The sequence below is a fragment of the Antennarius striatus genome, chromosome 19 (genome assembly GCF_040054535.1).
Source record: "Antennarius striatus isolate MH-2024 chromosome 19, ASM4005453v1, whole genome shotgun sequence".
Lineage (NCBI taxonomy): Eukaryota > Metazoa > Chordata > Actinopteri > Lophiiformes > Antennariidae > Antennarius > Antennarius striatus.
This window is the reverse complement of record NC_090794.1, coordinates 6,160,001-6,214,648: the sequence shown is the minus strand read 5'-3', so window position 1 is coordinate 6,214,648 and position 54,648 is coordinate 6,160,001. Positions and strand designations below refer to the sequence as shown.

The 54,648-nt window shown below is 39.8% G+C and overlaps 2 protein-coding genes across 2 annotated transcripts in view; one reads left to right on the top strand and one right to left on the bottom strand.

Annotated features, from left to right (window-relative positions):
* The window catches only part of opn5 (opsin 5), a 16,272-nt gene extending 13,752 nt beyond the window's left edge, over positions 1-2,520 (top strand). Inside the window, exons 6-7 of the mRNA XM_068342474.1 lie at positions 1-8; positions 1,425-2,520. The exon at positions 1-8 is cut by the window's left edge and continues 237 nt beyond it. Coding sequence (XP_068198575.1) covers positions 1-8; positions 1,425-1,488 — 72 coding nt within the window. The 3' untranslated portion in view covers positions 1,489-2,520. The remainder of the gene's footprint in view (positions 9-1,424) is intronic.
* Positions 2,521-23,064: 20,544 nt separating this feature from the next.
* Positions 23,065-50,726, bottom strand: ptchd4 (patched domain containing 4). Its single transcript, XM_068343263.1, has 3 exons — positions 50,127-50,726; positions 42,441-42,936; positions 23,065-24,746 (listed from the first exon to the last, which is right to left on the bottom strand). Exons 1-3 carry the CDS (start codon positions 50,724-50,726, stop codon positions 23,065-23,067), a joined length of 2,778 nt encoding a protein of 925 aa, XP_068199364.1.
* Positions 50,727-54,648: the final 3,922 nt, after the last annotated feature.

Below are 54,648 nucleotides of genomic sequence, written 5' to 3'. Positions count from 1 at the left end.
AAGTCAAGGTAAAAAAATTTTTTTTCATTTGTCACATTAATCCTGTGAAAATTTCCATGAAGGACAGATTTGCTTTAGGTCAGAGTAATGCATCCACGTACGGTCACATTAATATTTAGCAACAGCTATTTTATTCATTCTTCATTATCATAAGTTCATGCACCAGTTAACAGCTGATCACATACGTCCAACTCACTCAATCAAGCATACTGCTCTTTGTATTCTGCTAATGTGCTCGCATAAGCTCCCCCACCGACCTGCAGCCTCACGTGTTACATGATGTGTCCTTTTCTCTTTCTGTAGTATCCTATGTGCTTTGTTGCTTTGTGGATTCTTGATCATGTCTGGCTAATAGAAGAGACATCTCACTAAACCAATTACAAATCAAATGAACAAATCAGACACATGACAACTAATTAGAAATCACATCCACAAAGCAGAAAATTAAACGACAGAAATAAAACATCAACAGGAAAAGGTAGCAGTCAATAACTATCAATAATAATGTATCTGTTCAATCTGTGCAAATACACACAGGGAATAGAAGAAGTGTCATCGGCATAATTTCTTCACATCACATTTCTATTGACCGAGGAGAATGGACACAGCTGTGTTTTGACAAAATGCAAATGTAATTCTGACGCCCAAAAAAATGTAAAACACTGTCCTCAAGCAATATTTAGAGAAAGAACATTTCGCTGTAAAATTGCCTGCCGAAGGGCAAACATTTTGCATAAAACTATGAAAGACTCAGTCATCTGTATGACCCTGCTTGATCAATGGCGTACCCGGTTTTAAGTCATCCTTGGTCTGAATTTGCCAACATATGGACCATAAAACATGGAGGACTTGAAAAATGTTCCACAATGAAAAGCCCCATTTCAGCCACAACTGATGTATTTTCGGCAGGAGAGCCAATTAGAAATTCGTTGTGACACCAGCGGTGGTGAGAGGAAGAATAGAAAGGCTGATGGTGATCAGGAATGGATGGTAGCAGGAGCCAAATGGGCTCACCATGATTTAACGCTCGCATGATGTAAACGAGCAGAGCAAAAAATTAAGATTTCACAGGAATAAAATCATTGATGGACAGAGATTGTGGTGAAATCGATTGAAGCACATGTATACAATTAGAGAAGAGATTGTGATTTATTAATTACTTAGTTCAAGATATTTTCGGTTATCATGTTTGTAAGCCACAGTTTGGTTTTTTTCCTCACCAAGAAAAAGGTCAGATAGGGAAAAGTGAAGAAGAAATGATTGCAACCTTTTTTCCTTTATCTTCATCATCATTATAATTTCATCATAGAAAAATTGCAAGGAATGTATCATACTATACCAAACTGATACATGTTGGTTGGTGCATTTGTATTTTTTCAGACTAACGTTCTGGTTCCCTCATGTTATCATGTCTGGTTCTGCAGGTTCTACACCATCTCTGGGTCACTGAGGGACCGTCCGCCTGCCGAAGCTCAAATTGAGATGTGAAACTAAATACTTAAGACCGTGCGTCTACTTGGGGCAGTGCCCCAGGCTCCCTGCCCTATCTGCCCTCCACTGACCCAATCACATGCTGCCTGTCATCCTCTCTGACATCATCAAGTTCCCATTTCTGTTGCCATTGGTTTCAAAGTCTTGCTGCTTGTCTTGGAACCCACGCTGGATTGCTTTGTGCTCCCAGCAGCTCTTCCATTTATGAACGCATCTTTCCCTGTGAGGTTCCCCTTTATCTGTGGAGTCTTTACGGTGGTATTACCATGCATAGTGACGTGTGACTATTTCTTCAGTGTTACACACAACACCAGCTGTTACAGAGACAGACAAAACACTTAAACTGAAAAACCATGGGAGCTGTTTCCAGTATAACTCATTTCAGGTTTGACAACCAAAGTTTTCAACCAACCAAAGTGAGGTGACATCTAGAGTTATATTGTTTTATAAATTTGAATTAATACAAGTATGAAATTGCTGCTCATTGTTCAAAAAAATTATTTTTTACGATGTTTCTAAACCTGAACATATTTAAACACAAATCAATCAATCCAACACGAGTCAGATGAGTTTTTAAGTGTATTTTTACAAATGATAGAAGCTGTTGTCTTTTTGTACGCCCACATTTATCACTGACCTGCTATAGATATTTAACAGAAGACACTGAATCACTTCAGCTTGTGTTCTTGTAAGATGTTGAAATGCACTAGAGGAGCTATAATGTGACGCAACGTGGTATTGACAGGTCACGTCCCAGAAAAACATTAACAGGAGAGCTAGAGAGGTTTAATGAGATAAATGAGAAAACAGACAAGCATGACGACTGCACTTTATTTGTGTTACATCGAATGTGTACCGACATCAGTATGTTGTTGGATGTATATATAGATGTGGAAAGCTGCACAATATTAGGTAGGCACATCAAAATCAGTGTTTCCCCACAAACTGACAGTATAACTGTGTGCATTTGTGTGTGTGTGTGTGTGTTTTGTCTTAAACAGGATATGATATATGGTGAACACTACTTTAACGACCACTGTTCCAATATACACTAATTCCATATTTGATCATTTAATTTGCATTCAATTTACCATGGGGGGGGGGGTTGATATGCATTCAAATAATAAAATGATTAGCAATAAGCTTTTCATAGCATAAAGCCTGGAAACAGGAGGACACTGCTCGCATTGCATTGAAAATAAAGAAGAATCATACAGGGACTCAGCAGATCACCTGGTTATAACCCCCTAAGATCCAATGCAAATCTTTGACAATATTTCAGTAATGAAGTAGTGAAAGAGATTTTTTTTTTTTATTGGAAATGGGTCTGAAGCACATGTCATATGCATTTGAAAATAAGTGTAATTCATTCCAAAAGATGTAATGGAGGACATCTCTATCTGAGTCATTCTAGCTGGAGAATCAGCTTCAGTAAAGTGCAGAATGACTAGAATGCTGGGATTGTCTCCGCGCCATGTCATATCACAGATTTCCTTCTGGGATTCCTTTTGTGTTTTTTTTGTTTGTCCACAAGGGCGTGTAAAGATGTCCTAACTGATGTTGCAGTTTATTAAGGGTCAGATAGGAAATGTTAAGCGTGTGGAAACTGAGGTTTCCTTCCAGATGTATCCGAGTGCAGTTAGATTTGGTGAATGATAGGATATCTGGTGACGTCATGCTGCATTTTTCTGAACTTGTTTGTTTATTATGTCTGAACATCTGTGAAGATCATCTACAAAGATAATTCTTCACGTTTTTTAAAGCAATGACTTCAGGGTGAAGCAGCTCAGACACTGAAGATGTTGTTGCACAGAATATTGATTCATACTGTAGGTATGCTGAATTTCAAGGAGTTTGGATAGTTACCGTTAGGCTATCGTTGGGCTTCCTGTAGTTTGGATTATGAATTCTTCCTTACTGGCGTGAAGAATGAATGAATATTTTGAGGTAAATTGACCTTAGTTAAGGACTGTTTGCATCTTTTGACCATCCTTAATATCATTAAAGATGGTCAAAAGACATCATGTTTTCAACAGTTTGACAGATTTCCTCTAAACCCATTAAATGTTGGTTTCTGTTGAAGTTTGGCTTTTTTTTTTTTCTTCAAGGATTAAAACTCTTTGTGAGCTAAATTTCCCCACACAATCAATTCTTCCATTTATTCCTAGCACCCGCAAGGGTTCTTCTTTGAATTGTTCGTGTGTGTTAAGGTTTGATTCATTTGGTGTCCTGTCTTTCATAATCATTTGATCCATTTGATGTTTCATTTATTCACAAAATGAGTTGGTGACTGGGCATGAATACATAGTTGATATAAAAGATGAAGGTGCTTTTGGTGCTACCGCATTTCTTTTGAAGAGGGCGACAAATTCTTCCTTCATAACACCTCGAAGCCCGGGGGTTCTATATTTCCCCTTCATCTCCTTTTTTTTTAACCTGTGTGGCATAATGTTCTAGTTCGCCTCAGGGCGTTCTGTTAAAGAAGCAGAATCCCTTTGAATTAGGGTCCAGGATTTACTTTCACTTTGACAAATGCTTGTCTAATCACATTAATTGAGTCTTGAATGTTGGGTTTTTGTCTTACAAGTTTTAGATTTTTGGTATTAATTTGGAAGAAGTTTTTGGGGGAGTGGGAAGTAACAGAACCCATCATTCTAAAAATATGACGCCCACATGATGGTATAATTGGTATTTTAAATATATAATTTAAAATTGTTCGAATCTGTCTTACGAACCTTCAACTAATGAACCCAAAGTGAATGCTAACGTGAAGTGTTTTCTAAATGTCATCAAGTGGGGAGGAATTAGAGGAATTGATTCTCTGCTGGCAGGCAAAGGGGCTCATGAGTGTTCAGAAGGTTCAACATGAGGGTCAACTGGAATGAAGTGGGTGGAGGGGGATAAATCCTGTCTGAAGTCAATAAGATAGAAGCAGTGGAAATGTGCTGGGCACGTTGGCGGAGGCATCTCTCTTAATAAATGAGTTCAGTTTTGTGCCTTATTAAAGTCCTGAGAACAACGTCGATCAGGTTAATGTGTGTGTTCGTTTTGAGAATCAGGTCAACCTTCATTTGAACATAGTGAAAGGGTTCATGACATCTAACAATCCTTTACATTTCTCATTGAAGGGATGCTTTCTTTGTTGCAGAAACTAAATGTCATTGTCTTGGTGAGTCTTTTGTGTTCACATCACCTTGAGCCTTTTATTTTCCTCCATGTGTCAGAAACTGAAGCTCAAGAGTGTGAACACCTCCTATTGTCATTAACACCTGACAACAACTGCAGTCATAGAGAGTTAGACGTTTAGTGGATTCTTCAGTGAACATTTGAAGACATTCGTCAGTCTTGCAGAAAGACCTCAGAGTAGTGTGCATACATGTACTTTGTCACATTGATGTGAATTTTTCAAAATGACCCAGTTCTATGTGGCTCTTGGAAAGATTATGAATAACTTCTGCCTGTATTTGAAAAGAAAATATCCTGCAGCATCCGTGAAATTTTATTGTGCTCTACGTTACAAATAGGGCTGATATTATGTTGGCTTTTTCTCCATATTTGCGACCATTGTTGTAAGCCTGACCTCTGAAAATTCCAAAAGGAATCTGCAGGTTTTCAAGTTAAACCAGTTTAAGGGTTCAGTATTTTGTAGTCCCATCATTCCTAGTTTGGGTTTCATTGACACACTGCAGGCCATAATTCACATTTGCTGGTGAGAGCACTTATTGGAAGGTCCATGGTTTGAGCCCCAGTTTCCACTGGTCTACATGCCACTGTATTCATGAGTTTCTTAATCCCAATTTGCTGTCCAATGTTCTTCAGGGATGAGCCAAATACAGGTAACAAATTTCATGACATTGTAAGATGTATATTTTTATGTTGACAATCAAAAGTTTCCTCTTCCTGAGGCAAGTGACGGCATGATTGCCATTAGATGTTTGAATTTTCTCGCTTCATGGAGATCAATGGTTTTGTCCTTCTTACCTAGTCATCATGTTCTCTCAGATTAATGAACCATCAGCTTTGATTGGTCTGGGTTGTTCATACGACTTTCGAGGAATGCTTCAATAATAAATGCATAACTGATGCCCTTTGAAGTCAGCTTTGTGACTTTGGCATTAAAAATCGTACAAACGACACAGCTTTTCCACTTTGACTAAACAAGGTGACTACTTGGGCCTTTTTCTGCATTTACAAAAGACCAACTTAGTACATATTAAAAAAAAACCTCTTTCCATCTGGGGGTGGAATTTTCCACACCTTTGAAAGGTTTCATCCAGATGAACATGCTGTCCAAAGACTAGGATCATCAGCGGTGGATTATGTGTCTGTCAGCATCAACCCTGTACAAAAAAATATTTGCCAGTTAATTCCACTGGTCAGTTTACCACTCCTGCTCATCAGAGGTGAATGCAGGGAAGAATGTTAACAAGGCATCAGTAAAAAAAAAAACATAAATTTATTTAAAATAGTAAATATGCATAGTAATTTCAGGATTCAGACATTTTTTTTAAAATCAAATATTGCTAGAAAGATTATAAGCTGAAGGATTAATGGCTCAAAAGCCACAGTTTGCATAATGAATTCAGTGACTTATTGTAGCATTTTGCTTGACTGTACTGTGCTTGACCCAAGTATACAGTTATATGTAATATACTGTGTGTGTGTGTGTGTGTGTGTGTGTGTGTGTGTGTGTGTGTGTGTGTGTGTGTGTGTGTGTGTGTGTGTGTGTGTCTGTCTGTGTGTGCTGCTTCAGACGGCAGCAGTAACAAGCAACACATTACAAACCAGCAAGCCGATCACGAACCGCTGTCTGTTTATCCTCATTGTGAGTTTATTGGGGTTGAGCTCTTCATCCCAGATGGTATGATGAAGGCTACATCCACATCAACAAGCTGAAGTGACTTGATTCTGATATTTTCTAGGGATTTTTTTTTTAATGTTTTTTTTTTTTCACTTAAGGCATGTGATGCATATCTGATTTGTGGTTTTTGAGTTTGTGTGTACTCTTTCATTCACACATGGCAGCAGAACTAATTGTACCCTTGTGTCGTTTTCTTTGGTCTGTAATCAGACAGCTTTCCAACACTAAATAACTTTTTATGTTTTTCATTGCTTCATTTTAAAAACTTTGGTTAAATTATTTTGTTTTTAAAATTTATTTTTGTTGAATGTCTTCATTGAGGTTCTGTTCCTAAAAAACAAGCATTTTAACATCACAGTTCAGTGGTAATAATTTTTTCTCATCATGCAATTTCTCTCATGCCTCAGTGGTTGTCGGCTTAAAAAAAAGTGATTATTCTTTTAAATGAAATGTGTCTTTTAAAATATTTTCTGAAATGACAATTGAACCATGATATGTAAGACATATGAGTTTGACATATCTGTAAAGAAAAGGCTTGATATTATTATTCACTGAGTCTCTTTAATGCCCGTGATGTTTGTGGGTAATTTGCACACTTCCCTCCACTTTTTTCCTTTGACACCCAAAGCACTGATGTGTGTGTTGTGTTGTTCACATTCTTGGGTGAAAATGCAAATAAAACTGCAGAAATGCACCTGTATGTAAATCAAATGTGTTTTCTTTCTCTTACACTTTATTAACTATATATCATGAAAGTAATCCAAATTATTTATTGAGTTTTAAGAATGGGTGTTCTTACACCCTCCAAAGTAAACCTATAGTACATTCTTTAAGACCTGAGTCTTTATAAACATCAGTTATTGTTATAATTCGTGTGGGTCTTTGATAAAAATGTCCATTCTGACTACTAATGTCAAATTATATAAAATTAATATAGGTGTAAAGTTTTATTAATCAAATAAATGCAAGCATTTTCCCTTTAACATTGTCATTTTCAGTCCATAGTTTGCATTAATATCTGATTTTTCCTCTTGAAGAACTTCAGAGAAATTATTGAACCACATAAAGAACCTTTTCCCATCTACAGCGTCGCTGTAGATGGGAAAAGGAGATGAGAAAATTTTCATTGCGGAAAAATGGTCAGTCAATGCAAAAGAAGGTAGAATTCAATATTTGAGTTAACCATGTGGAAAATAACACGTGACATTTATTGTTATAAAAAAGAAAGAAAGAAGGAAATTAAAGGCATATGCAAATTAACAATGAATTGATTACGTTTGATGACCTCCACTGCAACTGCAGCATTCACTGAACTGTGGGATAATGAGTAATCAAAGTTGAAGGGAATTAAATCTCTGTTAGGGTTATTGATTTGTAATTACTTGAGGCTTGTGAAGACCTCATGCATAGTATCAGCTCCATCGTGAATGTCGGTGCCTTTATTTAGTGTTGGCCACCCCAGACGGGACTGGAACCCACAACCCCTGGCTTAGGAGGTCAGAGTATTGTCCATTGGTTCGCTGTGGTTCTGCTGTCTCTCTTCCTAATTGCTTTTCAGAATGAAAAAAAATCATCACACCTTTGTCTTGATAATTTTAATATAGGATCATGTTCGAACATTGGATTATTTAACTACCAGACTTTTAACTCACAGACTTCGCCTGCTGTTGGTGTGACCGAGTCTAAAGGAGATGCTGATTGGAAAATCAAATTACTGTTTTATGCTTTTTGTTATGATGGCTATAAATCTCTCTGTGTAAAGACTGAAAGCCTCCCAGTTCAATAATCCAACTTTCTGAAGCTGGTCTCACTGCGCGGGTAATGGATCGGGTATTAATACCTGATCAATGGATCTCCAGGCTGTTTCATACATGAACTCAAGACATCAATGAAACTGCTGAATTACAACTGATGTCAAAGTAATTTTCCTGACCCTTTCCGCTCCATGGCACCAATTAGCAGTGCGATGCACTGATTGGGAGTATTTCCAACTTTTAATATATGAACTGTAGAATGTGGAACGAAATCACAATGAGAGCGGAACATACTATCATTCTGAGAGTCCTCGGGTTTCTTTGTCGTGGTTTGAAGCATTCCTCTAAGGTCAGGAAGTAAAGCAGCACTCACTGCTCCAAGTGGAGATTTTTCTAGGCTTCTTGGTAAATGACCTTTATTCAGGGCTACTTGTTGTAAATATTTCTTCAATCAATGCCTTCTTTAGAAGTGTAGTCGCTGGAATCTAATCTGCAAGGAGTCGGCACCTCCAGCTTCAACATGAGGAGAGACAGGAATGTCAGAGCTGGATTTCTGCAGGGTAGTTTTAGTTTGTTAAGAACTAATCCATTATAAATTCATCAGAAGAAAAACATGTTTGAACAGAATTTTAATTCAAGGTTATCGTTGGTGGCTTTTACCAAGCTTTCGCCTGATTTAAACACTTTCTTCAGCAAAAGTCGTCATGGCTTCGCCGCGGACGAGCTTGTGGTCTTAATTCAGTTCATGTTCAAACCCTCGTCTGTGTCTGGATGGATGTGAACTTTCAAAGATTAATACAGCACAGCAGAGAGGAAGAAGAAAAAGAACAATGTTCTTTGTTAATCAAGGTCAGTTTCCCAGAATCCTTTTCAAATTGGGAAAATTTGTGATTAGTGCAACACCCAACCGGCTTGTTGAATCTGTTGAATTTTGGGGGATTGTTGTAACCTAATATGTAACAGAGGAAAACGCTGGAATATTTTCAGGCACTGGGTCAGGGAGACAGGGAGGTGTGTGTGAGACATGGATGAGGGGTGATGGATGTGACTCCCATCCACATTATTATACTTGAAAATAATGCAGCAGTTTGGATTCAGACATTTCAAAAAGGATGCACCTGTTTCTGTTCCAGGGGGCTCTACTGTCCCAATGCAGCACTATCCTTCACAGAGCCATGCTTATAGAGGCTGAATGAATCAACATGGGAAGAACACACAGGACAACATGTCTGGAGATGCCTTCATCAGTCGTTCTTCAACATATCTTACGCGTGTCAGCAGCACCTTGTCTTAACAAATTCACTGTCATGTCTTTCCTTGACCTCATGATGTTTTCCATGGAGGTCAAATGGAAGGGTCAGGAAAGTCAATAGGATGGAATTTTCTGATCACAGAACTAAGTCGACTTTCAGGGTAGATATTTCACCGTTTTTACATGACAAATAAATAGATAGATAAAAACAAACAAACAAATAAATAAAATCAGGACATGAACAAATCAGTGTGAGCAGCCAGAAATGACTGGCAGCCTCTTTATTCAAAGTCTCCTTTGGGCTTCTGTTTTTGCCCATCCGTTCATTGGGGTGTGAGGTGTTAATGACCTTTACTGCCAGCCAGCAGTGGTGCATCTAGATTGGTTTTATTTGGAGAGCTGCAAGCTGTTCAGCTACTGCTACAGGAACTGAAAATGTCAGAGTGGGGTACAGACGCCTAACCAGGAAGGACCTGCAGCAAGTGTCATGAAAAGAAAAGTCAAAAGATTACAACAGAAAAAAACAAACAAACAGCATACACAATTCATGAAATACAGCAACGGGTGAAAGTCTGCATCTCAGCTGCAGATAAAGAGAAAAAAAATAAGATAAATATTCTGGGATTGGTTTTGAAAGTTACAAAATCAAATGTACGTACAGAAAAACACATTCAATATAATACCAATAATTATGCATCCATCCATCCATCCATCCATCCATCCATCCATCCATCCATCCATCCATCCATCTTTACAACCGCTTTATCCACAGTGGTGGATCACAGGGGGACTGGAGCCTATTCCAGCCAGCTTGGGCGTGAGGCGGGGGGAACTCCAGGAGCGACGCCAGCGCCACACAAACATGCACACACACACTCACACCTAAGGACACTTTGAGGCCAGCCGATTAACCTGAAACACATGCTTTTTGGAGGTGGGAGGAAGCCGGAGAACCCGGAGAGAACCCACGCAGACACGGGGAGAACATGCTTTCAGGTGGATGGGATCATCATTGAGGCCCTGAGCCTCTACTGACAGAACATCACAAACACGACTGGTGCACAATGACATTCCACTTCAGAGATTTCATGAGTGATGACTGACACTGTTGGTTTAGGGCAAAGAAAGCACTGACCTCTAGTGGCCAAAGAGCAGAACAACATGAACCCAGGTTACATACTGCACTGGTTAAATGAGTCAGGAGCTAATCACATTTTACATTGTGGTTTGTTTTTTAGCATATTTCAATTATATTAAATCATGTTAAAAAATTTCTCTAAAACACTGGTTAGAACTCTTCTTCTTCTTCGGATTAAATATTCAAAGGGATGAAATATTATCCTCGGGTAAATTCTGTCTGGCTGAAAAACAAGCTATACTTAAAAAACATGTTAATGAACTGAGTCTTTAAAACTTGGTACTTCAGAGAAATAAATCATGTCTTACCCAAACATTTAGAAAGTACCTTGTTGATTTACTTTATTCTCTATCCTGGACAATGACGTAATTTATATGGATTCTCCTGCTTACACTTAAAATTCTCTCAACACAGATTAAAGGTATTACTGCAGATGACTGTCAAAGACATTGTTTAGTGTATTAGAGGAAGAAGACATACGAGAGAAGAGAGCAGTGACGTACTTCAGTAATTCACCGAGCTCTTCTCAGCAGGTTGTCGTGTCTCTGCAGCTGTTGGTCAAGTTTGCCATAGATTACAGAATTATTATTTTTTTGATCATGCTGTTTTCAGTTTGAATCAAGATACAGGGCACCAGAGGCTTTTTATTTCATTTAATTTACTTGCATGCATGAGATGTCCAGTAACAGATCCAAATAACTCCTAAAAAGTAACAAGAATAATTTTCCCTTCATAGAGGTTCAACGATTGTGCATTAAATATCCGCTAGGGGGAGATATTTCTCTTCCTTTAAAGTTCCAGTGGTTCTCCCTCACAGAATGCAGCTCCAGCATCATCAGCACCAACACCAGCAAATCGCTGAATTAATTTTTCATGCTTTGAAAATGGAGTCAGTGTTTCTTTATTTCCTTTCATTGATTTAGATTATTTTTCACATTTACCCTCTGTAGGGGGCAAAAAAAAGTTCCTTAGTGTTCTCAGGAGATGTCCGACCAATAGTAGATATCACATTTAATAGTGCTCTCTCAGTGCACTATGCTGCACTGTATCTACCCACCCCCATCCATCAATTCCTTCCTCTTTACAGTTATTACTTTCTTATCTCCCTGCTTCCTGCCTCACATTTCTCTGATATCTGCACCCTTTCTCCCCCATTTCCGACTTAACCATTTTGCTCTTCTCCTTGTCTCCTTGTGTGGGTGGAATGGAGGAAAAGAGGGTGAGGGAGCTGGCGGTGGAGATGGTCGTCGTATAAGCGCAGCAGGAGCTCTCACAATGAATGCTGTTACAGTTAGATGTCGGCTGTTACTGCGGAGATGCAGGCCACAGCGGTCGGCCTCGCTGTTGAAAAAATGATCAGAACAGTAACAGCAGAGCAGGAGGCTCGCAGAATGATGAGATAAAATCTAGGGGTCTACATGACTATTTCATTCCTGGGGAGATGTAGGCAGGTAGGAGAGGGCGAGAAAGGGTTTGGGAAAGAAAAGTGGCAGATGGAGGGGAATCTGGAGATTTGGCTGCTATCTCTACTTGTCTGTTAATGTCTATCACCTTCCTCTTGCTGCACCAGATGGGCTGGACTGGCTTTTGTAATTAATGAGCTTCCCTGTAATGTAATAAATTAAGAAGTAAATTGAATGTTATTCCATTCTCTGCCTCATTACCAGTTAAGAACTCCATGAAGATGGGATCCAGGACAACTTCAATCCTTTAGGTTCTCAATTGACAACATGGAACCGTAAAGGGTGTTTTTGAGGATATTGGAATATTCAGTGCTGGCTAACAGATCTGGCTACCATGGAGGCCACAGTACAAGATTCACACCACTCTCCTACTTGTAAAACCATGCTAATCCATAAAGCCTGTTTAAACTCTAAACTAATTTATTCATTTGATCATTTATTTATTTTTCCTTTAATTTGCATATGTTGTACATTGTAAAACTGTGCAGTGTTACACACTGTCCAGCCTGCCTGGACCGGCCCTCTACAAAGTTTTGAGGAAATTATCTGTGTATTTAAGAAAGAGAAAATGTCAGAAAATTGCATCTTCTAATGTCAGCAAAAGTTGTAGGAAACTCCTGAACCTGCCTTGAACCACATCCAGGACAGATTATAATGGCTTCTCTCCTGGCTGGTTTCCCTTTGGTGGGGATTCATCTTGTGGCTTTAGCTTAATGCTGATGACACCCCCCACCTCCACCACCACCACCACCACCACCACCACCATGACATAAGAGTAACAAACCCTGAATCATACATATTTTAAGATGAGTAGTACACTATTATCTATTACTTTGATTGAAACAGTAGTGCTGAGGCCACTTTTTTTCACCTCGTACTCTGACGGGAGGGCGCTGCTCCAGTAAAACCTCGGTTTTGTTGTGCTTTGTGAAAGATCAGCACCTCCGGAGCACTTAGTTAATTTGCTGAAGGACATTTTGAGCGATGTGATTTGTTGAACAGAACAGCTCTCAATGATTTTGCTTCACTTTAGCTCTCTTGAGACCTGACTTCTTTGTAGATGATGGAGCTAGTTGGAACGCCCCCCCTTTTGTTGATTACAGAGAATCATTGGTCAGTCACTGCGTGAGATGCTATCAGTCTAGACTCTTGTCAAATTTGAAAGCTTGAATCGTCTTGAAGGCAGTAGAGGAGTAACGCTGCAAAACACGGGAGATCAGGTGATTGCAACAAATGAAGTAAGAACTTGCACAGCTGCACACGGAGTCTCGAGGGACATCAGACGGGAGCCTTCAAACATGGCCGTTGACCTTGAGCATGCCATCTTGAGAACAGAAAGACCTGCAGAAAGAAGATCTATATTTAACCTCAGGCTGAGGTCGACCCTCCAGAGCTCAGATCGATATCATCGCTGCACGAAAGAAGACTGTCATTCATTTCAATGTCACTTCTGTGTTACAGCAGAAAGGTTCTGAACCACAAGGGTTTATCCTAGCTCAAACGCCGAAAGTGACGCAATCCGACAAGATGTCACCTCTATCTGTACCCCAAAGGGATGGAGCTTGAAGTAGAGAAGTGGTTAATTACCTTTTCTGATGAGGTGATCCATTATTGAATTGATTATTGGGGTGTCTGCAGGATTACACTAAACATATGGAACAGATAACATGATGAAAGCATGAGGCCTGACATGCTGATGTGGAATTATGTATTTCTGCTTTCTTGAACTTGAATCCTTAACTTATTTCCTTTAAATTCTGTTAAATTATCAGTTTAAATTCAGAATGAATGAAATAAACTTTCAGATATCTCCCTGTTAAGGTTTTGCCTTCACTCATCTTTTGGATATTAAGACATTTTATTTAATGGATACAGTACCAGTGTCTGCATTGGATGCTCATCTAATCTCACTCAACCTCAGTAATTACATTACACTAATATTTCCATCAATCTGTGCCGTGACTGAAAGGGATGACATCATTTGTTGGATAGCTCTGCTGACTGAGGAGGAGGAGGAGGAGAAATGGTATTTCCCTTTTTCTAATCCGCTCGATGCTGTCAAGTTCCCAGTAGGGTTGTTGTTGATATAAATACATATAAACTGTAGGTTTACTATACACACTATAAACCTGTTGATACCAATTTACCTTTACTCTGTTACCTCTGGCAACAGGCAACCATCAGTGACTCACATTGACTTTTATTGTTGTACTAATTATGGTCAAACAAGTAATCCAGTTTTCTTTTTCTCTGACTTTCTCTTCCTCAGTGAGGGAGTTTTTCCCCGCCACCATCGCTTTTGATTGCTCTGGAGGGTTGTGTTGGTATTCTGTCTGTTAAAGCGCTTTGAAATGTCTGACGATGTGATTAAGCGCTATATAAATAAAAGTTGAATGATTGATTCATTCCATCCATCCATTTTCTTGACTTTATCAGGGTTTAGGTGTAGAGAGTATTCCACACAACCCTCTCATTGCTAACATGTCCCAGTTTGTCCTGAGGATTTCCCACATCATTTGAAATAAATAATCCCTCCAGTGATTTCTGGGTCTGCCGCGGGGTCTCCTCCCAGTTGGACGTGCCTGGAAACCCTCCAAAGGGAGGCGCGCTGGAAGCATCTTAATCAGATGCTGAACTGCCTCGACTGCGAGCTCCTCATCCTTTTGCGACAGTCAAGTCCAGCCACCCTGTAAAGGAGACTGAAATTCGTAGCATGTATCTGGGATGTTTTTCTTTCAGTCACTACTCAGAGGTCGTAACCAAAGGTGAGAGTTCAAATGCAGACCGACTGGTAAATCGAAGTGTTGCCTTACAGCTCAGCTTTCTCCTAACTATGACGGACGAGCACAGGCACCAGGATCCTGCTGACGCCGGACTAAACCGCTTTATCATTAAGCCCATGTTATCCTGTAGGTTAAAGGTGATTATCAGAAGTCTATAATAAGTCAATTAGTTAATCTGGTTGATATAAAATGATCCGTTTAAAAATGAACGTAACTTGACATCCAAACTGTGGTTTCTCTGCACATTAACTCTGATGTGAGATTAGAATTCCATTCACCGACGAAATAACCACTGAACATTATTTTCACTTCAAATTCCAACATGACCAACGACTTTCTATCATACAAAGAAATTAATCAGCTCACCTTGCTAAAGTCTCATATTTTAGGAGAGACAAGAACAAAACTGTTTGATGTATTGATTTCAGCAGGCCTCAACAGGTGACACATCAATGCAGGATACATTTAAGTTAAGATGTGGTGTTATTAAAATGTTTGATTTAATAATAGTTTTATTCTTAGGGCATCAAGATAATGCACAATTTATGAAAATATAATAAAGGAATTAGAGAGCTAATCAGTCTGGGAACCCTGCTGGCACAATAATGACACAGGGGAAGACTAAAGGTGTTGATCGAAGGATCTCCAGAGAAAAGGAGGAGGAAGTGTCACAGGAGGAAGGAAAGAACCCGAGAACAAGAGAAAGAGTGAGAGAGAGAGAGAGAGAGAGAGAGAGAGAGAGAAAGAGAGAGAGAGAGAGAGAGAGAGAGAGAGAGAGAGAGAGAGAGAGAGAGAGAGAGAGAGAGAGAGAGAGAGAGGGAGAGAGAGAGAGAAAGGAGGAATATAGGAGAAGCAGATGGAGCAGGAGAGGAGAGACGAAGCATAAATAATCCATTGGGGAACCTCGGAAGGATTAAGACAAGGTGGGATCCAAAAATATCCACGGCCGCTGCAGTTTGGTGCAATTACCCTGCAACCGAGAGCAATTCAACAGTAACAACTCCTGGTGGTCTGTCCAATGTTATGGGGATTATAGAAAGATGGTGTGATGTGAAACTTCCAGAGACATTTGGAACAAACACCAGACACACCACTCTCTCGTCTTTGTGTACTGCACATAAATCAAAACATTTCTACAAACTTTGAGGTTGAGAAAAAAAAAATCAAAAACTCTCTTTCCAACAGAAATGTGTGTATTTTCTTGATGGAACCTTGGATATTCGACAAGAAGTACCAATGTAGACAGTGAGATAAAAATGAGGCTCTAATGAAGGATGTTATTAGATTTCAACATGGGAAATAACTTATGCATCCTAATTGGAAATTCACCCACACTGGCTACGGGCACTGCTGAAGCACAATTAAAAAGCACATTAGAAAAACCCTGAACTTGATCTCATAGAGCGTACTTAGACTTACTGACATCAGCGGAGGTCTGAACATGAATAGATCTCATTCCCCCGTTCAGACCACATTTCCTGTCACCAGAAAATTCCAATCATCCCTGCAAAACATGTCAGTACAGATGAGGGCATAGCTACTCCCTGTTTTGCCAGCATCTTTTTTCCATATCTTTTCTTTTAAAATATCCTTTCCTTTATTCCTAATATTCGCTTCCTAATATTCGCTCCCTTTATTAAATTTGTTTAGCTCGATAAAAAAATGTAAATTAACAAAACTATTCTTAAGTTTTGCCAACACCTCCGAAAGTGACCAGAAAAACAACGGAGCCAAAGACCCAGCTGGTAATAAATATGTACCTCAGAATATGAACACATTAATGAAGGATACCAACCAGGCAAAGCTATTTCTTGACTCCAAGATATACTGTACCTGTCTTTTACCTTCAGTGTGCACAGTTGTTAACATCTGTTAACGTACAACGTTAGTGTAAAAGGTGTAGCTGTGCACCCGTTACACTTCAACAGTTGTTTGCATTTTGCTAAAATGTTAGTGATTGTACTGTAGAATTTAATCAGGGAGCAGATGAGAGGATTGTGTAGCTGTTACTGCTTTACTGCAAAATGAGTACTTAAGTTGTTGATGCTAATGTTCCACAAGGCTAAAGAAAACTGTGTTTCTATCTGAAGTGTGTTGGTGTTAAGAGCTGTCTCTGAAAACTGTATGATAAAGCAAACATTCTTAAACATTTTTTTAAAAGAACATTTCAAGCAATTATTTTCTCTGTATTCTGCAGTTTAAGGGAGAGCAGACCATAATTAAAAGACTTACTATACATTCATGAGAAAACACAGTGCTCGGATTGTAAAACCTCACTTCTGATGACACTTTGCTTTTCACACAGCATCCTTATAAGAAAGTTTTGTAAAAATGTTAACCTTTTATGCCATTGGATGAGAAGTTTATTGTAAATTGTCTTCTCAGAACTTCGTATTGGCTTGTACTGAGGAAACATTGTGCTTTTGTTGACTGGATGAACTGCCCATCAGTTATATGGCTATTTTACATTATATTTAAACCATTACAGTCTCATGTATGAGTAGGGCCAGGAAAAATATGTCAAATTCCTGAAGTCAATGTTTATTTATCTCAAACTGTTTGACTGCTGAGATCAAATCATCAGTCATTATGTGTTTTGGTCAAATATTCTTCTTTCTTTACAACATGCCCATTTTTCAGAGTGAATCATCAGATTAATTCGACAGTAGAGTCCAATATAATTGGGAAACTCTTGAAGGATCATCATTGGCTGTTAAATATCTGTGAAATTAAGTTGACGTATAAATGTGACCCAATCTCATCTGCCAATACTACATAAATATAATATACTATTAAAAACCAGACAGCACGTCAAACTGTGATGTATTTGTAGTCTGTCAACAATTCTCATGAAAAGACCAAAACCAATATTTCCTCCTGCAGATGGATGAGTGAGTGTTGATAGATGGACTAACACATTGTTGGTTTTGGTCTTTGGTCAAGGGATTTATTGACAACAGGAAAAATGTTAAATAATGGTTCATACTTAAGCAGAAAAGAAATCCGGATACACTATAAAGATGTGTAATATTAAATATCACATGCTGTTTCAATAACCCATTGGTGAGACTCAGTGCATTGCCAAAGAAGAATAATTTCTATTAATCTCTACTGACGCCATTTAAATACACAGTGGCCTAATTGGACAATATTGGGAAGTATGCTAATTGTACGAAACCTGACATGTTGTGATTGTGGCTGACAGCGGTCACCATCTGGGCAGACATGACAGGTCGCCTTGAGCTCGGCATGCACTGTGCGATACAACTAGTTTCAATGCAAATTTTGTGCTGCATGACTTGTGTCATTTGTCGCCCAGTGGACAGAAAAGAGTGATGAGTAATTATAGCCCGATAAACTCCTCCTGACTGGCTGCACAACGAAGCAAACAGAATGTCTACAATCTTCAGTTCTCTCTGCAAAATAGACAATCCATGCTTCCCAATTCCTGCACCCGTTATTATCATCAGCAGCACCTGAAAGGCCCACTTAGCACGCTCGCTATGAGCAGTCTTGATTGTGATTCGACAACCGAGTTGTACACTGTGAGCACATGAATGTTGAATTGTGGCTACAGAATGCAGACAGTATACTTGTATAGTGTACAGTGATCCCTCATTAGTTGCAGTTGATGCATTCCAGGACCATCCGTCTAAAACAAAATTCCACGATGTATCGATTAACTATTTATTTTATTATTTACGGTAATTTAAATGTTTATGAACCCTCACCATACTGATATTAAACCACCTTCTACCATTATTACCTTTTCCCACTCTCTTATAGACTGTTTGAAACTCTTTTGTATTAAAGAAAAGTGTTTTGTTAATAAATGGTAGTACGCTGCGTTCCGTGAGTTTCGGAACAAAACGCACTTCCGTATACTGTCAGCCAATAGCATGCGTGTACGGTATCACGTGACTACCTACTAAAAATCCGCAATGTAGGGAAGCTGTGCTTCTTGAAACACAAATAAGTGAGGGGTTACTGTACAGTGGAACTAAATGTTTCTAAAATCACAGTGTATGCCCAGCTGAAGAGGACACCAATATGCATGACTGATCCAGAAGAGACACTATTGCTAAATATTTAAATCTTTGCCATTTAGCTTGGCCTAGCAATTAGCAGACTGCAATAGATAAATTTCAGATATAAATTGGAAATCACATCTACGTTGTGGACATTTCTAACCTACCTGTTACTTAGAGTGATTGTTACAAAACCTGATAGCCTGTTGTGTTGTTCAAAGGGCTGTTGAGGATTCCAAGAAGACAATATAAAGAAGTCAAGACAGGCAAAAAAACAATAAAATGGTGGCAACAGTTTCGCATATAAACCTTTGAATCGTTAACAAACATTGACATTGCAGTGTGCAAGGAATACGATCTAGTATACTGGTAACATTCCACTGTTTATTACTGGCCTACCGTGTGCAACTTTTTTCCCTTTTCATTCTTCTTTTTGTAGAAAATTCTGTCATTAAAAATCTTTCTATAGTATATTTTTTGTTAGAAAATATAGAAAAAATTAATTTACAGTTATTTTACACATGAAATATCCTCTGGCTTTTGTTTTGAAACAGATATGACTCATTTTGTTCTTTTGCAGCACATGGTGTTACAGAATATGCATCGAAACAACAAACATAAGTCATTACAGTGTAGCAAAAAAATAAGAAAACTACACAGACTTCATACAGAGAAATTAAATACATGCATACATACAATACAGTGCCATGCAAACACAGTCCATTTTGGGAAGTAAATTATTTAAGATTTGCATTTCTTTCCCGTGTTTCAAACATTTCATGCCTTCTTGCTATACATACATGACAAGGCTTTTACATAGTGAGGTTCACTGCAGCTGCTGCAGGAAGGTCGCTTCATTTCTAAGTAGGGTAAAGTTTGGTTGAGAACAGAAGACTGACAATTCAGTACTTGGGTTTAATTTATAACTGTCTGAGTGGTAAATGTTGATTATTTCCACCTTTGTCTTTCTTTCTGCTTGCCGTGTATTAATTCACACAGCAAGTGGGTTCAACCATGCAGGGAAACAGTCTTCCTTAACATTCCTTATTCAAACATCAACACATGATTCGCACTGACAGTTGATCCAACATGAACAATCTAATCTCACCCCCCAGCTGCCTGGTTGGCTGTCTTGTTTGAGAGAAGAGGGAAAGCAGACAGCAGCGTCCCCACAATGACAACCCCTTGAGAACCAGCCAATCCCATATGAAGTATTGACTAGCCGGCAATCGGCCACATCTGCTCACATATGAGGCCTCACATGCTACCAGCTAAGACCTGCCTGCCAAGGGTCAGGGATAGATCTGTATCTGTTGGGGCTATTGACCTTGACTGTGTTTGTTTTGGGACTGCAACAGAGATTCTTATCAGACCCTGGCACACGGAGATAATACTGTTTACCCTCTGGGGAGACAACAGCCATTTAAGACTCCTAAGACTGAACAATGAGGACGGGCTTTTGCAGAAGATGGAATGTGATGTGATGTACTGAAGGAGAATATACCAGCTTTAGGCCTACTGGTGGCAGTAGTGGCAGTAGAGAACTGCAACTTAAATTTTTGAATGTTCCCAATATTGAGCTGAAGTCCTAACATCACCTGCAGGCTTGGTGTTGAATTAGTACTTGATCACAACCCCTTCTACATCCATCCATCCATCCACCCATCCATCCATCCATCCAACCATCCATCCATCCATCCATCCATCCATCCATTTTCTTGTACATGAAACGACCGTGATAATCTGCAGTCGCTTTTCCTCTTTGCGGGCCATGGGTTTTGCTGGAGCCTATCCCAGCTGACTATGGGCAAGAGGAAGGGCCCGCTCTGGACTCCTTGCCATTGCATCGTGGAGCAACAAAAAAGACAATCAACCACTCACACTCACACTCACGCGTACAGTCAATTTGGAACAATCGGTTCATCCAAATTGCATGTTTTCAGAGGTGGGAAGAAGCCAGAGAACCCAGAGAAAACCGATGCAGACACGGGGAGAGCTACCTATTCCACAGCAATTTTGGATTGACTGTCTCTAAACATTTTGCCCCATAAAATGACAGAAACAAACATTTTCTCCCATAAAATGCAAATTTTGCCAGTTTTGAGCCATAGACCCCCATTAACTTTGGGAGACCTCGTGAAGGCAGACTGTCTCTATATTGGTGGAATATCTCCTAATTTAATTCCTTCAACAAAGCTTTAAGATCCACTCCTTGACTTGTGGACATATCCTAATGTCAGCTTGACATTATACATCAGTGTTATAACCAGTTATATCAGTCACACCTAGCTGTTGATACTATGAGTATCAAATAGATACGGTATGGTATTATAGCAGCACCAACTGATCTTCAAAATTACTCCTAATAAATGCAGGGGAAAATGTGCTAACAAGCGATTCACCCACACAGCAGAACCAGAACAGCATTAGCATTCATGTGACGATATATTTCTGATTAGCTGACTGGTGGATGTCTACCCTTCCTTTTTTGAAGTACTGTTTTGGTCTCCACCATCTCCTAAGGAACATATCGGACTCTGTGGTCCCTGTTCTTTGCCACTAGATGAGCACACAGCGGAACTTCAAAAGCAATTTCAGTGAGGGTTTCCTAGTTTTGGACAAAGACCCAAAGGTTTTGTTTTGACTTCAGCTCTCATTTTGTCACAATATTCACTTCAAAATAAGGTCTGTTTTCACAAACCCAAACATTATTACCAATCACTTCATTTGCCTGAAAAAAAAACCAATGATACATTTGGGATGATCTGTTTAAATCTGTCAAACAAAAAGATCTGTACAGTATTTGGCATCTCTTCTGAGTCACGTTCAGACCAGGAAAATGCCTATAAGCTTTTATGAGTGGCTCACAGAGACATTCATACTCAGACTCAGAGACTTTCAATTGTCAGCAACTTCCTAGAAAGTTCAGCATTTCAAGCCTTGAAAACACTTCAATTTTGGTTACACTGATCTGGTGCAAAGACAGTCAAATCCAGCCTTAGAACTTTCCAAATACTGAAGTAAATAGATCCTTTTACTATTACTTAATGTCACGCTCAGACTACAGGAGTTGTAAAGACTTAATCAGTTTTGATATTGGGTTGCATAACACTAAAAAGTAAATGTTTCTCAGATTTCAAATAAGCTCTAAATTTGCAAATATGTGTCACCAACTACAGTATAATATTATTAGCAGCAATGCATCACCTCACAACTTCTATCTCATATGCATGCATAAGACTGCCATGAGACTACATGTTGTGTAATAGATGGATAGATATAAACTGTATTAATCCCAGAGGAAATTGTAATAGCATAATGTTTGATATTTAAGGCTGAATCTGCATTTTGGTGAAAAGGTGTGCCTCGAAAATCAAGGTCGCAGCACCCCAGTTACCGGAGTCCGAAAAAAACCCTGCTCAGGTATGTCCCTCTCACACTTTCTCTCTAATAATCCAGATTAATTTTTTTAAATATTAAGATATTTTTATCAATCTGAGTGGTGGAGACTCCTGCAGTCTGAGCCCTGCATGAAACCCAATAAAGACCTCTGGAATAAAAATATTGGCTGATTGCTACTATAAACCTAGACAGTTCTATTCACTCAATGTAATGTGCAAGATAATTCTTCATAATGGACACAGTGTATTCCATCTGCCCTGTTCAGCTTTTCAGCTATTTTCTAATGTTACAGAAAAGCATTCAGTGTGCTTTATTTCCACAGTTTGTCTCTTTCCACAGAATTTGGTTTCATTTCTTTTTGCTGTTATCACGGAGTGAGTAAGGTGTGTGCACAGTCAACTCTTACACTGTTAAATTTGTACGCTGTTGTATGATGACATTAAAAATTCTTAGTCCTTGGCTTCACAGTCTACTATGCACCTCATTGCTTTAGAGAAAAGGCCTGCTGAAGAAAAACACAACTGGAATTTTCCAATATTTAAATGGATATATTCTCTGTTTAAAATTTACGTACGGACTGAGCAAGATACCTTGTTTAACTCTAATGACTTGTTGTTCTATACCAAACATTTGGGAAAGAGTTTTAGAACCATGAGCATGTTACAGTTTGTGCAAATGAGATACACTGTCCAGACTGAAGGACTGAATGACAGACCAGATGGGCTGCGCTCTACGCTGCCCAGCTTAGCTGCTATTGGTTAGGAGTGAACCACGCCAACTCCTCAGGGGATATCCCACACTACCCTGCACCTTGAGAGGTGTGTTCCCAATGACGGACACCTCTAATCCACCAGGAACTGACGGATACCCACTAAGTGAAATCACAAACTGCTCAGACATTTGTCACATGATCAGGATTCTCCCTGACTTCAATACACTCAATCTCCTCCCTTTCTCTTTCCCTCTCCCTTTCCCGCTCTCTCTCTCTCTCCCGCTCTTTGCGTTTAGCCCGTTTCTTTTTCTTGTGTCTCTTTTTGGATGGCGGGAAGAAGGTCAGGAAGACAGGCAGGATGACAAAGCAGTGTAGCACAGTGCAGCCAGCAGTGAGGAGGGAGCACTTGAACAGTGTGTAGGTCAGATTAGAAGGCACAAACACTAGGGGCATGATCCCGATCACAAAGCAGGATGTGTTCTGAAGGATGGCTGCCCCGTGCTCCTCTAGTGCCAACTTGATGCACTGCGTCCTAGTGTGCTCGGTTGCTAGCACAAAAGTGTACAGGTGTGGTGCACAGTGATCCATGGCAAAGTTAAGGGTATAAATAAGGCACAGGATTGAGATGCTGTCCATGCCAACGTTCCAGAGGGTCATCAAACCCAAGACTCCCAACTCCACAGATGTTACAGTGAGAATGAGCCAAAAATTACCCAAGGGGTTGATGACCAGGAAGAAAGTGAGGATGAGGATTGTGAGTACGCTGAATCCTGAGGTCAGGATGGGTGAGATGACCGAGGAGCTGTAGCGGTCCATGAACACAAATGTAGGATTGAAGGCTATGAATTTGATGCTGTTGATCAACATCAGGGGACGAAGTTTTTCCAGAAGCACCATCACTTCTTCACGTTTCTTGTCTGTAGTCCGTGCTACCAAGTACATCCGAGAGGCGATAATGTCGTACTCATCAGTCTCACGGTTCTTTGAGAAAATGATGTCCTCAGTGAAGTGCTGGTACTCTGGGCTGCGCAGGAAGGAGCCCTTCAGGATGCTGATAAAGTCGCTCTTGGTTGATGCACTCACATTTACCACCTTCAGGTATTGGAAAAAATTGTCCATCCAGGAGATCTTGATGAAGCCTTGGCTCAGAGTCCTGAGGTGCTCCTGTACTGTGGAGTTCCAGTACTCAATGGGCTCATAAATGTAAAACCCAATCACTGGACTATAGTTGCTGAAGTATTTTTGCTGGGTTAGAGCATATGAAACACTTGGAGAGTTACTTGCCAGCAGGTTCACAATATTTGATCCATCACTGATTTGTAAACATCCCATGAAGGAAAAAGAGGCGTAGATGAGGTACAGAATGACCACAAAGGGTTTAACATAAGTGTTGGTAATCCATTCTGTGTAGTGCTCACGCAGGAAGTGCTGAATAAAGTGATTCTGGTAGGGGACACTGTCATGGTGCGTGGACAAATCATGGCCGTCACTCATCATGGTTTTAAACCATGTGGGCTGTCGGTCCAGGTACTCCACAGAAGGAATCTTACAGCAGAAAACACTGTGATAGCGGTTCTGCTCCAGCTGTCCGGCAAACACCAGACAGGAGCCATAGAAAGAGAAAACATAGAAGTAGTTGACCAAGATGGCAACGCACATGCTCTGGCAGAAAATTTTCACGGACTCAATGTTGGTGAAAGGGCTAGCTCCCATGCCAAAGGTGATGATGTAGAGCGAGCTGGTCATAGTGTAGCACACCATCACATCAGCAAAAGCATCTGCCACACGCTCCTTGAAGGGGAGGTTTTCCCTGGTTCTCCTCCAGCCTGCCAGCAGCTCAAACACCCCTTTAGTACCGTGACCTAGAGGAAAAAAGAGAACACTTTGAAAATTAGGTTTCGTTAGCTGACATGTTGAGAATACGTAAAATTATTCAATTTGCATGATTTAGTCCTTCTGAGGAAGTTAAATGGTCCATATCAGTTTTTTTTGGTGGATTTCAGAAGCAATACTCAATTGCATAATATCACTGCTCCAGATTCCAGAAACTAAAATTCTATAACTGTTACCACTCATCTGAACGGCTATCTTCTATATCACCAATAAAATATATGAGAAATATTAGGTGAGTGTACAGGGAAGTATGTATTTCTATCAAGTGTTAATAACAACTGCTTTAGCAACCAATGAAGGCAATGCCACATTATCATCTGTTTGATTCCAGTCAGGGAACTCTTGTTAGTATCATACCACACTTGGTAAGTTCAACAAAGGGCCAAAGCATATTAATTTATATGTTAATATTTATTTGACAGAAAACATGATCAAGAACCATCACAAGGTGCAGCACAAGTTCAATAAAACCTATTTCTTATTGTGTTGTAAAACCTTTTCTATTTGTGGTTAAAGTGACAAGTCTGACCCGCCATTGCCATTTTTGGCTTTAAACAATAATAAATAGCATCAACCAAAATTTTTTAAGCTTTCTGTAATGGAAGGAAAAAAATTCCACAAAGAAATTTAATCCTTCAAACATCACCAGGGAGGGCAAATCTTATTTTACTCAAAACAAATCGGAAAAACAAGATTAAAATAATGTGCTTTGGGATTTTTGTTCAAAAATAAAAGAACTGAAAATGATGTCATCTACTTAAATATCCCACTTAAAATAGCATGTTTATTTTAAAAAAGTTAAATAGGTACTACATATCTTTATTAAAAAATGTTTTAAAATGCCTGGTGCTTTTGCTCATTTTCTATACTCATGACAGAAAAATGCTATTTGCTATTTAGAAAAATTCCACCTGACGTGCTGTAACGCATATGTAACGCACACTGATTGTAGTTTCATTGAGTTAAATTGAAGCTAAAAACGTGCTCAATTTCATTGAGGCGCTCATTTTTTTTTCCTGTTGAATAATACTGAGGATGAAAATCAGTCTCACCATCACCTGCATATTGTGTATGCCACATTCTGTACTCTCTACCAAGGAGAATAACACAAACTCATGCCGTGGATAGTTTATACAAGGATTAGCACCAACACTGAACAATTTCTAGATGGATTAACAAGATGAATTTGAGGAGCCTGGGTGTGCTAAGGGTTTCCTTTTCTCTTCATATCTGAGATAGAGTTGTACACTGTCCTCTCTAGGATGCATCAGCAAACAGCGTCCAGATCTGTTTTGCAGCAGGCCCATTCATGTGAGTCAAACCTGGGAGATTTTCACCAGTCAAAAATAAAGACATGAATACAAAACGTTCAAAAGCTCCATAGTGCAAATTCTCCCACACAGGAACACCCGCCCACCTACGCACACTGTTCATTTATTTGTAAAATGTGGGAGCTGCATTGCTGATGGGGAGAGGAGCTGCTACCAGGGAATGTGTTATGAATTTCTCTACACTAGAAACCAATTTAATGTTTCTTCACCCTCTAAATATTTCAGTGCGAGTGAATACTGGTTTTGGCCGATGCATCTCTGACACTGTAAAATATTCCTTTTGTTTCTAGCAGGTGGACAGTGAAGTGAAAGGAATTGCTAACCTTGACAGTGTTGTAAATTCTTCCTTGTCTGACACAGAGAAAAAAGTTAATTAACCATAAAGGATTAGCCCGGCGTAATGAGTCGGCTAGATGTCTCTTCCTGCTTTTAGTTTTATTAAGTAGTGCTGCAAGTCAATTAGTTAGTGTCAGCTGGTCCAGAGGGTGTGGAGAGAGAGAGGAAGTCCACACCCATGATTTTTCCAACGTGACACCAGGGGCCTCCTCAGGCGTTTCCCTTCGCCGGTTACCAAATAAGATGCTAAGTAGTGTGTCATTTTCTTGACATGATTGGAAAAGCTCTGGGATTCATTTAAGTGATTGATTACTGCCAGGTGCATTTGGATGATAGCAAAGGATTTTAATGGGACAGTTTGTTTAAATTTTCATATTGCAAATTTGGAGCCAGTCAGTGTTATAGCATTCTCTTTAACATTTGAACAAGGAGATCATAAACACTCACAGTGCATTTATAGCTACTGTAAAGATTTCAGTTTGAATAAGGATGTAAATACCGAGCATTGTTTCATTTTTTTAAAGACGTTTCTATCGTCTTCAGGTGTTTCGGGGAATGGTGCTTTGTGGTGAAGCTAAAGAAAATAAATCTGGAATTGAATTGTTTTATTTTAACTGAATTTTTATTATTTTGATGTGACTCCTTCCTTTAAAACATAATAAATGTACATATGTACTGTGCATATATATATAAATACATATAAATCATGGGTATGTATTTATTACTAAACAAATCAATACAATTATAATATCATTATACAAACATGCTGTAACAGAGTCAGCAGGAGGACTAACTGTTTATTGAGGTTTTATGCTGAAATGATGTATAATGCAATGTATATAAGATGTATGGCTCAATAAACCATGAAAAAACCTGAGGAGACCCTTTAAATGCAAAACAGTGGAAATTCAGTGTCAAAAGATATAATTATATTTTTATTACAGGCAATCATGAGTCACAACTGTCTCGCTCCTTTGTGAAACTACCTTTGTCTTTGAAAGCTCCTCGTTCAGAAGTGAGAAGAGTCATAACGAGAGGGGAGGAGAGAACTGACATAGTCTGAACGATTTTAAGAAACAGTCGCTGCAGTGACATGTCGGCCTATTCACACCCAAGCTGAGTCAAACCACGACAGGTGCTCCAGTGAGTGTCGTGTTTGAAGTTAACAATGAGAAAAACAAGGACACCATCCAGCACTGTGTGGTTATTAAAAATGAAAAATTCCATCGTGACACATTTTTGTAATTCTATTAGGATATCTGACACAATAATGACTCCATTCTAACAAAGGCCTTATAATATTGTGATAGGAAACATGGCATCTTTGCTTTAGCAGTTAAAGCTGTTGTCTCCGGCGGATGCTTTATCCTTTGGCTGATAGCTGACGCTTCTTTCTTTTGACAGAAGAATTGGATTAAAGGTTCTGTTTGCTCCTAAAACTTGCATAGTAGTTTAAGTGTGAGTGGAAATGAAAGTGTCACTAAGCCACACGTACATATTCTAACACACCTGCCAGATCCATATTGCATGTGCAATTGAAAAGCACAAAAAATAAGCAAGACATTTTCTCTGCTTCCACATTCATCTGAAGAAAAAAAATCATTACATTTGTTTCAAAAATGAGGCACAGATCAAATTCACTGGCAGTGGGAGATGAGACTAACTTGTTGCTTTCTTTGAAGCATGTATTTGCATGGAAATATGAAATAAAATAAAACTGATGGTTGTGGAACAAGTGACAATGAATGAAAACTAAGTTTATCCAACAGTAAGTTCAATCAGAGTCCACATATAAACTAAATCTAGCATTTAACAATAAATATTCACATCAACTAACTGATGACTAACATGACTGACATGATTTGATGTTAGTTTGATGACACAGTAGACATTTAAAGAGGAATGAAAGATAAAATATGGGTGATAATATAATATTACATTAGTACATTAGTACTACATTAGTCTGTTGCTTTGAGATTATTTGACAAGTTCTAAACAGAAATTCAGTTTTGTTATGGGATGTGGGAAAAAAAAGGAACAGGTCAGATGATGGGGTCTGAGTCATCTCCTAAAGGTTTCAAACAGCATCCAGAGTTCAATGATTCAGTAAATATTCATCTTCCAGATCCGAATTTGATGGTGGGTAAGATGTGCATGCCTGTTCTGCTTGGTGGAGGTCTACCATTATTTTAATTTAATAACAGCAGCTAACCCCCCGTCAAAGTGTATAAACCATCATCGAGTGGGTAAATGAAGAAATAGCCTGTGGACAGAGCCGGCATTTTAATCAATGACAAAGAAAAAAAGCAGGAGGGAGAGAAGCACGAGGCTGGCAGCACGACTGCCGCTCAATGCTAATCAGCTTTGGAGGACAACAACAGTTCTCTGAATGTCTGGATGCTGATAGATGCAAAACTGGAATTTTCCTGGGTTTTTCTGACTGTTAGGAGCTGAGGAGGAAGAGGAGGAGGAGAAGCGATTCTGAGGCAACACAGCAGCAGAGGCAGTGAGAGATTCATTCCTGATCATTGCAGCGATAAAAGTAAACCGAAGTCATATTGATGTCCCTGAAACAATAACAGGAACGTGTGTGTGTGTGTGTGTGTGTGTGTGTGTGTGTGTGTGTGTGTGTGTGTGTGTGTGTGTGTGTGTGTCTGTGTGTGTGTGTGTGTGTTAAAACAAACACAAAAACGGACAAGTTTGCTTCCTGTCACCTCCTGTTACTCCGTCAAGCAGGAGGTGGCAGGAGAAATTCTAGGATCACATACAACATCTGTGCTCAGCTTCATTACTGTAATTCTAATTCTAATGTTTTAATGGGTTCTGGGTTTACCGCTGCAGTGCTCTTAACTTCACTAGTCCAGTTGCTGCTAAGTTGTTGTGCGTACAACCTTTTGTGAAAAAATACTAAACAGTATTTGAGTTCTGCTCGAGAAAGAAATCTTGATTTTGTGTGTTTAAATCCCACTTTTAAGCACAGATGCATACAAATAAAGGAAAACAACAAAAACCTGTAAATGGCACATGGAACCACTTCTTTTGATTTGATTGTTTGCAAAGAGAAAGTTTAAAAAAAACCTACAATACCATGGTTTATCAGTCAGTCTTCCTCCTCACTGTACATCCCTTCAGGATGTGAAGTAAAAGTGATTGGGAATAACTCACATTTGATAGCAGGATATCAGTGCATAGATTAGTGATGCGAGATCTTCATTGAATCTGCTTCTGTTAATGTTGGCAAACAGCAGCTGATTATAAGAAATCACACACAACAGCCAGAACTCAGGATATCATTACAGGCAGGAGGGAGAATCTGTATCTGTTAACACAATTGTAGATCAATTCTGGGTTGTTGTGTGTTGTGTAGTCAAGCAATATTTAAAAACCCTGTTTTCACCTGTTATTATGATAATTATTACTAATTTCACAGGTTTAATTTAAAAGATGTCATCGTCATTGTTTTTAATCCTAAATTGTTAAAACTGAATCAAGCAAAAGTGCGCACTGCTTTCTAACACATAATAATAAAAGGCTGTGCAGTCAGAATCAAGCCCTGGGCTCAGTAGCTGCATTATTAACAGGTTAACAGCAGGTGGTACTCTCCTAAATGAGAAGCACAGGTTGTCTCGCTCTCTTCTCCTTACTCAGAGCTGGAATGAGACTTTGGAGTATCTATCTTTTTATTGAGGTAGAGCACCGAAATCAGGCCATCATTTTTTCTCTTGTAGTCTCAGGCAGGATCACAGGAGCTTCCATCACCTCCCGATGTTGATGCACACCTTAGCCTCGTCATGTCAAGAGTGTCTCCAATCTCACCCACCATCCTGACTCTATCTTTAAGCATGGGCAATTCATTCTGAATATAATTTTTGATGATGACAGCCTTTGTTCATTTCTCCTGACAACAATGATTAGCTGCAATAAGATTTTATTGAATCACCTGTTCCACTCCCCTCTAATGGAAGACAGCCAATGGTGTGTCAGGATGCAGGGCGGATGCTGAGAGAAGAGGTTTAGAGGCTCCAGCTCAGACTCAAAGAAAGTGTCATGGGGCATTATAACCCCACCTTCTCCCCGATACAGGAACAATCTTCAATGGATTATAAAAGGGCAGTTTGTCACCGGCTGGAAAGTGATGCTGGGGGAGAGAAAAAAAAAAAAGAAACCTAACAGCCTCACAGTCCGACCATGTTGCTCCTATAATGGAGGTCCGGTCTGCTTCTGCCCTCCTCCACCTCCTCCCCTTCCCTTGGCTCTCACAAAAATGCCAGCAAGTCATTAAACTAAATTACTGCTGTAAAACTTCTGTGGCACGCAGCCCCCCCCCCCCCCAAACACATCCATCACGTGGTGAGAGAGCATGGCAGTCATTCCCACCCACCGCTCGCGTCTTCCAATCATAACAGCCGTTTGCTGCCTGCCCGTCACGCAGGTGGGGATGACAGAGGAACCGCTATCACAAGGAGGAGGCCTCACATGACGGGAGTGCCCAGTTAATGCAGGGGAGCCCAAAGCAATCTTCACATCCAAATCGATACCTGTGTGGATTGCACACCTTTTTTAAAAAACTTTTTATTAAACCTACATGCTAGAACTCCACCTATAAATGCTGTCCTAGATGTGCAGCCTTCTGCTGGGAGTTCCAAGTCGATTTCATTCCAATTCACTTCATCATGATCGGAGCAGAAATCTGCTTTAGGATGTGTGTTGGTACCAATGTACTGACAATGTGACGGTTTTGCACGGATAATATCAAGTATGTTTCAGATTTATGTTACTAACTTTAGTTCTTTCCTGACTGTAACAAAGAGGTCAGTGAAAGGACATCTGGCAGTGCTGCAAAGGAACAGGATAATGAGGCTGATGCTAAAGCTTATTGATCTTGATAGAAACTGAATCTGCAGTTCTCAGTTCTGGGTGAAGATTATTCAACCTGTACTATCCTTGTCAGTTAAGGTGCATGAAGTTTCCAATGCGTGTGATGTAACCAGACTTTAAACTACTGTAGTCTCCCTCTGCTCAGCTCTAGCCGGCCACATGATAACTGTTGAAGAATGGCGTCATTGACCAGAGATCCATATGCTGCTTTCAGGCTCAGCATCATGGTGATTAACTAAAAGTTCAGAGACTATTTGTAATTATGTAGTCGTTCAAGTTTGAGTTCCTTCACAGGTCATCTCTCTGGTTCTGAAAAGGGGGGAAAGGTGGTGAGCAGAATACTCCCATTTCATCTGAATTGAAATCTTTTTGGCAATTGTAAGGTTGTTTACCATTATTACATTGCCCTATATTATATAAAATCAACCTAATCCAGTCTTATTCAAAGTATTTTATAAGTTATGGATGAAACAAAAGGAATTGAAGAATAAAATAATGGAAGATTGTGTAAGGCCAAAAGGAAGTGTTGTAGGTTGGAAGGAAGTGTTGTAGCTTCAGGTGGCTGCTCGTCGAAAACGTTTTTTTTTTTTGTGGTAAATGGACTCTTAATGTATTTTTATTTTTATTTTTTTTGTTTATCCATACAGTCCTGACTGTTTTTGCCGGGTGTTTCGCTGTGGACTTCTGTTGTTTGTCTCGGTCGGTGCTGCAAGCCAGCACACCTGAGCCAGGGAACACGAACGCCCTGACAAACAGACTGGAGTATCCTCTGCCAACTAACTACCGGAATGCCCCCCCACCAAGGAAAGCCCGACACCAGAGAAGTTCGAGGAGATAAAACTCTCTCAATTCTCTGTGCGGCGATGTGACTGCGGTCAGGACACAACAGGAGCGGCTTCTGGGGCTCCTGGAGGAGGTGAAACTACTACGCCTCCAGAATGCGGAGAAGGAGAAGCGAATTGTGGATGTGGAGCGGCGAGTGGACGAATACTGCCGCATCAATGATGTGGTCATCACCAGCATCAACATCAGGAACGAGAGACCACCAGCACTCATCATAAGGTTTACAAATCGGAAAAAGAAAATGGCACTACTGAAACAGGGGCGCAAACTAAAAGGAACAAATGTATTCATAAACGAGCACTTGACAAAAGAAAAATGCCGACATCGCAAGGATCGCACGACAACTGAAAAAAACAAGGCAAGATTGAACAAACCTGGGTAACAAACTGTAAGACCTTCATCAAACTAAATGGGTCACCGGAGGCAGCAAAAGTATTGGTGGTGAAGAGCATTGAAGACCTTGAACAGTATCGACATTGATAGAGCTTGTGACTCCTCATCATCACAATGCCAAACACACCAAGAACACAAACTATACCAAGCACCAATATGGACATGGACATGTTACAGAAGATCCTACAGCATCAACATATAGAACTGGAAATGTGTGATACTGAAATAGACCCTGATAATCATTTCCTCTCTGCCATTGTTAAAAATTGGAATGATTTCACCCAAGAACATTATGAAAACAGTGTAGATTCAGCAGATAGCCTGTCAATAATCCATTTTAATAGTCGAACCATGTACACGAACTTTGAGCCTATCAAAGACTACTTGCAACATTTCACTCGTCCAGTTTGTAAAGATGGGTCAACATTCATCAGATGTATTTGGCATTGCTTGTGGTGCCCCCCAGGGGTCAGTGTTAGGGCCCAAACTGTTTAATCTGTACAGAAATGATATATTTAACACAACCAAAGTCCTGAAACTCATACTATTTGCAGATGACACAAATACTGTATATTTTATAGTAGTGATGATTATTTTGAGCTTGTAAACACAGTAAACAGGGAACTAAACACAATAAAAGAATGGATTGACTCAAATATATTATCTTTGAATATAAATAAAACCAAGGTAATGATGTTTGGAAATCGCAACATAATGTCTGACCAAAAAATAAGTATTGATGGCACTCAAATTGAATTTGTAAGTGAAATTACATTTTTAGGAGTTATAATTGATAGTAAATTGTCATGGAAACCCCATGTCAGACACATAAAAACAAAAATCTCCAAAACCCTCTCAATTATAAATAAAGCAAAACTATACCTTGATGGAAATGCACTCCGTACTTTATACTGCACTGTGATCCTCCCACACTTTACATATTGTGTTGAAGTTTGGGGAAATACTTACCAGAACACAATTAATCCTCTGATCATACTACAGAAAAGAGCAGTGCGGAGCATTCACAAGGTTGGTTTTCTTGAACATACTCATAACCTGTTTACGCAGTCAATTTTTATTATTTGCTTATTTAATTATTTTATTTGTTGTTGTTTTGTTTTTCCTTGCCTTGCCTGAAATAAATGAATAACTAACTAACTAACTAACTAACTAACTAACTAACTAACTAACTAACTAACTAATGTCTGGAATACTGTGTCAGTATTTTTCTACAGCACAGCTAAGTACTGATACTTGAGTATTTAAGGATTTAGGTCATCTCAACAAAATTCCTGTATGTTTCACATTACTATAGGATGCATGCTTTATGTTTTTTAAATACCACTGAACATGTTTTTTTACTTCTTGTGCTGATAGGGTTGTTTTATCACTATGTACAACAGTCGTATTACATTTGCCATAATAGCAATGTGGGTTTAAGTTGTTATCAAATGAGTCACTGCAGACAGGATGGCAGGAGCCAAACTAACAATTAGATTAAAAAAAACCCTCTATTCTTATTTTACCAGTTTTTTTTCCAGGTTTTGGTGCATAACTTTAATTGTCGTTTTTGTGTATGTATGATATTGTTATATCTCACACACACTACCTGCTTTAATAGTAGTTGCCATCCTAAACTGGGAGAAAGACTGCCTGGCTTTGCAACAGTTTCTCTGTTTTCCCCCAAAGGTGTTAAACAGCAAATTAGGTCATTTGCATTTTCCAGTCCTTTCCTTCTCAGAAGTAGAGCTTGGTTCTGCTGCTTTTCCACAACAATATGTTCTATTGTAAAGATCTAACACAAGGTCCAAAAGCTATTTCAATAAGCTGTCCTCCCTTGTTATTTGCGTACATCTCCTGCATTGTTTTAGATAGATCTATCTATCTATCTATCTATCTATCTAAAACAATGCAGGAGATGTACGCAAATAACAAGGGAGGACAGCTTATTGAAATAGCTTTTGGACCTTGTGTCAAGACTCAGCTGTACAATTTCACTTTTGGCTGCTTGGACGTTTCCAAATATTAAATGGATTCAGCATCTGCCTGTAATCACACAGCTACATAAAAATAGTACCTGACAGTGGAATGAGTCCAAGTTGTGTCACGAGATATTTCATGACTTTGTAGGTACTAGAAAGAGGTGTGTTTGTTTCTATCTGCTGATGCTGCATCCATGGATGTTCAGGTTTCTATATGAAGTCAGGTTTATGTGGATCTCCTAGAGGACTTGTGGATCGTGATCTAAGGTCATTTGTGGTACTGGGGGTATTGAAGTAAGCATTTTTACATCATGGAATTTTGTTGAAGCTGGACTGAGCAGTTTGGGATTTTAAATGAATTACAAGAGGTTGAATCATTGGAGGAAAAAGATTTTTTGTATCTAAAATAATTTGCCTAATACATTTGTGTAGTCTTAATTTTAGTCTCTTCAAGTTAATATCAGATGTGGATCCGGCAGTGCGGGGGGCTTGTTATGCTGAGGTCTCTAAATACAGTAATCAAATGCTTTGTGATTTCAAAGTCTTTCCCAAGCGACTAACATTTCACAGAACTGTCAAGTGAAACCCACGTCTGAGTGAAAACCAGTGCTGTCAACATCTAATGTCTGATGTTTAGTGGCTTCATAAGTATTTTGGGTCATGTAAAAAATGCCACAGCAGGCAAGATATACAGTTCATGTTCAGTTCAAGTATGACACAAAACATACAATGGATTTTGTCTTTTTAAAAAACAACAGTGCTAATCTTTGATGCTCTACTTAGGATTTGTTTTGAAGTCTCCCTTCGAGACCTCACTTCCTGCTGAATGTCCCATTAAAAATGGATTAGCCTCAAACACACCTGCTTATTTACCCTCCTCACTGTTAAAAGTTGCTTCACATCGTCATTCTCACAGGTTAAATGAGAGAGTGAAATGTGTAATATATTGGGTATATCGTTCAGGGAAATGATGAAAAAGTCTAAACTTAGAGTCATATTAGAGAGGAAACCCTCCTCTTAGCTCTGTAAGATAGACATTGGCAGAGTTAGGAAATGGTAAAATGGAATGTAATTATATCGCGCCTGTGTAGTCGGAGGCACTTCACGTCACATTCACCCAAACGTTCATTCAGCGGCAACGTTTGTACCGTGTGTGTGTGTGTGTGTGTGTGTGTGTGTGTATGTGTGTGTGTGTGTGTGTGTGTGCGCGCGCGCGCGTGCCTGTTCTTGTAGGTAATCTATCAGTCATGCAATCTCCTGATCAGGGATTTCTGTGGGTAATGTACAGATCAATACTCTGTGATCTACAGAGGAACATGCCTCTGCATGAAGATCAGTCTTAATACATATGAATCCTGAGCCTTGTATTCATGACAGACATTCATCTGTGCCAGCATGTGATCACCATAGTTCTACCAACTGCATGAAGGTGTGTATGTAGATAAACTCTAAAAGCACACACACATACACACACAAAAAGCCACGCCGGGTCAAATGAGTTGAGGTTGGTGTTGGCGCGGCAGCAGAGAAAACAAACGACTCACTTGTGATCCAAAGAAACAGAAAAAAATAAGATTGTCTGCTGTCGCTTCTGGGATGGGAAGGTGCCGTCTGAACAGCAGACGATATCAAGCACTTCATGACATCCACTGGGAATTCATGTTCATTTTCAGAATGTTTTAAGGTACAGAAGTTAGGAATGGAGTGTTATCAAAGGAAATTGTTGAGACTTGGTAGACAACAGCCGCCGTACCTGAGTTCTATTTTGGCGGTAAGAAAAGCGAGCTGTTATACAACAGTGATGTCATCAGGTGCAACTGAAACCATCTGAGAGTTGAGTGGATTTTTAATATTTCATTCTGGTTGTATTACATAATACTGCAAAAATTAAGTAATAGTGAAACTAAAACTTGAAAATGTGTATTTTTAGGTGTACAAAAAACTGTGGAGCCCAGGGATGTTGTTTGGACTAGAGACAGTGTCACTGAGGGAAAGACAGGAGACAGAGCTGGAGGTAGCAGAGATGAAGATGCTGAGGTTCTCTCTGGGAGTGACCAGGAAGGATAGGATCAGGAATGAGTACATCAGAGGGACAGCACATGTTAGAGGTTTTGGAGATAAAGTCAGAGAGGCCAGACTGAGATGGTTTGGACATGTCCAGAGGAGAGATAGTGAATATATTGGTAGAAGGATGCTGAGTTTTGAACTTCCAGGCAGGAGGCCTAGAGGAAGACCAAAGAGGAGGTTTATGGATGTAGTGAAAGAGGACATGAAGGTAGTTGGTGTGAGAGAAGGAAGCGTGTTTTAGGTCGGGCAAACATTAAATTTATCTTGTGGTTTAAACTATAAAAGGGCCACATTACAAAAGCATAATGGGCAGCACAGGGCCCCGCAAGCTGAAGTTTTCCCATGCCTGCACGAGAACATGAAAAATTATGTTTAATTTAAAAGGCTTTTCTCTTCTTTGTGACCCAGGAAATCTCCTATTAAAAAAAATCTTGAATTTCTTTAGTAACTTTTAAATACAGAATATATAATAAAACGTATTTGGGTTCTTAAATAGAGACATGTACAAATATACAGCTTGTCCAGAAAGTTTTTTGACAGTTGCTATTGTTAGTAGGTGGATTTACAAGTAGTTACGCTTTAGAGTTTGATCCCAAATCAGACATGCTTAATTAAAGAAATGTTAGACAGTAAGTTATTTAAAGGTAATACCAATAAAATCTTAGTGTTGACACTAAGTGAGATTCTTACTGTCTCTGTTGTTTTAACTGACTTTTATCAACCGCCACCGACACTCCTTATGCTATAAATACAGCAACGAGCAAATTTCACAGCCTTCAGTTAAAGCTACTGTGAGACATGGTATTGAATATCAACACTGACTTTACGTTTGTTAACTGTGAAGGGACAAAATGAGTGAAAATACATAAACTCATTACATGAGCAGGCTACCGGGAATAAATCTGGATCCCAGAAAGAAAAACACATTTTCTGTCACCCTGTGAAACATAAAGTCGTGATGGAGGGACTGGGAAGTGCATTTTCAATTCACTTAGAATGACTCCATGAAATGTTTTTTTTTTTCTATCTCAGACTATATCATCACACAACTATATTAATTGATGTATGGAGCTGGTATATGATTCCTCCTCACAGTTCTTAATAACAACCCTGAAGCTGTCATACAGCCATCATCCCCTAACCACTCTCGGCAATAACATCCATAGATCGATCATCAGTCATCCAGCACTACTCATTGGAACAGGCTGGAATTCCCAGAAGGCTTTTCACTGTCAGCAGAAATGGCAACGGCGTGTGACTGGCTGCAAATGTTGAGTGTCGCTATTTATGTTGCCTTCTATGATAAAAAACAAATCCCTGTAAAAACAGAAAGGGTCAGAGAGAAAGGAATCAAAAGGACTCGCAAATCATACGGAGACCCAACAATAGCCAGACCGTGAGTGCACAAATCACCAACACCCTACTGTACACATCCGGACATCTGCCACTTGTGATTTTTATTCTTAAGTAACTCAAGATTAGGACTAAATTTTCAGAGTCTAGAATATGACTCGACACAGGAACACATCTATTTCTGGTGAGTATATTATTCACCAACAATTAAATTTATTAGCTGCGGGTTAAGTTAAACTCTTTACAGATGACAGCACCTTCATCAAAATTATCAAGTACTTCACAACTTCAGAAAGTAGTTCTTTAATCTGTAGGTGGACATAATTTCTTTCTTTTTTTATTTACATTAGCTTAACTTTAGCTACTGCTGAAACTAGGTACTCTATGCACTGTTAGAATTAGCTCGACTTTTTTTCCCCACTTTTTTCCCCTATTAGCTGTTTTAATAGGGTTAACCAACAGCAAACCTCAAAACATAACCAGCCAAAAACCCCATCTGAAATTCTATACCTTCCTGATATTTCTTTTAATCTTAATGATAATCTTCACAACGCAAGTTCCACTTAGTGATCAATTGCTCAGGCTTTCAACTGTATCCCATATCGTTCAGAAAGTAATAGTCCAGCTAAAGCCGTCTGATGGTGATGATTTCACTTCTACTCAAAGTCGTGTAAATTTTAGAAGGAAATTATTTTTCTGTCTGATTCCATTGGAAGGCATTTGTTGTTTGAATATCCGTACTAATGTCATACAAGGTAGCCATTTCTAAATATTTGTTCTCTCAATGTGAGCTAAATGTGGCTGAGGTGACAAAGATTGGATTATGGTTGTGCATTATGGAGCAACATCATGACCCGGTGGGATGTTCAGCTGCTGCCTGTTGTGATAGGTCCATTTGGCAAGATCAATATACTAATCTGATTTAGGTCTGACGGAGCTTTCGCTTCCTTTGTAATGTCACAGCATGTATGTTTCATGAGTCTCGCTCTGCACCTTCAATCCTTTCGCCTTCTACCTGCCAGTTTTTACACTTCCTACTGCCATCACATATCCAGAGAGAGAAGGAAGTGACAAGCTCGGCTCAGCAATAATTGGCCAGCTCGCAGATGACATGGCAGATAGACACAGGGGAGACAGAGGGGAGGAGAAGTTGCTCCATATTAAACAGAGGTCCACCCACACATAGCAGTACCTGCCCCATGCACCGTTCCTTTCTCTACATGGTTCAAAGGCCAAAGATGACATTGGCTGAATTGTTCAAACAGCATAATGGATTAGTTTTACTACTGCGTTAAAGAAGGCTTTGGTGAGAGCGATGAAGGGAAACCAAGACATAGTCTCACATATAACGAGCTACAGACAATGCTTTTCTCAAATATGATTGGATGCTGTGAAAGTATTGAAGTGGTGGTGGTAAAATTGTCTTTATTAGGCATTTGAGAGCGTAATTGTGTGCCTTGTGGGGCAGTGGGTTTGGCATTAATGGAAATAGGTCCACAAGGCACGGACTATCAAAAACCAGTGCAATCTGTTTGTTCATGCCACTAGCAAAGGAGTACACAGTGTGCTGTCTAGAGATGAGCAAAAGAAAGGATGAACCATAAACAGGAAGTGGTACTTAAACCAGAGTTGGAAAAGCCGGGATACTAATTCAGAACTTCATATACAAACATTTTTGTTAGTATTTATTATGAATCCAAACTAGATACTAGTGATGATTATTTAATAGTGTTTGCCGTAAATTAGAGCATTTTGTCATCCTCCCTGAAAAGTTCTGTCAGTCAATCACAGACATGGACATAATCAAGCTAAATAAAAAGATTAGATTTAATATATACCCTTTTAATTTGGTAGGACATTAACTGATTGCTAGGAAACCAATTGATTCTGTCAGTATCTGAGGACATTTGTAGATTATCACACACATACACGCACGCACGCACACACACACACGAACACACACGAACACACACACACACACACACACACACACACACACACACACACACACACACACACACACACACACACACACACACACACACACACACACACACACACCATGACAGATTGGGCATCTGTATCCACTTCTGTCTGATGTGGCATTGACATAGTGATAGGGGTGTGTCGCAGTCAGGACCTCCCAGGAGGAGGTTGGACATCTGCTGCCTCTGAGGTCCTGTCACATGAAATTACAGACCTAATCAAGTCCTCTCCATCTCTTTTGACCTTCTCCACCTCCTCCTGCTCTCTATTACTTTCTCTTCCCCCTGTCTGTCTCCTTTTTCCTCTGCAGCCGCCTTCCATGTACATCACATACATTTTTACTCCTGGCTATTTTCTCCTTGAATTAGCTTCTTCCACTACCCCAGCCCCCACTACGCCTCCCCCATCTCCTTTGCTCCGTGTTGCTTTCCTTCCTTGCCTGCCTAGGTCAAAAGGAGCAGATCTAGCCTCCTGCCCTTGAGTCTTACTTAAACTTCAGTTTTGTCAGCCAGCCTGCAGCAGATCTCTACCAGATCCCCAGGGATGCAGCTACCATTGGAGAGCAAAATGGAAGGTATAGTGTGGGGTAAACAGAGAAAATGTAGACAAAAATATGAAGAGGAAGAAGGTGAGTGGGAAACCAGATAAAGAGTCTTTGTTTCTTATGCTGAAGGTTCATTTTAAATTGTATAAAGGACATCTCTTCCCTGCCAGTGGGCATTTTGTGGTTTATTTAGTTGACGGGAAGTTGATGACCAATGGCATCAGCCTGTTGAGAGAGATTTTATTCTTTGACTCTAATAGGACATTCAGGCGCAATTATGACTTTTTTTTTATTTGGCAAATGCATTCACATTCACAATCATTGTAGCAACTGTACAGACAAGAAATATAGCCATCTACAGATCTGACCCAAATTTTCTATTAAATTCTGGAGAAAAAAAAATCAATACAGCTGTCATAAACTGAGCCCTATCATTCTCTGAGCAGCTTTCCCTTCTGTGCTTGTTGGAGTATGCATCCCTGCTCGTTCCTACTGGCTTTTCTCCAGTAAAATACCTGCTTTAATCCACCTACAGCAAGAGAAAAAGAAACAAAACGTGCAACTCTATGGTGTGTAGTCCAGCATTCCGCTGATACCTCAAAACTACATTTAAGAAACAACGTTAACATTCCCATCGAGTGCTCAATCTTCCCATTTAAGAGGCTGTGGCATGTTTACAGTCCAGTTTGTAGTGATTTTGCCACAGTATGATGTGTTCAATGTCAGCTCTATTGTAATCAGTATTAGGGAAAGAATATGGAAGTTTAAAATATCTGAAACTGATTGACGCTAATTCATATCTGCTTTGAATACCAATGAGAACGAACCAGGGCATGAATTTTGGTGCAGGATTGTAGGTATCATCAATTTCATGGATTGCCACAAACATTTTCATCCACGTCTAATGATGTTCAGGAAGTGGACTGTTTCAGAATCTCTAGCTACAAGACACACACAGTTTCATTTAAATTAACTTAAAGGAATGCAAATATGGAGAATGGCTGAGATTCAACTCTTTTCTAAAAAACCCATCAGAGCCATAGAAAAAGCAATGCAAACTTTTCTACCAGTAATGTCAACATCAGTAACAGTTATATTTGACTTCATGTCACCTGTGATATGTATTTGTTTTTCAGAAGTGTGGAAAACAAAGTATATAGCAATTCAGCAATTTCATGGCCTGGGCCTAGTGACAAATAACCAGGTGTGTTGCTTTCCATCATATCCTCATATTATTGCCGCCTGTGGTAAATTCTCCACTTTGTGCATCCAGTCAGTCTGTATTGACTTTGCCACAGTATGATGTCTCATAATTGTCGTACACCTTACACCTCTCTCCCCATGTGTCCTTCCTGTTTCCACAATAACTAATGTCGGAAAAACAGCTCATCGGAAGGGTTCGCCTTGATAAAAAAACAAAATAAAGTGAACATTATTAACTATTAAAGTCACAATAATCTTCTTCTTATTTCTATATCAATAATCTTCTTCTTATTTCTATATATCCATTCGCTGTAAATGCTGGACCCAACCACAGCCATTTCAGTGTGATGCCAATAAAATTTCACTTTGCTGCATTTAATGAAATAAAGCTATAGTTGCTAGGCTTAATAATGAATTCAAACCATGCTTTTTCCCCCCACACCTTGCCCTGAAACTTTACTGTATGTACTTCTTGTGTTGTACCTCATGTCTAATATAATGGAGTTATTGAATCACTAATAATAAATTACACACACACTTTGTGTATCTGGTGACGGTAATGATGAAGTGGCAGCAGGCCTTCCAAAGAGAAATACATTCTGCTGATGGTTTGCCCAATCTACCCAATGTCACTGTTGACACCTGGTAATCCCATTACCAGCTATTACACACACATACGCACACACATACACACACACACACACACACACACACGCACACAAACACAGCACAGACAATTCCACTCACCCATTGCAAAGAATGGGATCCCCAGAAGCGTGGAGTTGAACTTCCCATCTGATATAAAGAAGATCCCTGCGGCAGTCACGTTAGCAATGCAGATGGTTAGCACTCCCAGGAGGCCCAGGAATGGCTTCCCCCTCAGGCAGTCTCTCATGGAGCTGGAGATGGTGGCTGCCAGAAGCACCAGCACCAGACTGACCAGCACCTCCCCTTTGGCCAGTAGGCCCGTCTGGTGGAAGTCCCGCCACAGGCTGAAGGAGGTGAGGGACTGGATGTGGAGCTGATCGGTCGGATGGGGCACCTCAGCCGTCGACAGCCGACTGACCAAGGCGCAGAACTCGTTCTCCCAGCGCTCAGCGATGACGTCCTGCACCACGGGTCCGTTGTTTCGGAGGTAGTAGGTGATCTGGACAGCACGGGCAAATTTGACGTGCTGATCACGGTTGACTGGCAACAAGGAGTCACCGCCCAGCTGGTGGCCAATAAAGGACACGCGGCCATCCTGCAGAGGATTTAGAGATACATCAGCTGGAATGTTAGGGACAATTTCACACTATTCAAACTGATTGCCAGGCTCCTTACCACACCTTAATTACTTTCAAAAGTGATGACCCTTCTAGTAGAGATTGCAATGTGTTCAAAAAGTAAGAAGATAAAACCTTAAGTGCCTCTTACATGTTTGAGAGACAGACGGAACAGAAAACTGTATTTTCTGTCCAACATTGATATTTCTATGACTTGATACTGACTTGAACTCACCTGACAGCTGTGGACAGACATGGCTGTGAAGGTTGGTGCTGCACCATCATACTGATGAAATCAATTTAATTATATATCACATGCAAGTCATTACAGTGACAAAGAGAATGAGATAACATAATTGCACAGGACAAACTGTGCAGAAGGGTGACCAGTTCAGAAAGACAGCTGGCGAGAGAAAAATGGTCCAGTCAGGAAGAAGCACAGGGTGGTAGAATTATGTGATTACTGGTAGAAGAGAGCTATTGTTGTTACCGCGGTAGCATCGTGTTTCATGAAAAAGCAAAAAATGTAACCAAAAGATATTTTTTGATAAAACGTTTGAGAATGATTTGACTGAGATAAAAGGGACGTAGTGAGCCAATTGGCTGTGAGGTCACACACACACACACACACATGGTAATTCATCCCATGGATTCACATATTAAATGACACAACTAAACAACATAGGCATGTCTACCTATGTTAATGTACTCACTTAGTCTCTGGCACAATGTTGGAACAGCTCATTGAATAAGATCATACACTTCCTGAATCCTGATTGATGCTATCTCACATCTGTCAAGATTGTATGCTTATTCACCAGGTCTTATTCTGCAATATCAAAAACCACAATATAACAAGTACGTCCAGCAGTCCATCTAATCAACAAAGTCAGACACTCCCACAGAACTACAGCACAAAGTTTAATTTGCATCTTATTGTAGATATGATTTATCTTGCTATGAACAACCAATCAGCGTGATAGACATCTGTCGCTGCTTGATAGATACGTTCTTGAGACGGGTTGCTTCAATTTCTGTCAACAATTTACTACAATGACATTAAAAAATAATTATTTAAATACTACTTTGTTATTTTCTCGACATCGGGATGAATCAGATGGGTTTACACTGCACCTTGAATTCACATGTGATAATATTTATGGGTCAATATTAATGTTTTTACTAGAATCAGATATTAACAATAGATTGCATCTCATTTCTAAAATTGTTGGTAAATATCTGCATTATTACTTAAAAAATCTTCAACTTAGGTTCAAAATGTTCCATTTTCATAATGGTAAACAAGCATATTTTTGTAACATAATCACTTAGATAATTGCTGAGGGAACTCAGAAAGTCTCATCTTTAATTGCATTTGTGTAACTGCACAAAACTCAATTCAATCCATGGCACGGAATTCAGTGTATCAAAGCAATCTCAGAAATTACTATCAATGTGTGAACTTTTGCATTCCAGTTCAGATGGTTTATTACATGCATGCTGTGTGCAGAGCTCAAACAAAAAGGCAGTTTTCCCTCACCATTGTCACCAAGTGCTTGCTCATGGAGTGATAAAGAATAGGTCTACACCTGCTCTTCTTGGAAAGTACTTTAAAATAAGTTACTGTGTGTTGCGATTTGGTATGATATAAGTAAATTGATGCCTTTCATTTCACTTATTGTGAATAATGAATTGTAATCAGGGCAACAATTTTCTCTCAGCAAAATGAAAATTCACTTTCCAGAGTTCCTGAGTTTGTGAAAAGAGTAAAATTAGTAAATAGGGGATGGCACACCACACAAAAAGCAGAATGTCTGAGAGTGAGAGCAGATGAGGGATGTGTGAAAAGGAAGGAAGTGACACTTGTATTTTCTGTGAAGAGTTGATGGGTGGAAGAGGTGGAGGATGAAGCTTTCAGGCTTCATGATGAACACATATGAACACAAAAATCTGTTATTAACAGAATGTTCATGTGTGTTCACTGATTTTAACGATCGGTTATAACCACGAAAAACAACATATGGCTGATGTGATCGAAACTTTGGGAAGTCTGAGATTTTCAAATGACATCACATTTTCTGAAAACTTACAGATGCTTAAAAACTGTTAAAAAGGAGTCTTACCACTGAAAACCACTGGGGGCTGTTTATCCATAATCCAGGCAAGGAATGACACACTCTTTATTGACATGTAGGGATGTACTTAATGGCCTCAGGGACCACCACAGATTACATGGCTGCTTTTGCTGTAGTAGCCTTTCATTTCATTAGGTTCGTCATAACAAATTCCTCAAATGTCCATAGGTTTTGTTGTTGATTGGTTGGGCTCTTCACTGCCCTCTATTGGATGCGCCCATGTCAATATCAAAGACACATGGACCACAGGGACAGTGACAGGTGCAGTTTTTGAAACAGGTGTCTTTATTTCCCAACACAGAGGGGACACTTGTCTGAGACTGCTTAGCGCTCCTTAAAAATGCTACTGAACATACAAGATGGAAATGGAACAACCACCTGAAACCCATCCAGTTTTTCATCCTAAGGTATCTTTTCTATGGAATTAAAACATTGAATTGGGGGGGGGGGGGAATCATATAGCCGGCGTAACAGGATAAGCTGTCATACAGTTTTAGGAGGCACACAAGGATTGTATTGACAGCCTTTTTTATTGCCATGTCCTGAGGGAAAGCCAATTATTGACACACATGTAGCTAACACTATCAAGCCAATCCCTGTGCGCCGTTGCCCAATCACAGCCCCTCTCCTGCAGCATTTAAGCTGTCATGGACCCTCTCAAGATCAGGGGCTTTCCTCTTTCCTATCCACCGCTGCACTCACCTCCAATTTTATGATTTATTGAAGAGAACGAAGGGGAGCTGGGGGGGGGGCAAATATTGACCTTAGACTGACATTGCCATGCATATGAGAAAAAAAAACTGCTCAATAAGTTAATTTAAGACACCTCATCATTTCTCTATCCTCCCATGTATATAACAAGAACCTTGATCTTATTAGCTCTAACATTATTAGTGTTAGAATGATGTAATGCAGAAATAATACACCTTTATCCTTTTACTTTAAAAAAAAAATCTATTCCATCACTGCTACAGAATAAAATCTTATTAAGCTGGAAATTTTTATATCTTCAGATATCTCCCATTCTCTCCCTGTATACTGTCTACTCACTTTGTATTTATAGTGGTATGAAAAAGTTTGGGCATTCCTGATCATTTTCAAGATTTTCCTTTATAAATCACTGGTTGTTCGGATCTGTAATTTCAATTCAATATATTTTATAGCAGACAAACACAGTAATATTTGAGAAGTGAAATTTAGGTTATAAGATTTACATAAAGTGTGCAATAATTGTTTAAACAAAAGGAGGCAGGTGCATAAATTTGGATACCCTCGTTGTTTTAATGGTTTGAATACCTCTAGCACTGATTATTGGAACACAGAATTTGTTTGGTAAGCTCGTTCACCCTTGGCCTACAGGTACATACAAAGGTAAAGCCAATCAGAAAGAGTATTTAAGGTGGCCAATTGAAAATTTTTCTCTTTGTATCTTCTCTGAACAGCCTTAAAACAACCCGTCAAATGATCTGAAAGCTGTACTTATAAAATGTGTGTGAATTGGTCCTCTTGGTTAGTTTTACCTGGTTGGAGGGAAATAAATCTTCAATTCACATGTTCATATAAGAATATTCTGGCCATGCTCTGACTGAGCTGCTGTTCCCTGCTGTGTCCTGCCATTGCTGCAATCATTCATTATTTTACTCAGTGGGTGTGTGCTGTGCTACCAGGGTAGCTTGCAGAGCGGCAGCTCACTTGTTCTTTGAAAGCAGAAAAATTAATTTGTAAAATGAAATGCAATGGCTTGAGAAAAAAAAAGACAACAGACATAGATATTTGAATTTTGGTGTGAATTCCATTGAAATGTGCTGTTTTGAGTTACTTTACAGGATTTCTATCTTCTCCATTGCATATATGGGGAAAAAAAATCTTGTATACCAGGTTCAACTAAGGAAGGGAGTACGTGTCAGGGACTGATTTATTTATTGTAAAGTTTTATATGTCAGGGAGATATGTCATCTTCAGATGACACCATATAAAATCCAGTATTATCAGGCTCAATAATCCAGTATCTGGTAAAATGTAACTCAGAAGACAGGTTGTCCAATGTGGAAATAAAGACCGTATGTAAACTACTGCCAAACAGTGTGACACAAAACTGTCTTAACTAACTAACAAACTTTGACTTAACATCTGCAGATGTATATTTATATGACCTAAAACTCAAATATTCAACTCCTATTGGCTACCAGTGAAATAATCATATGCTGCGCTGCCAAATGTTTGATTTATTGCAATAATAATGTTTCCTTTTCCGCATCAATCAAAAAGATTTCATTAACCAACAGATATTATTGGCATGGCAGTGTGATTGGTGCTTTGGTTTCCTTCCATCTTCTCGAGAATATCCACGTACAATGGAGTTCTCTTAATGTGCTACTTTTGTTCAAAGCATTCCATTTGCTGTGTTTTTTCCCTCATTATATTCCTCGATCTATTTTTATTTTCAAGATAACTGACAGTTTAAAAAGATTACAGTGCTGAAAATAACGGCAAACAGAGCAAAACAAAGAATCTATATTTTAAGCGTTCCTCTCCTGGGAACGGAGCTAAAGTTCAGCTCAGCAGAGTTTTTATGAAGACTTTGTCTGTGTAACAAGCACAGAAATAAACCCTGGTTGTGACATCAAAGAGGAGGATGAGGCACGAGAAGTCAGGCAAATGAATTAGCTCAGACAGCTCGTCAGACTTAGAGACAAGGAGAAGGAGTCGGGAGCAGAGAGCCTCAGTGAGGGGAGCTGAGAGGAACGAGGTCACACCAACCTTCATGAACAGAAGAGTTGTTATTCATGTTAGAGACGAGTTAAGGTCGGTGCGCAGATATACATATTGGAGAAACATCCCAGCATATAGCAAAGCTTAAAGGATCAATTCACCTCAATTGTCAAAGTTAAAACAAATCACCTCACTTGTTGGGAAAATTATTTTTTAATCTTTCTAATAATTATATAAAGACTTTTAAAAATTGTTTCTATCAGAATTCAAACGGATAATTGTCTCAAATATTTAACTAGTAAGGATGTCATTTGGCTTTAAAAAATTACCATTTTTCTCTATTATGAAACTTTAAAAGTAGTAATCATTACCATAAAAACTAAGAACATGATGAGTATATCACCTGATAACATAGATATTATAACAGCAGTACATATGTGGTATCCCTTCATTTAAGTTTTTGACCATGTTTGATTTGATCTCATCATGATAATGTGATCTGTTTCGCAACATGTCAACACCCGTTTCAGCAGCATGTGTCTTTTTAAAGGAAATCATGTGATGTGTGACAGTTCAAGAGCAGGAGCATGGCAGAACTATGGATCATAAACTACTTAACATCATTCTTTCCCAAAAGCAGTTTACACAGTCTACACAGGTCTCTTTGGAACTACTTACATCCATTAGGATAGCTGCAGAGGTTTAAGTGCTGCTTAAATGAGATTTTTTTTCTTGCATTTAGTGGAACTAACCCTTTCCCAATCAGAAAGTCATGACAATGTGAGGAACGCACAAAAAACTAAATGAGAAAACAGACGATGGTGCAGATGTATAATTCTAATCATGTTGTTGTGTTTTGTCGAGTTATGTCACACTAAAGCGGACAAACTAAATTATATTAACGATTGCTACTTCGACTCAGAGGAGGCTGTGGCTCACTGGACCATGCTCTATTCCTGCTATGACAAGTCAAAATGTCATCAAGACTATTACCTAAAATTTAATCAGCCTGGATACCCCGTGAGAGTTATATATCTCCAGTATAGAAAGTCAGTCTACGCAAAGAATCACAGATGTTAGATGCTGCATTGTAATTCCACAAACTGAATACATTGTTTGACAAACTGATCAAACTTCTTTGAAACGTTATTCACTTCTTATATTTGATGGCCACTTGTCATCCCAGATGAGAATATACTGTTTGCCTTTCCCTGAGTGTAAGGAGCCATACAGTCTGCAACAGGACAATGAATGGCCTCACTACTGCACTCAGACACTGACACTGTTGCGACTCTCTATGAAAGTTGCAACCCATCCACGCTGCTTAACAGCATATGACTATATTCGGTCTGGGCTCAGAGGGTGAATCTTGTGTTGATTATCTTTTCTTGTGTCTGCATGACCATGTCATATAAAAACCAGCATGGCACTGTAAAGCACCTCAAGGCCATACAAGGGTGTATCTCTGCAGAAAAGGTGCACATCACACAGCAGATTCACCTATAACCTTACAATAACTGGTGTTTTATCTATTAAAAAATATAAAAACATGAGAAAGCAGCACTGATTGCAAAGGATGCATGTGTGCAACAATTTTACATTATCTGTCAAAATAAAGCCCCCATCTCCATCTGCAGAGAGCATCTGCACATGTCTGCACACCTGCTTGTCTATGTGCAGCATCCTGACTAGTTTGGTTGTGTGTTGCTGCTGCTCAATAAGGCATGTGTGCGTCTGGTAAGGTCTGTGTGTGTTCATTCGGATACCGCTGGCCAGCTGAGAAGTAAAATCCAGGCAAAGCATGTTACCTGAGAGTTTTATTTGCAGCTGCAGCCATGTCATGCTGCATGTGGAGCTAAGACATGGCTCACACACACACACACACAGGATATCCCTGTGTGTGTGTGTGTGTGTGTGTGTGTGTGTGTGTGTGTGTGTGTGTGTGTGTGTGTGTGTGTGTGTGTGTGTGTGTGTGTGTGTGTGTGTGTGTGTGTTCAAGAACAGAGGGGCTACATGCAGCCAATCAATTCAGCTGCACCAAGAGGGAGGGTGAAAGCTGGGGCTGTCTGTGTTATGGAGAGGGTTCCCTCTCTGGTTGATTTATGTAGCAATCTTCAGCCCCACATCCCATCCTGAGCGCATACAAGCCCACTGCGTTCATTCAGAAATTATGGCAACCTCTATGGGCCAGCCTATTCACATGCTGACTGCTGCTGCACTGTCACACATTCTGGCGGCGGTGCAGGGTGTTGGGGTGAGGGGGGGGGGAGGACATGCATGTATGAGGAGCTGCAGTAAAAAAAAAAAAAAAATAATCTCACCTTTAATGTCGTGTTAGGATAGCTCACGGGCACCTTAAGGAAAGTGCTGTTGGAAAGCACAGCCTGTCTGATATCTTCGAATATGGTGATGATATCATCCAGGAGGCAGCGCTTGTCCCTGTGGCTCAAGACGCAGAGGTGCGCGAATGTGTAATTGAATCCTTTGTAATTGACGCGCAAATCCAACACCTGCTTGTGGACCTGCAGGACCTGGTCAGCCAGCTCCAGGATGTTCCCCTCGGACTTGGCGAGAAGAATCAACCTGCCATATCTGCCCGGGGTGTGCAAATCCGAATACAGCTTGTGCTTCGACTGGTCGATGTCAAACAGGCTGTTGGCGAGACTCCGCTCGATCTTGGCTAGGCTGTGAGTAGGGGCGACCAGCACCTCCAGGTCCGTCTCCGGCTTGAAACGGCTCAGCACGGTAGATCCGAAAATGATGGTGAGGACAGCGGGGACAGTGAGGAAGAAAACGGGGTGCCTGCTAACGAATAAGCCCAGCCAGTAGAACGAAGCCTTGAGCCCTCTGTGTATCACTTGCCGCAGCATCCTCCACAAAATCCAGCTTGCAGATGCCCCGTCTCCTCCAATGAAACGCATGTGACATCAGACTCCGTTCCCCGGCTTAGTCCAATTCTTAAGAGAATTACACCAGGATACAACACACACGCACTCACACGCACGCACACACACACACACACGCACTCACACGCAACACCTGGAAAAACCAGCACTGCAGCAATGCGCGGCAAGACGGACGGACACACGGACACGGGCGGACAGGAATTTGTCAGCCGATCGAGAGGAGTCCATGTCGTCTGCTTTCAAGCCATCCCGTCTCCGTGATGTGATGTGGAAGAAGCTGCCTCCTCCCGCCTCCTGCACCGGCTGCAGCGACGAGCCGCGGCGGCGTGAAGCGCATGTGTGCCTCCCGTCTGCCTCAGCGCGCACAGCGGCGGTGGCGCCTGATTTATGTACTTAACTGTAACCATGTGGCGGGGAGGAGGTGGAGGTGGGAGGTGTGTGTGTGTGTGTGTGTGTGTGTGTGTGTGTGTGTGTGTGTGTGTGTGTGTGTGTGTGTGCGTGCGTGTGTGTGTGTGTGTGTGAGGTGATTGGGGTGCCTGGTTAATGGTGCCTGGTTATTTTAGGAGCAGTGGAGGCAACAGGAGAAATGTTAAATGTGCAGGTGGCTCCTGCTCTCCCAGGGATGACTCAGTGTTGGATTCATGAATGGGGGAAACGTGAGTGGTTTTAAGGCAGGGTGGTGTGACGGCGACCCCCTCCTTTGTTTGCAAACACATTCATTAAAACCGGGTCATTACCTGTCAAGTATAGGCCTACACAAAGTGTTCCATTCAAAAGTATTTTCCTTTTGTGACTAAATGAATTAAAGCAAAAGCATGAATACAGAAAACTATCAGGTGTATCACTTATCTCACTTCTCTCCTCTGATTGGTCAAGACAGATTGACCTTGAGTAATCTCCACGTTGGTTGTAAGCAGCACCAGGATGGACAACTTCTCTAATTAACATCCAGCCTGACTCCACATCAGTGTTCATGGTTTGACCACTGGAGGCAGCAGAGGGTCCTCAAATAATCTGTGAAATCAACCCCACACAGTGTTTTGTTTTTCTTTTTTACCCCAGACGTATTTTCCTGTTTTACATTGCCAATGGACAAGTTTTGTTTAGTGCTGTTATGAAGTAAATTTTCATTTTGTAATACCGTGCAACAAATCGTCATATTGATTATATCGATATAGTGCCCAGTCTTAAGTTATGGATGTCAAGGCCAAGTACAGTAGATCTAGACTGACTCTTGATTCTACAGAGAACCAATAATACCCAAAGAGCAACAACATGGAGACAGTGACTTTTAATAGGCAGAGACCTCAAGCAGATCCAAGACTCAAAATGATCAGGTGGTCAATGTATCAGCGCAAACATTTCAATAGGTCGCTTTGTCTCTTTCTAATTTCTTCATGTTACAGAAATACACAGACTGAAACATCATGGAAGTGAAGAGGCAGTCATGGGCAGAGAGCAGCAAACGGCCTCTTGCCTGCAAATGTCCACTAATTATTGTAAATGTATTGATGGATGAATGTAAGAATATTTTTGCCTACATTTAATAGCTTACACCTTGGTCCGATGTGCTCCAGCCAATGCAGAGTTTGAACTGCCGGCACCCCGTGTTCGAGAAACTCCTCATTTCCGAATGAAGCACTGCTAAGGTCATTATCATTTCACTTTTTTACTGTGCTGCAGTGTTGCAAATTACTAAAGACATTTGCATTTTTTCAAAATGCCACAAAGTAATTGTCACACAGTCATCCCTGCTGCCTTTAGGACTTCCTGATGGTATTGGATCTGTAAGTGATTTTATACTTTGCCTGCTTTTTATTCCAAGCCTGAGAGAAAGTGCAACATTAAAAAAAAAATTGTCTTTAAAATCTTGCTAAAATTCTCATTTGTGCTTATATTACAGCTTCCAGCTTATTGACCAGTTTTAAAGACAGGGATTAAACCATGTCCTAGTCTACATCTTCTACTGAACGTCTCATCATTGACAAATCAATTAGAGATCAGGATTAGGATTAACTTTAGCTTGTTACACTGTAAACACTGGTTGTATACCATTGGGTTTACATCGATGAAGCAATTTGCCAGTCTATTTACAAAGGAAACCAGTTGCCTTGATCCAGCCTCCCATTGCTGAATTGCTAGAGAATGGTGTCATTGTTCATGTCTGTGGGTTGCTTTTTTTTTCAAGCAACACCTCTTACTGTTGGAGCAGCAACATTCAAAGAAGGGCATGTACAGGTATAGTCACCGACTCTCCACCTGAATAATTTCTTGGCGTGGGTAAAACCTCATTCAGGCCTCCAGAGCACAACAAGTAGCTGACGTCATTCTTTTATGTTGTGTTTGATTGTCAGGAGCAGTTTAGATAAATTAGCAAATTTAAATGACAAAGCTCCATCCCCCGCTCCCCAGACCCACACAAAGCTCACTACAGAATCCACATCTCTGCACTGAAGTTAAATAAATAATTTCAATTTCAATCTACTTAGCATTCCAAAAGTCATTTTGCAAGACGACCTCCAGAGCTGAGGATTGGAGATAAACAACATTGTAGATGGGATTGAGCAGCCTTTATTATTATTATTTCCAGAATTCTTATGTTTAGTGCAGCCATCCTAACTGGTTCAAGCAGTGCTGTGTTCAATCATATCCTCTAAATTTGGTTTTACATTAAATGTTAGCTTTGAATCCTCAAATCTGCACCTCTTTTGAGGCATCATTATGGATTACACCTCTGAGTGCGTAAGAAAATACTTGTGTATTATTCTTTTGTCATCCCTAAACAGAAGCTGCTGTCTGGAATTGTTTAGTGACAGACTTCTGTTCCATCAAGCCTCTGATTGGTGACCATTAAGACACTTCAAAAACCGGAGTGTCTGGTCAGTGGAAAGAGGGTTGCTTGTGGTAACCTGCTAATGTGTGCTCTACAGTAAATCAGCAGTTTTTTGTTGCTGCAATAATGGTGACTGTTGCTACTGAGGTCCATGACATAAAGGGTTGATGTCTCTGTATCCTAACCAAACCACTGGAGAGCTATATGTCATCTCCATACAAAAGGTGGCTACAGAGGATTGCAAAAATATCAATCCTTATGGAATGTCAATAATGTATTTATATTTTCATCTCTTAGCTATAGCAGCCAAATAAATATCACCCTTTATAAATAAATGCATGGATACAGTAGATTTGAATTATTCCCAGGAAGAAAACAATTTGGGGTCTCTAATTCACCAGAATTTTGCCACAAGAAGTCAGAAAAATGTCACCTTCTTTCCAGAGGTCAGTCTTTTAATCAGAATCAGCTTCTTGACAGAGTGGGTTGTTGGAATGCAGCCTAGAAACAGTGCTGTTTCTTTATCCTCTCATTCTGGACTGAAGGCAAACGGGATGATGCAGTGATAAGAGTGCTACAGGTGCCAAGTTATCGTACAAGACAGGACTAGCCAGAGCTACTGCTACTTTGCCTTCTGTTGATAATTAAAGCTGTTTAAATGTGTCAAACTAAACTTTTGTGTAGATTCTTTCTGGATCATTGTCTTTCCTCATATGAATTGACTTAAGAATTACTTAAAGGTGCCTTTGTCTAAATTGTAGTCTCATTCCCACTACAGGCGAACCCTTTTGGAGTCGTAAACGTATTTGGAAAACAAATATCTAAATATCAATAACGTAATAATATATATAAAAAAACTCAAACTTTACCCTTTGAATCAGGTATCAAATCTGATAGATTTACCTGCTGATTAAACTTTGTATCTTGTTTTATTTGTCATTGTAGTTTCTGCCACCCCCAGTGAAAAACCAGTGGAGAATATCATACTAATCTGCAGCTCCTGACAGGTTTTATTGAGAGTTTCATTTCATTCGTTCATTGGTGGCCTGGCTGCCCTTTTACTGTTCCAACTCACTGAGTGCTCTCATAGCATCATCATCATCA

Bases quoted from the DNA above. Each gene is read 5' to 3' on its own strand.
- ptchd4 (XM_068343263.1), bottom strand. From the start codon at position 50,726: ATGCGTTTCATTGGAGGAGACGGGGCATCTGCAAGCTGGATTTTGTGG. The intron at 42,937-50,126 runs GTGAGATTATTT...AATCCTCTGCAG, and splicing joins ATCCTAACACGACATTAAAG to GATGGCCGCGTGTCCTTTAT. The intron at 24,747-42,440 runs GTGAGTGGAATT...TTTTTCCTCTAG, and splicing joins GATCCCATTCTTTGCAATGG to GTCACGGTACTAAAGGGGTG.